Raw genomic sequence first — 72,089 nt, forward strand, 5'->3', positions numbered from 1 at the left:
GAAACTGCAGGATATGTGGGAGAACATCACTGGATATAAATGTGTTAACCCATGCAGAGCTGACGTATAATAGCTTGTCGCTGCATTTTTATATGTTAATGCCCAGTAAATATCCTTTGATTTACACCTCTCCTCTGCTTTTAAAATAGTTTAGAGTTGGAAAATAGTGAGGGTTAGAGATCCCAGGCATGAAATAGCCCTTTTGATTGCAGCTTAAGTGTGATCTGCATGTATAGCATTTAGTAACAAACAGGTAATTGGGTTTGTGGAGTTATGTGCTGAATAACCCAACAGCAACAATAAGAAGGTTATTTGGAGTATAACTAGCACTTATTCTAGATACCTGTTCGTTGATAACTTTCTTACAGTCTTGAGTAATGTCAAAAAATTTCTGGAGCCTGATATCCTAATAAACTCTAGGTGGGACCAGCCTGTAAAGTCATGTGGTTTTGAACAATGTTTTTGTCTTCTGATAACACTTTTATATTGAATTGTGATAGATCAGGATATCCTTCAAACAGCTGGTTGTAGTTGGAGAAAAAAGTGAAAGACTAAAAAAATAAAGCTACATAAGTCAGAAGAGTAGGAGTTCTTGTCTCACCTGGTCCCTTTTGTTTCAGTAGGTCAGCCTCTTGCTGGAATGTCCTAGGTGGCCCATTGCTAAAATAAAATTAAACAGCCTTAGCCTTTATCTTAATCCCAGTCAACTTTTATAATTAAAGCTTCTTGGAAATCAAAATATATTATATATCCATGTATTTCAGACTTTCTTTTCAACCGCAGCCTCTCCAGAGCTGATATTAGCAGTAACTTTGTTTTTCAGTCTTTTGGGGTTTGTTTTTGTTGTTGGGTTTGTTTGGTTTGCGTTATGGGGGTTTTTTTGTTTTGTTTTTAATGAAGCAGTAACTGTTGCCAGACTTAGGAGGTAAGCATCGACAAGAAAATGGTTAGCCTCATAGCATTCAAGCCTATGGATGAATCATAAGCAGAAATATTTTTCAGGCAGTTTAGGCTTCTAGCCTGAAAGTCAGACAGGTGGCCAAAAAAGCAAAGCAAGCAATGGCTTTTTACTTCTTCTGGTCTGGGAGCTTGAGTAGCTGTTCAGAGTTGTGGTGATGCCTACGTCTGTCTGCTGCCTGACTTTGCAGTTTCTCTGGAACAATGAACTTTCTGAAAAGCCGATTGCTTTCTAAATAAAGCTGAATATCTCTGTGGACATACACATATTGTGGGGGAGAAAGTGGGAGAATCACTGCTTTTCCCTCTGCATAAGCAACAAAGTTTTTGCAGCAGTGCAGATACCTGGGTGTATGCTCCACTCTGACTGAGTGTCCCATAGTGCAAAATTGCTCAGACCTTGGAGGTCAAACCCAGAGCTGCTGTTGAAGGGAGAGGAGTTGTGGAGTGGAACTGAAACAAGCAGAGAGGGTTGATGTGCCTTAGGGTATGTTGTCTAGCCCTCTGCTGCCAGTTTGGGATGAAATAGATATTCTGCAAGTCCTGTGCCTTATCTGCCAGACAATATGAGTGTCTTAGGTGTCCAAGAGCATCTCAGATAGCGCTAGCTGACCAAGTTTAGGCAAGTGAAGCAGGTCTTCCAGTCTGCATGTAATGGGAAAGAGGACATGGTGCAGTCTAATACACTGCTCTGTCTGCTGCAATTTGTAATAATAACATGTTGGGCCCTGTCTGGTGAACCTGCCCCTTGATGACTTTGTGCAGAATTAGCAGCAGATATACAGACGTGGGAATTTAAGGCAAGGATTTTTTTCATCCAGCATAGTCATCTCACTCATCTTCTATTTCACGAAATAATGAAGAATGAAACTTGAATGGTGATCATAACATTGAAACAAAACTGAACCTCAAAACTCAAAAGACTGTTGACTGCTTCTCTCGGAGTTCACTTCTCTCACTGCCAGTGGCTGCATTCAAAGCCACCTAGCTGGTGAGGGCTGCTCTAGACTCCATTTCTAGGAGTTCATAGGAGAGGATCTGTTTCTGCCCTGCCTTCTGTGCGTGATAGTCATTTAGGCTTGCCCAACTGCTTGTCCCGCTTCAAGACAATTTTTCACTCGGGGTTCTGTATGGGGTCAGCGTAGTAATGGTGGCAGTGGTGAACCAGCAGCATAAAGTAGGCTCAGCTAATCAGCTCTCTAGATTCCAAAATAATGAGTGCAATTTTCCCTTACAGCATTTTATTATCTTTGTTTATTGCATAACACTCTTGCATCAGTTATCATCTTCTATTTTCTACCTGTCTTGCATTCTTTAATTACTTAATTACTTTGTTGGCGTATTTGTCACATGTTCATTCTCCAATAACAAAGTGGTATTGTGTGTTGAGTTCATGCATGAGGTGTGTAGCTTTGAGTGATTCCGACTTTTGCACTTTGTCACTATGTGATGCCCTGTTTGCGTGCAGTGCATCTTCCTAGAGATCTGTTAGTCGTAAATAATTAACCACTAATACAGGTTGTCTCCTTTTGCAGGTACTGAGTGGAATTATACATGCCTACATATTGCATTGCTGTGTAGATGGTCAAGTCTAGGCTTAGCTTTGATTTAACCACTGTTATAAGTCTACTTTAGGTGACACCACTTCTTCAGTTAACAGGGTAGGCTAACTGCAGAAAATTTTCTCATCAGTGTAATTCTGTGAATTCTTCGTACAGTGAAATAAACCAAGAAAAGAATTGCTAGAGAATCATCAGCAAGAGATAAAGAAAACTTGAAAGGAAAACTCAACAGTATTAGAAATTCAGTTCTTGCTTTAACTTAGCATTAGATTCCGGGAGATCTCTGATCTGAATCAACGTGTAGATCTTACAGCAGCAGGCTTATATGTCAATGATAATATGCTGGAGTCAGCAACTTCTTGGAGCTTCTTCTGGTTTGTAACACAGTCGCAGGTTTTTGTTCCTCAGGAGCTCAGTACTTTTGTACCCTTCAGACTCTTCCTACTTAACAAAATGACACAATAACTGAAATTATTGATATTACTATGTTTAATCAGTGCTTTTAAAACTAAATACAAAGCAGTGTCCTGAAATCCAATATTGTTTTAAGAATAATAATAATTTAAAAAGTGAATATAGAGAGATCGAATAGAATAATGTGAATATTGATAGGTCATAAAGATTGGAAGAAACTAAGGACTGTCTGTATCGTAGAACAAATAAAAAATTATACTCAACATGCATGTGAAAGGAGAAATCCAGAAAACATTACTTTTTCTCAGTAATCCCTGATGCAGATACTTGTCAAAAATCCAGTGGTCTACACAGGTGTTGTATTTTACTTATGGATATGCTGAAATGGGTGGATATGTGTGTACTTATGTACATTTGTCTGATGTAAAAGTGGTATCTTAACTTTTCTGCCTTCTCTAGGGGTTTTTTCAGGTATTATTCTAGATTGCATAAAAGGCAGTAATGTACCTTAGATGAGTTGGTAATTTGGAGGTACAGCTGTTTTCCCCCACAGTAGTAAATACAGGCTCCTCTTAACTCTAAACTTCCTTGAACTAAACACTGATCTTCATTCTTCCCCCCCTTTTTATTTTTGTTTTTTATAATTAGTGGACAGTTTGCTGTAGTGAAAAAATGCCGTGAGAAAAGCACTGGTCAGCAGTTTGCAGCAAAATTCATCAAGAAGCGGAGAACAAAATCCAGCCGGCGTGGAGTGAGCCGGGAAGATATCGAGCGAGAAGTCGGCATACTAAAAGAGATTCGACATCCTAACGTGATCACGCTGCATGATGTTTATGAGAACAAAACAGATGTCATTCTTATTCTGGAGCTGTAAGTATCTCTAGAGACCTGGGGAAGAGTAAAAGAATATTTGTTTGTTTTTAAAAAATAGACACTTTCTCTGAGAATCACAGTGATTTAGTTGATGTTCTTTACCACCACAAAAGAAGATATGTAATAGCCTAAGAATTCTTTATTTTTAAGTAGGAGTTTTAGCTTCTACGCATATTTTTCACTGTAAATGCACTACAAAGGTTAAAAAAATTCCAGCATATTTAGGAATTTTTTTCTGCTTGTTACTTTAATCATTGTTGATGTTATGGATCCAGAAGAATAGCCTGGAGCTAAATAAATTGATTTGAAGATAAGAGCAGAGGGAAATAGAGATTTTAAGTGGAGGTTAGTTTAGCCAATTTTACTGTGTTTTATGTTAGTGTGAAGTAGCATCACTGAATGCTTTTTATCTTTTTTTAACCCACATAACAGAGAACAGAATTTTCCCAGTTCTGTCTTGTTGAAATGTAAACTGAACTTTCATATCCTTGTTTTAGTTCCCATTTTTCATCCAAGGTTATTGCTAATGGATTGAGGTAGATATGTCGGCAGAGAACACTTCTGCATTGTTTCAAGTCTGGCTTCAGGTTCCTCAAAGATTGCAAGTTCAGAAGTTAAGCATTACTCACCCATTGCAGCTTGGCAGTGTCTTTTAGTTGGTCGTGCATATCTTTACATTGTTTGCATGCCTGACACTTACTAATGCCATACTTGCTCTGTGTCGGTTAAATGTGCTTTAGAATAAGTATTTAATGCAAGCAAGTGATTTGGTACCAAAATCTTGGGCAGCACTTGTGTCTTTTCTCCTGGCTGTTGATGTGATTTTTCCTACATAGGTTACATCTTTTTGTTTCCTAGCTTTGGTAAATGATATTTCCAGTTACCTTATAAGGGTACTTTAGTGTTGCATGTTTCACTAATTTGTTAGATTTACAGCATAGATTTAAAAATAAGAATGGGAAGTAGTTTCAGAGTTTCATCTTTTCTATGGTGTATACGTGCATGACACTGCTTTGTTATGTTAGAACATAATTCTGTGCTTCTAGTCCAGAATGTAGATGCTTACTGTAATACTTGTTTCAGTCTGTGTTGGTTTTTTAGTTGCAGGAGTATACAATTGCATTACTTAGTCAACTCTGAATAATTTAAGTAAGTATTTTTTCAAAAAAGCTGAATTATGATCCTGTATGAAGTAAAACTTTTTTATATTCCTATCAGAGTGTCTGCTACTCCTGGTTTTTGTTCAAAACTCTTTAAATGTGTCGTGAGGTACCCAGCAAAATTAGTGTGATGCTTCTTCCTCTCCCTGCTTAGTATTAGCTCTCACATTCTTCCTGTCTACAACCTTACCATCAGTGTGTATGCTTATGCAGTGCTTTCTTTCTGCTCTGTAATCTTCTCCAGATGAAATCAGACCAGTGTCTGGACGTGAACGCTCTGAGGAAGACTCAGTAATCTTGGACAGGGGCAGGAGTACTGGGGCCATTCCTCTCCCCACTTCCTACATCAGATAGGAGCTCTTTTGACAGCAAAGTTGCTGTGTGTATCTGTGTGTACTCACTAACATTCATTGCACGGAAGCAGATACTGCTTCTGACAATGCGTGTTAATATTTCATAAGCTTGATAGTATGAAGCTCAGCAAACTCTTTGCATTGCAGTTTAGCTAATTGTTTTGCCTAGTTAACAATCCCCATACAGTTTCAGTTGGAGACTGTTTTTTTTTTTTTTCACTTTTCCAGATTGCTGTGTTAGTCTTTCACATTGAAGAAATACTATTTGGGGCGTATTACACCTCAAATCACAGAGGTGACACATTTATTTAGTCAGAAGGTCTAGAAGTAAAGGAAGACACATTAGCAATCCCTTTGTAAACTGAATGTACTAATTGCTGTAAAGTTTTGTAGTTCTCCAAACCACTATGATAGTATGTAAAGCTATTGAAAAGGCAAAACACTGTAATTTTAATCACAGGCTTAAACAGTTAAATATGTACTCCCTTTCTTTTAAGGTTCTAATATTCACATTTTGCCTAGGGACCTACTCCCCTGACATTCTTTGTTCTTACAGAACAGTTTCGAACAAAACAGAAGTAAAACTGAAAGCTCATTTAATAACCTGTTTTGCTGTTCTCTGAATCCATCCTAAGTGAGCATTTTCCCTTCTGATTAGAACATAGCATGGTTCCTGGGACTTGTATTCCTTTATGACTGTAAGATGAGGTAGTATTTTGTGTCATCCCACATACAGACAGGATTTTGTGTAACTTACTTTTTCCAGAATTCAGAGAGAAACTAAAAATCAACATTCTGGCTATGTATAGGAAGTTCATAACAAAACAAAAACCCAGAAGAAACACTCCTTTCCTATTAGCAAGTAAGTGTAATAACACAAGCAGTGATGAAGACAAGCATCTCTGGTTTCTGTTCTTGGGAGAGGCTGCAGCTCACAGACATCAAGCCACTGCAGCTGCCCTTTTGGTGGCTGCCAGTAGATGTGAATGTGCACAGTCTCAGGCCAACAGTGCCTGTTGCCTCTTCACTATGAATATTTATCTCCTGGTTCACCAAGAAGTTTACAATATTGTGTGCAGCCTCCTAAACATTTGTCTCCATTATCAATCAGCTGTTTCTCAGAGAGCGGCTGACTGTAGCAGTTTTCCCTTCGTTCCCTCACAGCAAATATTACATCAGCCAGCAGAGTATTCAAGGTGGCAATTTGTATGCAGAAGCATGTGGGCAGTTCATTAATTACTGCAGTGGCAAGGTCCTCTCAGCACTGAATGCAAAATAGAGCTGCATATCAAAAACTATCTACATACGTGTTTGAAGGTTTTTCTCTTCCCTTGGTCAGGAGGCTGACCTACAAAAAAAAATTACAAAACATTTAATTTCTGAAACTTTTAAGATCAAATCCTTCCTTAAAAGAGTCATTCATTCATTCATAAAAGTATGAGATGTCTTTAAAGAGCCTTACTTTATTACAGTCTTTTAGCGTATTCAGAGAAATCAGGCGTATTTTCATCTTTCTAGATCTTCCGTAGTGGCAAATGTCTCCTTGATTTGGAAATAACCTTTGAAATTCCCACTCTGTGGACTCTTTCATCATCTGGCAAGGAATGCTGTGCATATTACATATGAACTGGAAGACACTGTCTCTTCCTCATCTAACTTAAAACTGTAATAGTTTTTTCTCCTATCACAGGAATAATTTTAATTATTCAGAATTTTGTAGTACTTTTTTCTGTCCAACTGCAGCAACTAGTCGCTATTATATGTTAACAATACTAAACTATTTCCAGTGAGCTCTGCTGAAGCCATCATTTTTTCAGACTTCACACATTAGGAAACATAGATGCCTCTGTTGCACAACTGTAATTATTTTCTTTACCTGAAGCATGTTTTGCACCTACTTGGTTCCCCTTTTGCTGGCCGGCTGGTAACCTTGGATGCATAATCTCTGTCTCTTCTATTCTTCCTTCTTCATTCCACTTTATTATGTCTTCATTTAGACTGCACCTACAACCAGTGTGTGCTGCTTTGTAGAGCCTTGGTTATGGTTTCTGGATGCAGCTGCAAAGAATAATTACCCTTATCCTAAATTATATAGTAGTTCCTTAGAATGATAAGGAGTAGTGCAGATGGTCTTGCCTTTTAAAATGGCTTGATAGCAATAGTGGGCTCTTTTCACTGGGAAACTATGAATGGAGTTAGGTATTCATACTTTTCTCTGCAAAAAAACATACCTTCATTTCTGAATTAGAAATCTTAACTTAAGACTGTTAGCTCTTGTAGCATAGTTCTGAGTGATGAACATCTGGTTTTAAAAATCAAAAAAGGGGGAAGAAAGCTTTGAAAGTCTTAGCTCAGAAGGAGAGAAATGACATTAACTTAGAAGTGACTGTGCATTAAATACTAGGTTTTATGCTTTAAAAAAAAAAGTTAGTTCCTGTATACTTTCTTTAAAATTTAGTCCTCTGCATCCCAGTGTCTCAGAAAGTGTTGCCACCTTACTGGTACCTTCATAATACTGACCAAAACAGAACAGAGCAAGGAGAGGATGGTAGATCTGTGTATAAAAATTATAGCGATGTCATGAGCTGCTCATTGGAGAGTAAATAAGAACAAATAATGATTGATTCTTCAGATTCCTCTTCTGTCTTACTGGGGAGTTAATTTAACTTGTTACATTTATCATAGCTTGGCTTCCAGAAAAGCTTGAAGTCTGCACAGTATTTCTTTACTTTTTGTTTGTCTTTTGATAGAAATAGCTCAGAAATTTTTGTTCATTTTACCTGTAGGTAATAAGAAAGTTGTTTGTGAGTGGCCTTGCACTGAATTTTGAGAGGAGGATTGAATCTTTGGTGCTTACTGGCATGTAACAGCAAGTAAGCAATCTCTGCATCTCTAATTTGTAGATGTTGTGCCACCTTTTGACTTCAAAATCCTGAATTGTAGTCCCATAGATAGATGCACAGAGGACATGTAGTCAGGTAAGAATGAAGGCTTGACAGGATGGAAAAGGAAGGGAGCTAGAGCCACTGTGGTTGCAGCGCACCAAGCCCATCTCAGAGAGGGAGCACGTGGCTTCTGGGCTCTGCAGTCCCTGAGCAAAATGCATGGCACTCCTGTACGTTAAAACGGAATGCTCTTCGTACATTAAATCTGAATGTCTGAGGTGGGATCAAAATACTAAGGCACTCAACTGGGACAAAGTGTCGGTAACCATGTACATTGTCCCGTCTCAGGGCATGTAGGGAACTTCATGAAAAGTTGAATTTAGTTTGAAAACCTAAATAACATCTGTGTTTGGGTGCAGGAAAGATTTACAGGGGTGTTTAGGACTCCCTCTTAATCTTAGTCCTCGTTTTGGTGCTTGTGTTCTGGCTGGCCGTTCTGGGGCCAGTGCTTCTTGTTCAATATAACTGAAGAATGTAGACACATTGAAGAGAGGATTTCATTACAGTTGGTGTCTCTAATAGAAGCTGAAGGCATCGTGATGCAGTAACATGCCTTGATTTTTCTAGTAGCTAGATGAAGAAAAAAGTAAGTACAGTGTTGTTGAGCCAGTAGGTAATATAATGACGTAGCAGCCCCGTTCTGCTCTTTCAAAATACTTAATACACTTTGTATTTCTGAGGAGTGGGTTGGTAACTGCACAGTTCATAAAGGCTGTGTCATGAAGTGAATGTAAAACCCCTTAACCTTAAATAAAACAGAAGTAGCAACATTTCAGTCTAGTCTTGGGCTGCCAACTTCTGTTTTGAAATGACAAGTAACATTTGACCACAGAATCCTTAGGGAAAACATTACTTTCACAAGTTGACAGAAGAAATTTTTGGATTAGAGAAGAATTCAGATAATTTATCAAATTGAATCGGCTTTAAAAAAATTGAATAAATTCTTTCTGGAATTTTCTTCAACTTTACTAGTTTATGTTGTTTTGCAATCTAAGCAAGGTAAATTAAACCTTGTAAGCTTGAATTTAGTAGGTTAAATTTCTTCAAACAAGGGGTTTGGGCTTAGGTTTTGGGGTTTGTTTGTGGTTTTTAACTTAGTCAGAAATTCTTAGATAATAATTAATTATCATTTAGGTGCTATTACAATATGAACATTGACATGGCATATGACTGAGTCGTTAGGAGGTGACCATACTGACTTTGAAGGTTAATTGGTTCTCACTTCTCTGTGTAGGTTCTCATAATTGCTTCCTCTGAGATCTGGTGATCAGTTCTGTTTCATAGTGAAGAAAGCCTTGCAACTTGAAAAAGCACTAGCCAGAAATCCTTTTTCCACAGGTGTGAGGTATTTATTTCCCAGAGGGAGATACGTGGGTTGCAAACACATCTGTCAGCCTTCCTTGGGGGAGGCTGGGAAGTGCCTTTCCCACTATTGCATTTTAGAAGAAAGAGTGGAGTTGACTTGAAGCTTTATTTTACTTGTATCAGTTTGTGAAAGCTAACACCTCTACCTGGAAATATCAGGGAAGCAACACATATCAGCTTTGCTCTTTGTGAAAGTGTTTATTCTGAATATTTTTAAAAACATGTGCTCTGCTACTTGAGAACAGTATCAAATGTAGTCATGTTATAACAGTGAAAATAGATTTACTCAGCCCTGATGGCTTTCTGTGTTACCACATAGTCAATAATACACTATGTCCTTTAGGACTGAGATGTGACCTCCATCAATCACAAATTCATATTTTAATGAGAAAAATATTTGAACAACTTATTATGACTGCAAAATTGTGAGTTTAAAGGTAAACAGAAAGGTTTTTTACAGGAACATTAAAGAATTAATGCTTTAAAGGAAAATAATATGTGAAGGTGAACATAGAGGTTTTGCAGCTCTAAAGGAATTCAGCTGTGACTCGACAGTAATCAAGTTCCTCTGTTAATCTGAAGGGGTGTAGGTTGTTGGCCATCGGTTACTTGCTAGCACTTTGGAGTTCAGAGTTGCATTACGGCACAGATTAACTGCTCAGAAAACTATATGGTAATTCCTACCACCAAACAGAGAAATTGAATGGAGAGAAGCTCTGCCCTTCCAGAGGACACTAGGTACAGATACTTCAAAGTGCTCTACAGGAAGAAACATTAGTTCTCAGTGAGCCTCTTGCCTCTCCTCCCGTCAGGAAGCAATCTTTATCCAGCCGGTGGCTGGCAGCGGTCTGTTAGACACAGTCTGCAGAGCCCCGAAGGCAGGCTGCGAGTCAGTTTGAGTGGCTCTGCAAACCCACGCAATGATCTGGTTTCTGACACATTCCAACAGGGTGTTAATGCACCAGCAACCCCGAATCTAACTTAGAAACAAGGCTGGGCATTGTAATGGAGGTGGAACCAATGTACTTCTTGGGAGACAATCAGTTGTAGGGGCTAATGTATGGAGTTGTCTGCCTCTTCTGCTTCCGATTAAGACTACCTCTGTGTGTGAGGTGGGACATGCACAAGTACAGTGAAATAAGGATTTCTGCCTGGCTTCTCGCTCCACCTCTGAAGGTGACCATGGGATAGTAAAATGTGTTTATTTACTGTGGGACTGTGTTATCCTAGCTGAGGCACAGGGCTAGACCTGAACATCCAACGGCATTTAAGGAGGTTTGTGAAGACCGCAATACCTTATGTAGCCCGTGTCTTTACTAGCTTGTTCTAACCCATTTCTTGATCTATGATATCTGTAAGTCCAGTCAAGGTCATCTCAGTGCATAATCTGGCTATGAAATTTGTGAAAGCAGATAGACAGATAGACCTGGGGGCACTATAATCTGATGAATTAATTGTGGAAGTGAAATTTGTAAAGGATGTTGAGTGTGGACCTGTACTAACTCTCTATGACTTGCTTGAAGTAATTGCCTTGCAGTGATACTGTGGTTTTCTATATACCTATGATGGTATAGCTTAATATCAGACCTGCCAGAGTCAGCAGGCAGGTAGGGAATACCAGTCTTCTGACAGGCATGATGAGGAAGCTAAGAAACACCACCTGCGTGATTGAGCTCCCATGGGGACGTGCGTCACAGCCCTTTGCATTCGGGAAGGACCCTTGGAGGCTGTCTGAAGCAGGAGGACCTTTCTGGGAAGGTGGGCTTTTCTGAGCTTCCAGGTTGTCTTGTGTGTGCTAGTTTAACACATTACTCATTGTTACTATAAAACCCTGTTTCTGTCATGCCTTATATCACTGCCAATAAAAGTAAGCAGCAGAAGAAGCTGGCAGGGCACTATGCTTACCAGCAATGGCAGTGCCCGAAGGGAGAACACAGGCTACTGACTTGCTCCCCACAGCTGAGGAGTTACCAACAGGAGCAGTCACAGTGGCCCACTCTGAGGTGAACCTGCATAACATCTCACGCTGGGCATTCAGGGTGAGGTGCATGGGATGCACAGGGGTGTAACACAAAAATCCTGCAGACCAGAGGTGCAGCTGCTTCTGGAACAAAGCTTTGAGTACCTTACATCCAGTCCCTCCTTGTTCACCTACTCCTTAAGCAAGAGCTACCACTTAGGCTGACAGAACTTAAGCATGTAAAGAAGCACGCACCACTTGGGAGCAATCTAACACTTTTGCTAACACTTCAAATTTTAAGAAAAAAAAAAACAAAGTAAGTTTTTTTTTTAACCTGTTAACTTCTCTGGACCTCAATTTCAAGACTTGCAAGCACTAGGTGTATTACCAGTGAAAAAAAAGTAACATTTCATTTTGCACTATTATAAGGTCTATGATATAATCATAAAAGGAATGTCACTCTAACCTGTTGCAAAGACGGGAGGATAGTACTTGGCAGTGCTAGAGAAGAGCTATATGCGATTTCATGCAATTCACTATTCACAAGTGTGACATCTTTGAGATGCATAAAAACACATTTACATCAAAATTTTAACTTCATGTGGTCTAAACTTTCAGGATACGAAATTGCATGAAACAGAATGATTGCAGATAAGAACAAGCTGAAGATGAAGAGTCTCTTTCCATTTTACACAAATACGTTTACGGTTTTTTGTTAGATATAAGTAAACCTTGGGAATGAAATCTTTCTTTTGAATCTGAAAGGAATGTGTATGATCAGTGCTGCTGCTCATAGATGACTAATAAGTTTCACAGAGCCTACGTATCTTTAAAATGCCAACAGGTATAAGAGAAAGCTGTAACAGCCATAAGAGATGCCCATGCCTGTGGCACACTGTCACAGCCTGGCTTAGACTGCAGACTGGGCAGCACAGTGTTGCAGGTTGGCATTGCTGAAAATGTGTGCTCCGAGTACTTGTTGCATTTGTGACGACTGATGAATGCTTTAAGCATTAGCTGGCACTTTCACTGTTTCACAGAGCAGGAGATCTACATAAAGAGCAGACTGGATAACTGTGGTGCAGTTTTTCAGCTTCTTCCTCAGCTGAAGGTCCAGCCCCATCTCAGCTCACCGAACTGTGTGGCAGTTAGCCTGGTGCCAAACCACGCTGAGTACGTAAGGGTGCTGCGTGGTGCTGTGGCGGCTGCCGTGGTGCCCACGGCTGGGGAAGTCACCACAGTGACTTTGCCTCCTCTGCATGACACAGCTGTGGGATGTGTAACAGCCTTTCAGCAACTGCAGCAAACATCCACTTCGAAACTTGTGGAAGCAAGTTCCATGTGATGTTGATATGTAAGTCCCTTGGCCCAGTAACTGGAAATGAAGAGAAATGCCAGTGCTGTGTCACTGACTAGGTTTCTGTTCATTATGACAAAGTGCTGCAGAGGTACAGACCTTAGCCTGGAAACCTTTTGCTGTTTTTTCTCAGTTGGAAGAGAGAATGAGAGAATATGCATGTGTATCCATGTGTAAGATGCTTCTGAACAGCCTTTGTGAAATAATGAACTGTATTAATCTTTACGAATTTAATTTTAATGTCTCTGCAACAAAAAAAAAAGATTATTAAAATGACCTCTCATCCTTCCAGTCTGTAATTCTTATATTTAATGGCACTTTGTTTCAATAATTGCTTTCATGCAGAAAATAATACAATACAAATAATACCCAAAACAATACTCTCATTATTGTCTAGGCAGCTCAGTGAAAGCTCCAAGAATTCATTAAAATACACTTTTCATGCAATTTGCCTTGCAATAATACAGATTAATTCTCTTGAAAAGCAGACGTGCTAAAGAAGTCAAATATATTTCCAGAAACTTGCCCAGACTGTTTAGCTCTTGTTATATGTTAATCCCATTATTTTTCATAATCAGAACTTTAAATGGTGAACAGATTATTTTGTCTCCTGCAGAAAAGCAACATAAATTAGAGTATACTTTCTGGATTTTTTCTAATATTAATACAATGCAAAATACAGGGGATAATACAATCATCTTTCCAGTCTCCAAGATGTTTCTAGGTAGCAATGCTGCTTTTATAAACAGGAAGAACAGTTTGCCACAGCGGACGGTTTTCTCAGTATGTGTCCTTGAACTAAAAGGCAATTGGTTGGTTTTTTTAAGAATAGTTGTAGTTCATGTTTCCTGTTCACTTTGGTGCCTCTTTTTTCTGTTGACAATTATCATCACTACTGCCAGATTGCTGACTGAGCTGAGAAGAGAGTAATGTTCTGTTTATTCTTCTCCCTCAAATGCAAAAATCTAGATGTGCTTATGTACCCTCCTCACTTCTTACCTCTCTTCTTTCTGCCTGTGTAGCCAAAACACTTACTGGAAATGGTCTTAAGGGCAGTAGTGGTTTTTCCTTGTAGGAGAGGTATGGTAAAGTTGAGAGTACAAATACAGCATACGTCCTGAATGTAAGACACTATTTCAAAGAATATAATGTATTTTCAAAGAGTTGAATGCTTTGAGAAGTTTAGAAACTGAATAGTAGGACCGATACCAGTAACTATTTTAAAGTAAGCTTTACATTTTGTATTTTTCAATGGAGAGGGGTGGAAATCTGATGTTTTACTGGTGGTATGAGCCAATGCGTGTTTTATTTTCTAGATGTCCTATTACATTAGTGTGTTTCGAGTATACTTACTTCACAATTAATTTTATTCTTTTAAGTGTCCGTACAGAGTAGGTGGGATTTACTTTGTTTAAATTTAGATACAGCCAACCATGTTTGTTTTTTTAAACCTTTTTCGTTTTAAAATAAGTCTTTTTAATTTTATTATTTTCAGGGGGAGGAGAAGGTTACTAACTATTTTGGGTATTGAATTAAGTAATTTTCGTCTTCTTTTTTGATATTGACGACTTGAAAACATCTGGATCCTTTTCAAGGCTGGTCTGAGAATAGCTACACTATAAGGAACCCGTTGGTTAAAGCAAGCTCGTCAATAACTCTGATTCTGCTCTCCAAGTGTTGCAGGTGGAGAGCTCTTCGACTTCTTAGCTGAGAAAGAATCCCTCACGGAGGAAGAAGCCACCGAATTTCTCAAACAGATACTTAATGGTGTTCAGTATCTCCACTCTCTGCAAATTGCCCATTTTGATCTTAAGGTGTGTTGCGCAGATAAAAACTTCAACAACTGTAAGCAACAACCATTACAAGTCCTTTGTAACACAGCCACAAATCTGTCCTCATGCAGATCTTGGCTGCAGTTTTGTTTTGCTAGTTTATGTAAGCAGAGGAAAGCTCAGCCACTGAAAAGAAACTGCTGAACTGTAAATAGTTCCCGTCTGTTTTTAATGTAAGATTCTTCATGGAAAATGGCAACTTCTGATGAAATTAAACCATTCTGAGGAAGCAATCTTTAAATAAAAATTATGATTATGATTTTATGGAATGTGAATGGGATCTGGATCAAACATTCTGAACAGGATGCCTATTATCCAACTTTTTTTTTCTGTTGTGTACATTTTATGTTCACATGGACATTGATTTGTAGGTACTAAATGGAAACAATACAGACTTTCTCCTGCAGCAGACAGAACAGACAGAGTTAATTTCCTCTTCTTTTTTTGCTTTTGGACCTTTTTTGTTGTTTTTAGGAAAACTTTTAAGTGCATCCTTCGGGAAATATGGTTTTGTATCTAAACTCATTTACTGCTTTTTTAATGTTTCAATTTCAGAATGTTTTCTTCTGTAAGATTTTTTTGAGAGGTAGACAGCTGAACATTCCATGAAATCAGCAGCTATGTCTGTAATAGGAAAAGGAAGCATAATTATTACATTGCAATGCAATTCCGTGTTCTGGGTTTAAGATAGGGAAGAGAATGGTTTTCAGGGTAAGCATGCCTTTTGTAGTCTCATCCCCATTACCTACAGTAATGTATTTAGTCTTTGTATGACAGTCAGCAAGAGAAAAGAATTGTGAATCTAGTAAGAAATAAATTTCTTACAATATGAAATGTAAGTTTTTGACAATGTGCTCGTCATAAAACAAAGCATTCTTACACTGGATACCAAGAATATGTGAGTTAAAGTATGCAGCAAGAATTAAAGTGCGCAGAATAATAAAAATATGCAATAGAAATGTAGGGAGGGAAGGAAGAAAAATACATTAGCACGTATCAGCCCTTATAATTGGGGAAGAGAGGCAAAAGAAAAGTGATGACAAAGAGCTGTCCTTAGTGACTCCAGAAGACCTTAACAATGTGAGCAGGATGGATGTAGCTCCTGGAACTCTTCAGAGCACGCAGGCTTATGGACATGACAGGTTATGGACACTAAGTAGCTGATTCTGTATGCTAGTTAAAGCGATTAAGAGTGTAGAAACAGGCTCCTTTGATTATAATATTGAGATTTTATCTTTGTTTGTTTTTGCAAATCTTTGTTGTAAAATAACCAAAATCCATATTTTAAAATATAGCTAGAAAAGACACGAGAACGTGCTGTTTATCCTTTTCTGTATGTTGAGCCTTAAAATCTGGGAGCTGGACCACTCCTAAAGGTTCTCTTGGAGATCCAAAGGCAAGAAGATATACTCCTTGACGGCTTGTGTAGTGTAAAAGAAACCTCTTTCAGGGAGTCATGTAAACCAAGTCCAAATACTAGTTTATGGGACTTTGTTTCTTACAAGCTCCTGGCACTGCTCGAATGGCCGTAGTGCAGGAGCTGTGATCTTTACTGAAGACAGCATATTTCACTTAGAGTCAGTCCACATGAAAGCTAGAACTGTAGACATGAAATCTTGGCCTTGTGGAAATCATAGCACTTGGTCATCAACATGAAATCCTGACTTACTGTAGTTAATTTTTAGCATATGTTAGATTGTAATAGGAAAAGGTGGGATTTTTCTACTGAAAACCAAATTCAAGAGGCTGAAGAAGGTAGAGAGAAGTATTCAGTGCTGAAGAATGCTAGTATGTGTCAGACATTTTGTACCTGTGTATCATCTCTCTCTCTCTATTCCCCCTTCCTCCTTCTCAAAGCCTGAAAACATAATGCTGTTGGACAGGAATGTACCAAAGCCTCGAATCAAGATTATTGACTTTGGTTTAGCACACAAAATTGACTTTGGAAATGAATTCAAAAATATCTTCGGAACACCAGAGTTTGTTGGTGAGAAAATTGTTTCTTCAAACTATTTCTGGGTCTGTGAAACTGTGTATGTGGCTTAGCTTGGTTTGGCTGAGTTACACATTATGCAATTTCTGTGTAATTCGTGACATTTTGAAATTTAAGTAAGTAATTTGTAGCATTCAGTTCCAACTTAGACTTTCATTAAGGTGTTTTTATCTGTCAGCATCTTAGCTTATTATCTCTGACAGATACAGTCTCAGAGTGACATAGATGTGTTCTTTGACTAAGTACTGATCTTCCTGCTTTCTCCTTTTTAGCTCCTGAAATAGTAAATTATGAGCCTCTTGGTCTTGAAGCAGATATGTGGTGAGTTATTGGATCTTACTTGAAATAAATCTCTCATGATTATTCTTATGTTCTAACCTTTTTTTTTTTCTCTCCTCTCTCTCCCTCTATCTGTTTCTCTCCCCTCTCCCTCATCCTTTTTTTTTTTTTCCCTTTTTCTTCACTCCAGGAGCATTGGTGTAATAACTTATATTCTGTAAGTACCAAAATCTATGAATGTTTCTTGCAAATGTTGTTTTTTTAATTCAGATTCTATGCTCTGGGTTTTTGGTGGTGCCCATACAAGTCAAACCATTTTGATTGCACATCATGGTTCAAGTTGATTGATCATAAAAGCAACAGTATAGTTATTGAAAGAATGGCCATTAATCAGCATTGCGATAGCATGGGAAGCTGTCTTCAGATCTGCAGGTGACTTTCCCCAATGGCTTTGTCTCAGTCAGTGTTCTCTGAAATTACAGCAAAGCTTTTAGCCCTGCTAGATCACATCTTCCTGAAAGTACATTTGCAGTCTTAAAGCAGAGAAGAGAAATGTTCACTTTCAGCTGTTGTTTGGTCTGAGAGGGTTGAAACAGCAATGTTAACAACATGTAATGAGAGGAATATTCTGTCTGTCTTGCAGTCTAAGTGGTGCATCACCATTTCTTGGAGAAACCAAACAGGAGACATTAGCAAATGTGTCTGCTGTGAATTATGAATTTGAAGAAGAGTTCTTCAGTAATACCAGTGCCCTAGCTAAAGATTTTATACGAAGACTTCTAGTCAAGGATCCAAAGTGAGTTGTTTCTCTGGTGTATAGACTGTTGGAACTTACGTCTCTAGTATTTCAAATTCCATGATATTTTGAGATGTTAGTTTAATAAACATATAGCAGTCTGTATTTTTACTATCTAAAACAGTTCTGTCTTTTATTCTATTAAAGGAAAAGAATGACTATTCAAGATAGTTTGCTGCATCCTTGGATCAAGGTTAGCATGTAATTAATTTTCTGTTGTCCTATTTTAAATCATTCTTCATGTCATACTTCACTTTCACTTTTCAAGTTCCTTAACAAGCAAAATTGGCATAATTGTTTAATATAACACTGTTTTGGAAAGCTTTCTCTATGAAAACTAGTACATGCAGAATGTGGACTTCGATAATGTAGCTTCCATGTATGTTAGCAACACGGAAGTAGCCCACTATTGAGGTTAAAATCATGCTCAGGTGGAGAAGCTGATCTTCAGGGAGCTTTGCTCTGACAAAGATACATTCTCTGAATCCAGTCCAATTTCCTCTTGTATTTTTCATCTTTTAAGATCCTTATTTAGACTGGGCAAAAAAGGATCATCTCTCTTTGTTCTTCCTCTTTAGACTAAAGAAAGCAGTTGATGTGGGGTGGTGGTCCACTTCTTTCAGTATTCCACAGTGTTTTGTTTGGATTGACCTGTTGTGGTGCTGCTAGGTTGAGAGGGAGAAAATGGGACCTATCCTTTTTCTTATTGTGTGTAATAATACCTGGCACTTAATTTTTTCCGTTCCATAATCGCATTCTGATTGTGAGTAGTAAACCTCTTCAGTGCCATTGATTTGCCAGGTCTTGCAGTGCACATTGGTTATTTGACCCCATTCCACTTCCCAGAGAGCCAGTCAGCAGAATATTTATCTGTGCTCCAGCTGCTCCAATTCACAGTTCAGAATCCTACGACAGATATTTCTACACCAATACACCACACTACAGATTTGTCTGGAAGAAGTACTGGTACCCAGTGTGTTTGCTTTTGGTGACTTTTTGGTGATTAATCTTAAACAGTTGAAACATGGTGAATATGTTGAAATGATCTTTTAAACCACTGAAGCAATCATTGTCCAGATTTGGCTCTCAGGGACCAAGGTGTCTACTCCTGCAGTAAGACATGTTGTTTTGTACCCTGGTATGTTCCCTTATATCTTAACTTTGTGGGCATTCTACCCCCACCACACTGGTCACATCCTCTTTTACCCTTTCCCATCACTACTTTTACCTGCATTTCTCCATAAAAATTACTTTTATGGGGTCATATAATGCAAAATTCAGTATACTCTACTGGTGACTGGTGCTTAATATTAGCCTATGAGAAAGTTCAAACAGTGCAGTCTGAGAGCTTGCTGCACAGGTAGGTGCAATATGATTTTTTGGGGTCTTAGCAGCATCCAGCTGATTACACCAACACTGGAACAAAGATTGACTGCATTTAAAATCAGCCAGGAAGTCTTCCCAGGAGACAAGATTTATCTAGAAGCTGATATCCAATGCTTCTGTTACAGAGGGAGGTGAAGGATAAAGCTGAGTGTTCTGCTGGCTGTTGGCCTTTTTTTTTGTTTAAAATGAAAAACAAATTTTAGTATTGCAATAAATATTCTTAGGTCTGGATTTCCTTTAGGGCATTTTCTTAAGAAATTCCATCTGCATGTCCCACTGGGTTGTGGATGTTAAAATGATGTGCTTACAATGACTCTTTATTATTACAGTATGATTACAGTATTATTATAATGTAAGTGGAAGTCATCACTGCTGGACAGTCTTACAATACTGGAAGATGCTTTATGGAAGTTTTGGTTGCAATTGTGGGATATTTTACAACAGCTTTATTCTCCTTTTGCACATAGCCTAAAGACACCCAGCAAGCACTTAGTAGAAAAGCGTCTGCAGTGAATATGGAGAAATTCAAAAAGTTTGCAGCACGACGAAAATGGAAAGTAAGTTATGCAATAAATCTTCAAAATGTTGGTGATATACTAATGCAGTCGCATTACCTGCTCCAGGGAAACATCAGTGCCTTTAAGAGCAAAGAAGAAGAAACCCATTCCTCTGTGATTTGGGATAAATTAGGTGCTTGAGTATAGTGGTATGGGAGAAGACTTATTTGTTAATGATCTGCATACAAATGCTTGTGTGTAGATTGTTTTATGCATACAGCTGTATGCTGTCATCATCTGTCTTGGTAATGTTTTCAGAGAAAAGGCAGTTCTGAATGTAGGTGCATATTATTGTGACAGTAATCCCAGTAAATCAAACATCCCTTAACCAGACCTCACAGAATTAATTATTCCAGTAGTTATGCCAACACTCAACAGAGTAGGAAGGAAAAACTGTTCTCGTTTGCAAAGGATTTTTGGTCTGAGACTGCCAACCTGTTTAGAGGGTTGGTATCACTTAACCTATCCAGAAGGAGGGCAAGGTATTAGCTGAAAGCGTTGATGTGTGGAAGGAGTGGTTTGTCAAGACAGTTGTCCCTCTTCCTTCAACGTGCACTTTGGAGAATTTACACTGGTACTAAGTGAGGGCAGGACTGTTGTATGAGAAATCTGTTTATCGTAAGGAGAGATGAAGCATGAGACAACAGAAGTTGCCGTTATTAGAAAAGGAGTTTTATTCATTGTCACAGGGGCCAAGAAATAGGGTGATTTTGCTAAAATGTGGACCAAAGGCACAAAATACCCAGCTATGCAGTACAGGGTTTTTGCTGCAGTTTGGTGTCTGTGTTAGGTGATCATCTATGGTATTTGTAAAATTCAGGTACTAGTCTGCTGCCATAGAATGAAATGGTGGGTCTATAAATATCCTAAACTGTTGTAATATGGCATTTAAAGGAATGCTGTCAGCTAATTTAGACTCAGTTTGGGTTTTCTCTGTGTACATACTTTAAAATGTGTACATACTTCAAACTTTGTACATTTAAATGTTTTGAATGTGAACAAGAGGATGTAATACAAATCTGTTTTGCTTTGTATTTGAACAGCTTGGTGAAATAGTAGCAATCCAAACATTAGCTTTCCTTAGGGCATATGAATAGCCAATTTCAATTATAAATGTCAAAAGAAGTTGAAGGTTTGAATGCAATATAAAGAGGAGATAGGCAGTGTTGAAGTCAAAATCCAGCTTGTTTTGCTAGTAATGACAGTATTCCTTTAAAATCTCTGCAATAGCATCTTATCACAAGTATTCTGTTTTGATTTTTTTTTACATATAGCCTTTTTCTTCTTATTTTTAAAAAGCAATCAGTGCGCTTAATATCCTTGTGCCAAAGATTATCAAGATCTTTCTTGTCCAGAAGTAACATGAGTGTTGCTAGGAGTGATGATACTCTGGTAAGTCTGTACTTATATACTTAGAATGCTTTCCTACATCTGAAACTTAAGGTTTTCTAAAATTACTCCAATGGAAATCCTGGACTATAGAAAATGTGTGTAATTAATTAATCTCATATGTAGGAAGAATAAAATTGATTTTAAGGCTGCAGAGGTCAGTTATCCATAGTCTGATCTTCTGCATGACATAATCTTTGAAATTTAATTTATTAATTACCATGGTAAGGCTGATAGCTGGTGTCAGAAATTAATCTATATTGGTTTTGAAGTTTGATTCGGGAGGATTTTTTGTATTGTAGGAATTTTAATGTGAAAAAGTTGTATCTGAATTTTTCACACCACTGTGTAGAGCAAAATAATACTGCATTTTTTAATAGAATATTCAAAATCATTGAGACACTCTTAGATGTAATTAATGCTAGACAGCAGTATCACAGCAAACAGTTATTTAAGAAGGAAATTTTAAAGTTGGCCAGTATTCAGTTTGTGGTATTATATCCATCTACTAGATTTAAGTAGTCAGGAGCAATTGCTGTATGCTTTGTAATTACAAATCCTTGTAAATCCAAAAGCATTCTTATTTAGCTTACTCTCCAGATTTTAATACACACTTCACAAATTTCCTGTGATCAGCAAAGTATGTATGTTAATGTGTTTAGAGCTGGGTAGCCTCATCTTTTCTTATTAATAGGATCTAACTTCAAAAATTCTGCAAAGCCCTTTTTATCCATATTATCTTCGCTATGTCACTGCTCTGCAACTCTGCACTCTCGTTTCCTCTTTTCCTCCTCATTCTGCTTCCATGCTCCTTGGTCACTCGGTCTTGCCCTCCTTTCCCTGCCTCCCCCACCTCAGCTATCAGTATGCCTTTTAACACTTGATCAGCATTTCACACTGGTGTTGCAGCAGAAAGGATTATAACCTAATGTTAGTGTTCTAAAAAATCTGATACCTCAGGAGAGAGGAGATACCTCAGAGAGAGGAGAGTGAACCAAATACTGGGCTCAGTGAATTTCAGTTCTTTGATATCTTAATGCATGAGAGAAAAGTTACACCTGCAGAGGTATCTAGGCTTATTACTTATGTTCTAGATTTTTAACTGGTCCATTTGAATAGATGAAAGCTTGCCTTAAAGTACCTTTCCTGTGTGATGTTCCTGGATGGCATGAAACTTGATACTCCAGTTTGTGTATGTGTTGGGTTTTTTTAATGTTTGCATATATGCATAGAATCTGTTTAATTTCATGCAAGGATTGCATCTATTGAAATTCCTAGGAGGAAAAAGAAAATACACCTAATAAAATAAACCTATTTGGAATCTTCAGGAGTAACGGGTTTGTGTGTGAAGAAGAGGGAAAAATACTGTAGTAGAAAACATGTAAGGGTTTTTTGGTGTGGTTTTTCAATAACATTCGTACATTAGCCATATGCTTCATGAAGGATTACAACCTGCAGCTGAAGCACTCTTAAAAGTGCTCTTTGAAAATTTTACTTTCTAATTTTTTTTAGTTGTCTTGGCAGCTGTTCAGATAGGGGTTTTTTCATTGAAGCTAACAATTTTTCTTCTTTCTCTTTAATTACAAGGATGAGGAAGATTCTTTTGTGATGAAAGCTATTATTCATGCCATCAATGATGACAATGTTCCTGGATTACAGCACCTTCTGGGATCTCTGACAAATTACGATGTCAATCAACCCAACAAGGTAGTGTGGGTCTGTGTTGAGGTGCGTGGGGACTAGAGCAATGTGATTGTAAAATAGAAATGTAACACCTGAAATGAAAAGGAAAAGACAAGTGGGTGGGAAATAATTCTGCCTTTCTGTAGGAGAAATTTTAATCGTGTTCTGTGTTCAGTCTTCTCAAACTGCCTGAAAATTAAGCCCAGAGTGGGATTTTCTTGCCTGGGCCTTTGAAAAAGTATTAATCGAATCTGTTGTCAAGAGCTGCAGTATATCAGATACCAGCCTTTGCTGTTGTTTGCAGTTGTTTCTTGTGGCAGATGAAGATGGCAGAATATATAGGAATAACCAGACTGCCAAAACTGACTTTGCAAAGCACTGTTAGAAACAAAAGTCCTATAACTACAGAAACTGGTTATGTGAGCATAATGTTAGATTGTGTTGTTCATTTTCAGAGAGGAAATGACTTGCCTACTACAGTATTTCAGTGTGCTGGTGCTGTACTAACGGGAGTATTGGAACTGAGACCGAAACCAAAGTTCTGTTGTTGGCTCTGCTATTTAACCTTGGTTAAATATCTCTGCTCTAAATTTTCACTTTTTTTAATGGTTATACTGACCTTCATTAGAAAGTACTTTGAGAAATATTCATTATAAAAAACTATAAAAGTAAAGCATCTGATATTTTACTGTGATGTTTTTTCCAGAAATCACTATATTTTTTGTTTCAATGGTGCAGTCCCATTTAACTTTCCCATATGTTGGTGGTGGCTTGTGTCATTGAGGTAGTGTGACAAACACCTTAGGTAATCTGGTTTAAAATGTAGATCTAAAGAAGTTGCAAAGGGGAACATCCTTATCAAATTGGGCTAATGAGAGCTTAACATTAATATTCCTAATTTGAAAAGCATGCCTTTAATGTGTGTTGTATCATTTAGTAAATGTGATTTCATCTCAAAAATACAGAAAATTGCTGTGCAATATATTCTTTGGACAAAGAGACAAATTATTTTCTATACAGTGTCCCCTAAAGACTTAATTTTAAACTGGAAATCTGGAGGTGCCATTCAATGCCTGCCTTCTAGTCCACTTTCTTTTCTTAATCCTTCAAAAATTAAATATATTGTTCTTGCTTGTATTTCATTGTTAGCATGGAACACCTCCGCTACTCATTGCTGCTGGCTGTGGAAACATCCAGATGCTTCAGTTACTTTTAAAGCGTGGATCCCGTATTGATGTTCAAGATAAGGTCAGAGTTCTGCTTTGTCTCCATTCTGTATAAGTTTTTCAGTACAGTTAGCAGAGGACAAGCAGTTCAGACCAAGTTGTATTGGAAATGAAAAAATCTGGGCTGTAGAGCTTGTTTTCTGTCTTCCACAGCAAGAAGATAAAGGCAAATCTTCAATCATTTCATTTATTACTAATGCATATCCTCTGATTTTGATCACTTTATTAGCCGAAGTAATTTGAATTGTACTCATCTTAAAATGTAGTTCAGGCTTCAGAATTGCCTCAATTAGTTCAAATTAGTGATTGCCCTAAAACACAATGGTGAATTTTAATATGGAATGATAAATGCACATTTTTAGTGATGGGGAACATGGCAACTAAAACTCGTATGTGATGGAGGGTATGCTTTGCAGCAGAGTTTTTTTACAAAAGTGTTGTAACGATCTGGGGTTCATTTAAAGCAAACTGTCTGCTGCTCTGTCTAATAGATGGTAAAGTAAGCAGCAGCAAGGTTTTTATCTCATGACTGTTCTTTCCAAAGAACTCCCTTACAAGGATGAAGAGGATTATCCTTGCAAACAGCTAGTGATCATGTTAATCATCCTTGCACAGAGGGGTTTGTGCTGTCATTGTTGGTATGTGGGGTTGTTGAACCAATTTGCAATTTTTTTAGAAAAAAAGTAAATATGTTCATATAAGCTTGAATAGCTGTTCAATGTATCTGTGTACATCTAAGTGCATGTATACTTTAGTTGAAAATCTAGAATTGTGACAGTAATCTAAATTGACCAATAACATCTGTAATCAAATATTTTTGACAGGTTGGATCTAATGCAATCTACTGGGCTTCTCGACATGGTCATGTAGAAACACTGAAATTTCTCAATGATAATAAATGCCCTTTGGATATTAAGGATAGGGTAAGAAAAAAATTATTTTCATTTTGCATTCAGAGAGCTTTTATTAAATAACTTTTATCTTAGCAAAGAGTAAAGTCTTTCAATTGCAATTATTTTAAGCCATGCCATAATTCCAAGAATGTGACTGGCTTTTTTAGTGTGGTTTTATGAGCTGACATATAGGGCTGTGATAACACAGCTTAAAGTAGCTGGATGTACTGATTATTTTCCTGACAAATGTTAACCAAGCATGCATATTAAATGTGGTGAGTACATGGTGGGTAGGTGGGTAAGTACAAACCTAAGTTAATTTTGCCTTCAAGACTGGATTTCTCATTGGAACTCAGTGTAAAATCGTGATTTGTTTTTTCATTCCTCTTGATTGAAAATCACTTTTGTCTGACAAGTAAATTTGACTGTTATTAAGTTGACTATAATGAAGCCTAACAATTTCTAGCTGATGAGCACTTACCTTGTCTCTAGCAGTGTTACTTGGGCAACATTTGTCCTAGAAACTAGTTACTGTTAAAATCTTATACCATAGCACTGTTTTTATACTAGCCAAAGGTCCAGTACAGAGGCAATTATACTTGTGAAACACAGTTTGCTTTGTTGAGGAACTAGTGCAAGGCAAGACGCATGAGCAAAATTGGTGTTCAATTCCTGATAAGGCTAATGGGAAAGAGGGTACTCTCTTAGTAAAAATACCATTTCTTTTTCATATAATTTCAACAAAAGGTTGCAAATAGTTTCCTGTCATGACCAGAATAAACCAGCATCTACCAACGTGTGGGACCAACTCCTAGATTTTTATATACAGGGCAGAGAGGGCCATATGGAAATAGTATAAATAGAAATAGGATATCTGTTTCAACACCAATTGCACATGCAGCTGCCTCCTCATATTGCTGAGAAATCCCATTGTGGCTGTGACCTTGAACAAATGAAGTAGAAAAAAAATTCTCAAAAAATAAGGCCTGTGAAGAAGTAACCTCTCAAGTGGTGGTGTATGTATCATGCACAACTATAGTTTGTAAGCTGGAGATCTCTGCTGACTGCAGCTGTGCTGCTGAGTTACGGGGAGGGAAGAGTACAGGCATTCAGGCTGTACACGACAGTGTGTATCTAGGGATGACATATAAAATTACACTGGCATGTTCTTCTGTAATTGCAGTCTGGGGAAACCGCTCTCCACGTCGCAGCTCGGTATGGGCATGTGGATGTGGTTCAGTTTCTCTGTAGCATTGGATCCAATCCAAACTTTCAAGACAAGGTGAGTCATGGACACTGTTTTTCTTCAAAAAATAAGGTTTTCATGTGAGTGGCCAAAACTCTTAGTCTTGCCTTACAGCCCCTAGTATGTTTGCATTTGAAAAAAATAACAGAATTATGGAGGTTTCAATACCTCTTAGTAGATGAAGACTATTCAAAAAACAGCGTGCATGAACCAACTACTGTTACAAAATGCAGATTCTTTCAAAAATGAAAGCTTAAAGATGGAGAAACTCAACATTGTGAAGGTATGGGTGGTGGGGTGTGCTCTGTGAGTTCAGCTAAAGTTTTTTATTAGTTTTTGCCTTGACTTCAGCTAATTTTTAGCCATCATGACACTTTTCTGAAGTATCAAGCAGTCATTTTTTAAAATGAGAGGAGTGCTAAAGAGGGCTTCTTTGGAGCTATGAACTCTTGTGAGAAAACCTTGAATACAGTCCAAGTCCTCTGATATTATCAGCATTGATTATCTCCTCACTGATATTTGCCAGGTACAGAAAGGATATCCCATTAGATGTGATAGAATGATTTTTTTGGCAGGTTCTAATCCTCCATGCTTTTCAGTGGACTACTTTCAATAGCGTATTTGTGTAAAACATTTTGAGTTTCTTAATGATGTTCCACATAACTGTTATGAAGTGCAAGGAGATTGAAGGTGAATATTTTGAAGCTTCAAGCAAATAGCAGATTAAAACTTTAGTCACTACTGAACTCAAAATGCCTAATTTCAAAGGCTTTTCATGTTCATGTTTAAAGGATTCAGGGTTTCTAAGTACCCAATTCAGTGAGTACACTCCTAGATCATTAGGATGTGCTTTTTTTGAATGTGGTAAGAAGAGTGATCTGCCTCAGACTGCAAGACTTGTGGGGTTTGCATCTCCTTGGTGAGCAGTTCGTTACAAACACTGGATTTGTCCCTCAGCACACATGATGTAGAAGTTGCTTATGAATGAGGATCAGTTTTCAACTGAAAGAACCCAGATGGTTAGCTTCAGGAGCATGGGAACATTTAAAATAAGATCGCTGACATGCGAGGTGTTGTCAGTAGATAGTTTTATTGTGAGAAATATGGACTCTTAGAATCCAGGTAATGATTAAAATCGAGTGCGTTGCCATGATCACTTAGTATGTCAACAGGAGTTATTCTTGCTTTGAGAATAGCAGCATTAGAAATTACAACATCTTTTTATAGGGCTTACTTAGTAGACTGTCTTTTTTCTTTCATGTCATCTTCCTGTCTTTCTAAGTTAAGCTGAGGAATTCTTCCTCCTAGCATTTTGTTCAGCTGTGTTGGTTTTTTTTATTTTTTTTATTTTCCATGTTGATAGGAAGAAGAAACCCCTCTGCATTGTGCTGCTTGGCATGGCTACTACTCTGTTGCCAAAGCACTCTGTGAAGCAGGTTGTAACGTGAACATTAAAAACAAAGAAGGGGAGACTCCACTCCTGACAGCATCTGCTCGGGGTTATCATGATATTGTAGAATGCTTGGCAGAACACGGGGCTGACCTTGATGCAACAGACAAGGTTAGTTTGAGTAGTTTTTGGTCAGGAATTACATTCAGAGATCCCAGGTGTCACAGAGCCGTGTCTCTGAACTACTTCATCTGAATGCTGCAAGCCAGAATTGTTTCCATGTGAGTTTCCAGAGTAGTTCACATGGAAAATGTTGATGACTGCAATAAAGTTGCCCACTGATCATTTTTCCATGATTTGGTTTTGCTGATTCATTATAACCTTATAAATTATCACCTTGTGAATAACACACTGAAAAATGGCAGGAATATCTGTAATTGGCATCAAACTATTAACTTAAAAGAAAAAAGAAGGATTTACTGTTTGCCTTTGATTCCTATGGGCTGGATAAATCACACCTACTTCCAATAAGCTAAATTCCAACTATTTAAAATATAACTCTATTTGATTCAGAATCATTTTTTGTCTTTCATGGTGTAATCCCAACAAATTTTGGATTTCATTGCTGATACTTTGGTATGCTTGTCATTTTAGCTACCTTTATTACTGATAGTTACTAGTTATTAAAGCAAGTTCAGAAAAATGCTTTTGCTTCTAGAAGAATTATTTTTTTTCCAGTCACATTGTCTCTTTAAGTTGTTCCACAGAGAGAGAAGGCTCTGTCTCTAAAGTTACTGATTACTAAGCAGACGGGACGACTTTTGCATCACTAACTTCTATCAGTAAACACCAGAGTGATTTACAATATTCAGCTGATTGTTACAGTTGGTCACTCTCGCACCTCCTTCAGAAGTTGTCAGTGGAGAACATGAATTTGCATTTCATCCATTCCACTGCAAAGCCCAGTGGCTTAATAGAAATTTGCTTTCATCCCATAGCTGATTTGTTCTGACAGGTACTGTGCGTCTCACTGTCTCTACCTTCAAAGTAAAAATAAAAAATACCGTGATTATTGTAGCAAGGAGGTGCACCCAGTTACATGAAATTATTGTGACTCTACAAAATGCTTTGATATTTAGCATTATTAAATCTCACTTACAAGCTGTCTTGTGATTTCAGGATGGTCATATAGCCCTACACCTTGCTGTGAGAAGATGTCAAATAGAAGTAGTTAAAACTCTCATCAGTCAAGGATGTTCTGTAGATTTCCAGGACAGACATGGCAACTCTCCCTTGCACGTGGCCTGCAAAGATGGGAATGTTCCTATTGTAATGGCACTCTGTGAAGCAAGTTGTAATTTGGATGTCACTAATAAGGTAAAAGGAATACAGGTACTGAAATACTTTGTTTAATAGCTCACCTATTGCATTAGATGACCTTTTCCAGGTCCTCTGATTCCCTTTCTCTGATATGAAAAATGTTTTTGCTTTTATTTTTTTATCTCTTAAAGTGGATAAATGCAAAGCATTAAATGACTCACCTTGCAAATTTACCTGAGTTTGTTTCAGCTTAATAGATAATTAAACTTCCATGAAGAAAGAGCCCAAGTGAATTATCACAATGCATTTTGCCACTCAACTCTAATGTTGAAGTATATGCGAACCTTTTTCCCTAGCTGTATAGCTTTGCTTTGTGCAGATTACATCTCGGTGTTGAAGAACAGATGAAATGCATTGCTGCTGGCCTAAGCAGCTGTTGATTTGATGTGATTTAATAGCAGTGATTTATATACAGAATTGAAGACTGGTATGTTTTTATGGAAAACCTGCTTTGAATTCTTCCAAATTACTTGAAAGAATCTTCACTGTCATATAAAAAGGAATTTAAATCAACTGCAGATTCTGTTGCTGGTTATAAAAATAAGTGTCATATTGGCTGGTTAATGTTTTTAAGCATTGAGTTGATTTATGAAAATAAATCTTAACTGAATGTTTATCTTAGACTAGAATAGCTTTGATTTATCTATTAAACAAATTGTCACTGGCAGGGTACAGGGAATCTTGGAATTAAAATGCAGTTCAGAATTAAAAAGCACTTTCCAAAGAGAATGTTTAATAGCCTGTCCCTAAACTTTGAGGTACTAGTGCCTTGCTTGCTTATTCTGTTGTGCTAGTGCTGCAGTGCATGGGATATTGGTTGTGATGCTTTACAGGTTTAACATTCTGGCTTTCCTCCTAGAGATACTCAGGAGAAAAGTAAGCTGGTTTAGGAACTTGGGTTAGTTTGAATAGGTTACAGAAAGCCACAGAACTCTGCTGGCAGGCTGTGGGGTTTAGGGCTTGATATTTAGCTCTGAGTGTCTTTCTCTGCCCTATTTATTTATATGAGTCCTTATGTTGCTATCTGCAATTTGTTTGATTCAGGTATTGTAGCTTTGTTTTGCTGGAAAAGTGCATATTCTGACATGAACATTTTGCTAGTCACACTTCCTTTTATTACCAAAGCACTGACCTTCTCTGTATTAACCAGCTAAAGAAAGTTGTGGGGCTTTTGGTTTGAGGGTTGTCCAGTGCAATCACTTTTGGTTTTAATAATTAAAATCATCAACTGACAAGTGAAAAAGGCTACCCAGTCCTGCCTCTGAGCTTAAACCTGATTGACTAGGCATTTAAATCCAGATCCACAGCTGCCACCAGATTTTGGGGAAGGTGAGTTAATGCAGCACAAGGCTGGATTAGCACCTCTTTTCATAATGGAGAATGCTGAGCTAGGATGAGTGGCCTGGCTGCAAGCATGCTGTGGGAAAAGTAATCTCCAAGTGTTCAGTTGGGGTGGATCATGGCTACAGAAGCTGTGGTTAAAGTTTGTTGTTCTTTTTGGAGTCATGTATGCTAGAGTGATTTTTAGAGTGGTCTTTATTTGAAAGGGTGACTATGGGCCTTACCAAACAGAGAATCTTTATTTCTACTGATCCTCCTCAGCAGCCAGCACTGTCATGGGGGTGCATTTACGTAACGACCGTCTGTCCTCAGTCCCCATGTCTGGCATTGTCCCACATGTATGTAATACCAATTAAAGGCACTGTATGTTTCTTCCACTGACTATATGCAGTAGAACATCATATGCGTTTATTTGAGTTGAGATGTAGGGTTTTGATGAGCCAGGCATCTTTTCAGTTGTCAGTTGTCAGAAAGTTAGCTTTGCTTTCAAATACCCTCTCATGAAGTGAGTTTGTGAATTTGGTTCTGAATATAGACTTGAAACAAGGAGACCAGTATTGAAAGCACAAAAATGTGTGAAGTAATAGTAAGATGAGTTAAAAGCAGAGGATACATGGTAGTGATATTTGTAACAGCAGCTCTGAACGTGAAAGACCAGAAGTGGATGTCATCAGGACCTGTTATCAGTGAAGAGATTCAGGGGAGAAAGCAAAAACTGGGGAAGGAATACTTACAGCACTTTCCCTCTGTCATTGAAAGTACAAATTCCTTCAGGCTGACTTCTTGCATTCATCCCTTTTATTGCTTTGGATGGAAGGGAGGACACTGCAGATAGGTAATCTTTATTAATACTTGGATTGAAATATAATACAGAGCTTTAAAGGTTAAGGACTTAGTGTTGCTTAAGTGGTTCACATTTAATTAAGCAAAATGCAGTTAAAGTTACTGGGAATTAGCGAGACATTCTCAAATATAGCAAAAAAAAAAAAAAAAGTAAAGGATTCCTCCATAGTTTTGAGGGATTTAGCTATAAAATGGGTTTTAAGTAGTCAATCTAGCCTTTGTTTTCAATTGAGCTTTAAGCAGTTGTGCTTAAGCTTTTTTCTTACAGTTTTTGCCTTGTACTTTTACAAGGTTTTTCCAAGACCTTTGCTGTGTATCAGTATGTATAATTGTACAATATCTTTGATTATTCGTCATAAAATTTGGAGTTAAGTTCTTTGACTAATATAATGATGGGGTTTTTTGCCATGTTAGTATGGAAGAACACCTTTACATCTGGCAGCAAACAACGGCATTCTTGATGTTGTTCGATTCCTGTGTCTTACTGGTGCCAGCGTAGAAGCTTTAACCTCTGTAAGTATTGAGAAACACTATTATGCTTCTTGCTTCTTTTATCTGTGATAGCAGGAAACAAATTCATTGCCTGGGGAGTGGAGGGGACAATGGTCTTATATAATTACATTTTGAAATTAGGGGGGAAAAAAAAAAAAGTCAGGCTCTTGAGTGTCCACAGCTTGAAAAGCATTCTCCATTGTCCACTTGTTCCCTTCATACAATTAAATTTGAAACTGATTGGGGTGGTTTACAGATTTTCCTTTGTCACCTGTTTTTATCCCTTTTTTTTTTTTTTTTTTTTTTTTTTTAGCTTTTGTGAATCTTTATTTTCACTACAACTTAAAGGGGATGGAGGAATTCTTGAGCTGTGTCACTTCATTTATATAATGATGGTTGCATTGGTATAATTGCCTGTGTGGACCCTGTCTTGGCAAGCTAAAAGTACTTTTTATCTCTTTAGCTCAGATCAGTTTGAAGGAGATGACAAGTAAATCTTGCTGATACAAAATCTGACAGGAGAAACAGTGAATGTACATTACTAGCCATTATTCCAGGAGTGTTGTGGCAGAGAGGAGGTGAAAGGAGGAAAGGAAGGGAGGAAGTGCATGTGGTGATTTTAATAGCATTTCAGTTTTGCATTAATTTGCTAGGTGGATGTTAAACTGTTCTGAAAAGTCTTATTAACAGCTTTCTCCAAGCCTGTGCAGTAGGATTAATTTTCTTTTTCTTCTATCAGAGTACCATTTTTGAAAAGTTAACTTTATCAGCACTGCTAAGTAACTGGGCTGCAGTATGATTTCCCTGCCTCCTCCCCGGGCTAAATCCCATTTTAGGAGTAGTTTGATTTTGAATTTGATTGCATGAATGTTGTTAAGTGACCTTAGAAAACCTTATACTCCTGGAGTATACGATCATTTCCAGTGTTTGAATATCCCCCCAAAAATTCTTTGTGCTCACATTCTAGCCAGCACCATATTCTTGGTTTCTCTTCACGGAAGTTTCTAAAATTATAACAAGTTTAAAATGGTCAGATTGCTTAAAAACTTTGAATGATGCTTGCAAATGGCAAGTTAAATTCAGGACCAGCTCTTGCAGGCATAGCTGTCTGATTTGCAACAAAGGAGCCAGTCAGCGATTGCAATGAAATATTACCACCAGCTGTGAATTATGCTTTAATGGATCCTCTAACCATGCCCTTTTCAGATGCCAGCTTTGCTTATGCATTGCTATGCCAGTGTATAGATGCCTTGTACTTTTCAAGAAGGCTTAAACAGGAAAATAACTTGGTTTTACACATTTGGTATTTTGCTTGTGTGTGTCCTTTTTTAATTATTCTTATGCTCTGCAGTTCATCCTGTAGTGTACATCCAGAGGGTTGAACCGCCTCATCTTGCTCAGAGTTTTGGACAAAAAGGGGAACTTTGTTAATTTATTTTTCATGGAAGCAAATGCTTTTTATACCTATTATCTCAATCAATAAATTGAGCTTCCAGGTCTGCATTTAAATTTTCAACAGACATGTGAACTGCACTGCTATCATTGTCAAAACATCTCAGAATGCTTTTTTGGGGGTAAATTTCACCTAGAGTTCTTTCTGCTGTACTTGGTGCTCACTGACAATGTTCTGGGGTATCCTTCACCACTCCACAGGCCTTTCTGCTTCTCTGGTTTACTGTGTGGTCTGACGAACCCCGACTTAAAAAATTATGCTTGTCAGGCATTTGCTAAGGCATTGCTCCGTAGGGGAAGGTGAACTAGAAGGTGGGTAAACAACAAGGCAAGCAGGGACATTGTCCTCACCAACAAGGGCCCAGTCCCACCATACCCAAGCAAGGCAAGCAGAGTAGGTCCAGTGATGGTAACCAGCTTCAACCAAGAGTCCAGGTGGCCAGACAAGTCCGTAACAACAGGGCAGGTCTGACATTAAGTGAAGGTCAGGAATTGGGCTTGGTGACCATGGTCAGCTAAGTGTCTTATGATCAGCAGACCAGTCCATAGTGAAGAGACATGTTTAAGGTTAAACCTCGAAGTCAGGGACCAGATTGTCCTGCTCCACTCTGCACTGGTGCGGCCTCACCTCAAGTACTGGGTGCAGTTTTGAGTGCCACAGGATAAAAAGGATCTAAAGCTACTGGAGAGTGTCCAGAGGCCACTAAATTGGTGAAGGGCTTAGAGGGGAAGACATATGAGGAGAGGCTGAAGTCACTTGGATTGTTCAGCCTGGAGAAGAGGAGACTGAGAGGAGATCTCATCGTGGTCTGTAACTTCCTCACAAGGGGAAGAGGAGGGGCAGGTCCTGATCTCTGCTCTCTGGTGACCAATGATAGGACCAGGGGAAATGGCAGGACGATGTGCCAGGGCAAGTTTAGGTTGGACATTAGGAAAAGGTTCTTCACCCAGAGGGTGGTGGATCACTGTAGTCATGGCACCAAGCCTGACAGTATTCAAAATGCATTTGGACAGCCTCAGACACATGGTCTGAATCTTGGGATTGTCCTGTGCTAGGGCAGGAGTTTGACTTGATGATCCTTGTGGGTCCCTTCCAACTCACAATTTTCTATGATTCTATACATGGCCACACACAGGATGTAGCTGTAGTGTTGCTCAAGTGAGGACCAAGGGCAAAAGCCTCAGCCTGAGAGCAACACCTGAGGAAAAGGTAGCACAAAAGCCTCTGATGGGACTTCTTTTTCAGGTCATCTTCCTTCGCAGCAGTCTGAACCAAGATGAGACAACTGTGTCAGACAGTTGGTCTTGAGCTTAGGAACCTGTTTAGGAAGTGGGGAGGGAGCTCTGGGTCATGCAATGCCATCCCAATGTTCCAAGTAGGCTTGCTCTGTGCACCTATTTGCATACACTTTTAGGCAATTTGAACCATTCCTGTTGCCATTTTTCCAGTTTCGGGACAGTCATCTCCATCCCATTATAACCATACTCGCTGATCAGGCTCTGGCTGAGCCATGACCTTGCCAAATACTCACCAGATGGTTATTTGCATTTAGGCCCCAGTAGCTGTATGTGAGCTGAACAGATGTATCACAGTACAGCTGTTTAGCCAGAACAAACAGCTTATTCTGTTTAACCAGCTTGAAGCTAGAAGAAACCCCCGTAGAGCAATGAGACACAGCAAGCAAGGGTGTCAGATTGTCCAAGCCATGCCAGGGCAGTTGTGGTGTACCCATCAAGAGGTGTGGGACCAGCTCTGATTGTCAGTGCTTGTGCAGGAATCTGTCACCGCATATGTGCTTAGTGCTGCAGTTTGCCAGGCCATCTCCCCTTATCTGAGAGAGTGAAAGAAGCAAAGTACTCATAAATTAGTTACCTGTTAACAAAATTTTAAACAACACAATAGTGTTAACATAGTTGGAAGAGTGAAAGTGGTGAACAGGTTTTTTTTCAGCATATTTGATATTAAACTGCTGACCTGTGAAACGTGGGGAATTAAATGGCAAGACCAGAATGCTGAAGGCAGCTTTGCTTCTCCTTTTAAATTTGCTGTTGCAGTTTAAACCACATCCCTTACAATGTTCTTGCTTTCTGGAAACCTCCAGTGACTGATATGTCATTGTCAATTCTTTATCCATTAGAAAACAAATTCACCTGCTATTGATTTGAGTGAATTTGCTGGTATGTCCCCTCTTTGTGATCTGTTTAAATTTTTAGATCTGCTCAATATGTAATAACTAGAAATCACTATCATCCTCTAATGGTTGAGAAGAGGAATTCAGGTGGGGAGTATTGGCATCACTTTTAGGCTCTGAATTCAACATACCTTGTTACGGTGGTATCCAGATGCCAGTTGGTGAAAGAAATGCCAGTGCTCTGCATTGTACCATATTTGTTTTGGCAATTTGAAAAAACAGGGTTTCTGGTGGGAGGTAATCGTTACTGGTTGTTGTTTGTTATTTTTTTCTTCTCCCTTCTCTTCATTTGTGTCTGACAGCAATTCTGTTACTGCCTTGAGCAACAGAGCTATGTTGCATGTGATTTTTTTACTGTGAGCAAAAGGAAGGAACTGCTGGTAATAATTTGTGTTTTAACAGGATGGGAAAACAGCAGAAGATCTCGCCAGAGCAGAGCAGCATGAACATGTAGCCAGTCTTCTTGCAAGACTTAAAAAGGTTGGGAACGCCTGAATTTTAGCTGTGGTTTTCATGGTTTAAAGATAGCAAGAAAAACTTGACCGTGGGAAATCATACAATAAGATATTCATCAAAGCCTTTCTAAAAAGCTGTTGCAAAAATCCTTGCTGGAATGGTGCCTTTTTCCCCCCACCCCCTTTTTTATGTGAAATTATGCCCTCAGTTACAGTACTATGTATATATTAACAAAAGTGACTAAGCTTGTCTGCACCACTCATCTGTCTCTGAGAATGCCTAGCAAAGCTTCCAAGGTGTTTAGAAGAAACTGGAAAATAAACTATTACGAATTAGCACATCCCACAGGAGGACTTACTTCCCCACCATCAACTTTTTAGTTAGATTAGGGTTATGATGTATGAGGGGTTTGTGCCCCTTCTGGAAACTCTTAATACCATATAGAGTAATTGCATAAGTTCTCAATGTCTTCTTTTAGTTCTGCAATTTCAGTATCTCCAGATCCCCTGACAACTAGAACGCAAAGCTGATCTGGGCTTGTTGTAAGGCAGTAAGTCTGACACGTCTGATATGCATTGATTATTCTGGATAGGCAGCATCATTCGTGCCATGAAGGTTCACAGACCACTTGCCTGGAGATTACAGGCAAGAGACAGACCAATTAAAACAGTCCTGTTTCAATTATGCTGATGGGTCTATGGAAAACTGAAGTAAATGACCATTTCAAAGCAGCAATAGAAGATAGTGTACCAGACATTACCAAGGTGGAAGTATAATGATATCCTTTAGTCCTGCCAGTAAAAGAATACTTGCTAGGACTGTAAAATATATTGGTGAAGATGTAAGAAAGTGCCAAAGTTCAGACTTCCTTTGGAATGGTAGCTTTTGTAAATGTTTAGCATAACAGGTTCTATTTTGTATATTTGTATCCCCGCACCAAATGCTTGCCTGTTTCTGCATGCAGGTGGATACATTTGTGGTTCAGGCATATGTAAATATAGAGCTAATACAAGTTGACCTAGAAGAAAAGGAAGAAGGTCAGATAAATCTCTTCTGAAAGATGTGTTAGTAGCTGTAACTCTTCTTGACAGCAGAGTATACTTACTTATGAAGGCCAGCCTATACATACGGGGAAAATGTATGATAATGTAGGATAAATGTAGCATACTTTCTAACAGAGAATCTGATAAATTAAAATTAATAAATTGCATCAAGACACTGAAAATACTCTAGTACTACTCAAAATTACAATATCATCTGTACAGAGCATACCTGACACTTGTTTTATTTTCAGTGCCTGAGGAGGGCTTTGTCCTTAACAGCACACTCACGAAGAGCCTGCTGTTACTCTTTCTTTTGCAGAGGATTCAGTATTAGCCATGAGGGGGTGCAGTATTTGCATTGTGACTAACTTATTTAATAAATGCCTGTTAGCAAGGAAGGAACTAAATTATATGTGCTACCATTTCTGTCAAATTTCCCAACTTAATTGCTGCACACTTGTGATTTTGGGGACCTTTAGTTGCTTGTTTAAGGACTCTTCTTTCATGTTAAACTCAGTACAACTGCAGAACAACTGAGCCTCTGTCTCAGCTCCACATGGGGGAATGAAGGAAGGGAAGATGAAGCTAGTTCCTTTGCCCTTCCACTTTTCTGCTGTCTCCCCGTTTCCTTTCTGTAGTGGGAGGTACTTGGTAGTTTTTTGTCCTGCACTGCATCCCCTTATTGAGTTTATTTTTCAAGCTCAGCTTGTGTGGAAAATAGAGCATTCCTGTCTGATTGCCTCTTGGTGGGCAAAGAGAAAAGACAGAGAGAATTAAGTAGGGAGGCAGATCTGTTGAGGCTTGGGAGTAAAGAGGGATACTAGTCTGGAGGATGTACACTTGCAGTAGAAGGGTAGAAAAAGGGAAGGTGAATAGTATGCGAGACATCTTTTAAGGTAAAGAAGAATAAGTGTGGGGGGAAAGGAAAGATAAGAGTGGTCTGGGGAAAACAGTGTTTACATTGCAAAGAACTGAAGTGGAAATAAACAGAGAACTGGGTGGGGGAGAGAGAAGAGGAGAATTCTCTGAAATACAAGAAGTACAGAAAAAGTTGATGTAAAGAACAGGGGACATGCACATCAAGTTTTCATATTGCTCTAGTAGTAGCTGTTACTGCAAAATTCTTCAATGCTGCATGTATGTTATATAAGATTATGGATACTGGTCATGCTGATGAGACTTACAAGTAAGGAAAATGAGTACTGAAAGAGGCTAGTTTTTTCTCCTTTGCCCTCTCCATCAGAGGTCAAAATGATCCCATACACTGATGTTGAGCATGAAGTCATGTGTGATTTTCATGAAGACTGAAGGTGGCTCTTGAGAGTAAGTGGTCAGACTTGCTTTGTCTACCGGTCTGCCTGCCCTTCTGCCAGTAAATGTTTGCTTCCATGATGAAGCAGATGGAGGAACTGATTCAAATGAACACCAGCCTGGCAATAAAATGTTATCTAAACCTTATACTTTGAGTTTGTTGGGAGGCAGAAGTTCCCTGACACATGTTCTGATTTCTTCTTTATGTCCAATTTTAGGATACGCACCGGGGGCTTTTTATCCAACAGCTGCGGCACACACAGAATCCACAGCCCCGTATCAAACTGAAGTTGTTTGGACACTCTGGCGCTGGGAAAACAACCCTCGTGGAGTCTCTCAAGTGTGGCCTGATACGAAGCTTTTTCCGAAGACGTAGGCCTAGGCTCTCCTCCACAAACTCAACCAGATTCCCCCCATCTCCTTTGTCTTCCAAACCTTCAGGTATTGCTTCGAAGCTGTGATGTTTGAACAGGAGAACTATCCTTTTAGTCTGTGTAGCTCCAAAGGGAGAGCTGTTGGCTCCACTGCAAAAGACAGGACAGGCTAAGCATGTAAGAAGGCAAAGCAAAGCAGAGAGGATATTGACTTCTCTGTGTTCAGGCTCATACATAAAGTAAGAGTCCAGTGAAGCAACGGGTGTGGAGGGTGTAGGAGTAGTTAAGGTTTTGTTTACTGTGCTGCATAAGTGAACTTGGGAGAGTGGAGGACAGGACTTGTCAACATTGGTGTTTACTTTTCACCAGAAGTCCTAGCCTACAAATGCTAGTGTCATGACCAGATTCCACCATCGTGGTTTATATTTTCGTGATTATATTTTGTCAGCCTTTTTGTTTGAGTAGCTTCAATAAACTCTGTGCAAAATTGAAACAGTTGCTGCATTTTTATGTGATCTCTAAGTAATAACAAGATTCAGAACAGCCTCTGATGCCTTGGAGTGCTTTTCCATAAAGTACAGAAGTGGATTAGCCCAGTTAGAGATATCTAAAATTGTCTCCAAACAAGATGAAAATTGAGGTTCCCTAAACTGAAGTAAATGCATGCAGATATTAGGAAAACTTTGCCAATGGAGCACCAGTTGGCCTATATGAAGAGAGAATAGCTGCAGGATCACAGAATCACAAAATGTTAGGGATTGGAAGGGTCCTTGAAAGATCATCTAGACCAATGCCCCTGCTAGAGCAGGAACACCTGTGTTGGAATTAGCTACATTTATGTTTCAACATGTACCCAGCTTTGGAAGAAGCCACAGTTGTGGCAGAGAGACTCTGGAAAGAGAAGTGAACTGTTTGTCCAGGTCCCTTTTCTGACACTGAGAGGCTGCAGAATGTATGCAAGCCAAGCAAGCACTTTGAGCTCAAGTTTAAACTGATGTTTAGAAGTAGTCTTACTGTGTAAGTTTTAGATGTGGTCAGGGTTGCCTCTTTATTTAAAAACCTTTGGATAATACTTGCACGTTTAGGTTTCATTCATTATTTTTAAGTAATGTTAGAACAGTGCTAGTAGTGTATTTCATCTCTGCTTTCTCTCTAGTCACCTGAGGAAGCTGTAAGGTACTCACAGAGTGGCTTAATAAGGTTAAATACCTGGCACAGAGATTGTTACTGCTTTTGTTGTTCACTTAACACAAGGAGCTCACATCTGTGGCAAGAGAATAAAGAAACTGATTAAATGAATCAAGCAGAAGTTCTTGATTTGTATCTTCATTTACTGTGTCATACAAGGTGACATCAGTCACTCAAGGAGTATCAGTTCCTGGAGGCAGTGCAGGAAGGTTTTGACTGAAGACTGATCTTTTTAATATTGGTTGGTACCAGAACCAGAGGATAGGTGTGATGCATTCACACCATCATAAAATCAGACAAGACTGCAAGTCACATTGGCAAATCATTATAGAAATAATTATGAATTTGAAGCATGCACTTGCAAATAGCTTACTTGGATTTAAAGCCAGAAAGTTGTGCAGTGCTCTGCCCACCTGAAAGTTGTGCAGTTCTATGCAAACAAAGCTACTCTGGCGCTGTTTTAACATTTGGATTTTTAGGTTTTGCTTGTTTCAGTATTTTCTTTTTTGATTAAAATCATTATGTAACATGTAAATAATGTTATGGATTGAGTGACATAATCAGATAAACATTTAAACCAGCACAGTATGGTCTGTGCTTGATCATGTGCGTAGGTTTGTTCAATTCAGTAAAAATAAGTGTGTGAATTCATCATGTATTTATTTACAAGAGCCTAAAGATTTAAATGCTGCACTAGAAGATCAAACATTAAAGTATAGTTTTACAGTTGACAGGTAGTTTCTTTCTATATTAAAACCCAAGTATTAAAATCCAGCATCTAGTGGAGGAAATAAATCTTTACTTTCTCCACTAGATGGTGCAAGTCAATCAAAAAGCTCTTTCATTTCTCATTTATTCTAAGGGAATCTGAATGAAGCACGAACTAAACAAATTGCTTATTCGGAAAATAATTTTGATTAAGGGCCTGTTTTTCTCCCCCACCTCCCCAGAAACAGTTGTTACACAGAGATATTTTCATCCTTATTTACAGGATTAACTATATGAGTATGTAGCATTTCCATGCCAATAAAAACAGCCCATGCTATAAATTGCAGCTCTTAGCTAAAAAAGCAATATATCTTTGCAACATAGAAGAACTTTAACTATTTAAACCTGTAATTCCCACATCATTCAGGTTTTTTTCTATCCTCACCCAGCGGTATATCTGCTAAAGGGCAATAATTGATGTATGGGATCATTCTAAGAGTTTCCTTTTCATCATTCAGAATAAGGAGGTAGTTGTTTATGCTTACAGCTTGGTAGTCATCTCCTTTCTTTGAAGAGCAGTTTGGGGTTTTTAAATCAGCTTTTATGCCTTGCATACTTATTTTGAAGTGATCTGGTTGTAATTTTCACATAGTTTGTAATCTCATTTTCTTTTCCCTGACCCAGTTTCAGTAAGCATTACGAATCTTTACCCTGGTTGTGAGAATGTCAGCGTGAGAAGCCGTAGCATGATGTTTGAGCCGGGCCTGACCAAAGGGGTATTAGAAGCTTTCGTTTCACCTGCTCATCACTCTCACTTCTCTGCTGACGACCAGTCCACCAAGGCCATTGACATTCAGAATGCCTGCTTGCATGGTAAGCAGAGCCCTGGGCTGGCATGCCTTAGTGCTGTGGGACAGTTAATGCCATGTTGCTTGTTTTTAAAAAGAAAAATGAAAGAAGAAAAAGCTCTGACTTGATATGGTAGTGACTGTGGTTGAGAACTAGTAGAGTTTGGTTTGTTTAAGCAGAAAGTAAATCTGCACGAAATCTCTACCTGTAATACCCATAATAATCACTTGTGTCAGATCCTTATACATAGAAATGTTTTGGAGGTTAATAAGTGAGACCGGAGGAAGGAGTGATTTGGTATAACAGGAATGAGCCTGCAGACCAGCTTCTAGTGTGAAGGCTTCTTCATGTATACTGCTTGTCATTTGGGGATTTTATCAGATTTAATGTGGTACCATAGACCAAAGTGTCCTCACCATGTAAGTAGTTCCCAGCCATACGAAGGACCTGCCATTCTTGCCTTGTGACAGGGCTGGAGCTCACCAAACATGGTGAGTGGAGCTTCAGATTTCTTTTTTTTTTTTTGAAAGGAAGCTAACTGGTCTGCAATTGAAACCCATTAACAGTAAAGAGGGGTCAGTCAGAGAAGTTGTCATAAGTACCTATATGGCTTTTGACTGTGAAGATCGTACAAATGGGGCGTATACACCACCAACCATACCTATTATTATATGGGTGGTAAGATCTCTCCTAGTAGGATATCTTTTTAATAAGGAAAATTTCTTGCATGCATCAGCAGTTGCAATTTTGAGGCTGAGTTAGGGCTAGTCAAGATTTATTTTGGAGAGAGAAACCGATTTATGAATGCAGTATATGTACACATACAGTGACAAAACATTTGTCGTAGATGCTGAAAAGTTTGGCATGTAGCTAAAACTGCTTCTTTGTCCAGGCTAATTTCCTCTTTCAGTGTAATTTGAAACCAAGTCAAATTCTGCAGTGAAACAGAGTTGTGCAGCGGGCTGTCAGAAGGGGTTTCTTTCCTTTCTCTGTGCTATCCTGATACAGAATGAAACTGTGGGCATGCATGAATTCTGAATAGCTGTACTCATAACAACAGATTTGAGATTTCTGCTTCTTTTCCTCTAGAAGTTTGAGGTGCATCTTAATCAGCATTTATTTAAAAAGAGATACTACAAGTGCATCAGACTTTACCTTAATTAGATGGTGAGTCTGGGAAGTGCCATAGATGCAACAGATTAAAACTTTTCTCACCTAAAGCCAAAGGAGATACCAAAAGAAGCACAGTGCTCTTGGGATCCTTAGGTCATTCTTCAGTCCTAACTTAACAATGTGATGTGAATAGTACAATTCTGTAAAGCAAAGTGGCTTCTTTGAGAATGTCCTTCAGCTGTTTTTCATACCAGCAGTGAAATCTTAAGAAGAAATATTAATTAAAATATTGAGCTTTTGGGGGTGATTAGGAAACAAATAGGAGCCATTACTCTTGGTTATCAAGGAAATTAAAAGATCCGTTGCTGTTGTGCAAAGCAAAGGCCAATTTAATGTGTAAGGCTGTGTGCGTTTAACACACAGGTGCTTCCATGTGGCATCCAACTGAATGTCCTAGAGAAGCGAATGTGAGAGAGGAACAAATCGTGAGGACACAACTTCTCAGCCTCTGAGATTGACTGAAACCCATTCCCTTTGTTCATTATTTCATTTGCAGTCTTGCTTTCTCACATGCGTACAGTTTATCTTTGTGAAAGTTTAAATCAGCTTAACTCTCTTGTTTGTCTTTCCATGGTAGAAAGATGATGCTTTGTGCTTACTGACAGAATGTGATCTCTTCATCTGTTTGTTTTTCAGGAGTTGGTGATTTCAGCATCTGGGAATTCTCTGGGAATCCTGTGTATTTCTGCTGTTACGATTATTTTGCTGCGAATGATCCCACTGCAATTCACCTAGTACTTTTTAGTCTTGAGGAGCCTTATGAAATCCAGTTAAACCAAGTGACCTTTTGGCTCAGTTTCCTGAAATCATTAGTCCCAGTTGAGGAGCCAATAGGTATGCTCTTCTGCCTGGTAATGAAATACTAGGGGACTATAAGATGAAGCTTCTTGTGTTTCTCTGCAACTTTGTACATCCTCCATGTTGAGTGCTGTCATGTGTCTTCCTCCCCATGTATTCAAACAAACTTTACACAAGGTTCCTTAAAGGGAATTTTATCTTGCAGAACAAGCCTGAAGAGTTGTACACACCACTTAGTCCAATTGAAAAGGATCATGAGGTGTAGTGCAGCCTCTGGTGGCACTGGGATTTACATCTGTAAATGGTAGATGAAGTTTTTATGTCAGATAAGCTGTGTGGAAAAGTGTTTCAGAGGGTTGGATGCATTTAAAACCACTTTCAGACGCATTGCTTAAATTCTACGTGTATGTAACCCAAATTAACAGTGTTTCCAGCATAAATTAGTCTCGTCAGCGAGAACAGGATGGAACATTGTGGAGTGGTGTTACCTCTCAGTACGTGCCATTTTAACATGTTTAGCTAGAGTAGCATTTGGACTTCAAATACGTTAACCTTTGGTGCATCAGGGTGTACAGAAACCAGTATTTCTGGTAAATTTCACTTATCATAGTCTCAGACTTTGCACAGGTTTTAATTAAGTGTACTTGTTTTATTATATTCAAGCTTTCTAACAAACGGAAAGTTACTTGCAGGCAAACAAAGTAGTTTAAATAACTTTTTTTTTTTTTTTCTTAAAAGAGCTGTTGGTCTAGGTATATATACCTTATAACTTGCTTATGTTTGTAGCTGACTGTGACAGTTTCATGGACGAACAAAGCTCTGACATGTCTTGGTTCTATGAACTGAAATATTATTCCAGACAGTGGATCTCACTCAACACTCACAGACATTTATAGTGCTGCTAGGGACTCACTAGAAAAGCATATCAAATTCTTACATAGTGCAAAAAGTATTTCCCCTCTCTTTTTGTTTTCTGCTCAATTCTGAATGCATTATCTGAGCCAGATAATAATGAGCCAAGGCAGACCTTCAGTTTTCAGTTCAAGTATCTGCATATCTTTCATTTTCCATTTTAGGTCAGATCGCAAGGTTAACAATATGAGCATTTGGATCTAACTGACATGAAATTACTTCTAGAAGTAAAAGCTCAGAAATTTGCAGAAAAGTATGAAAGCTGAAAATACAGTTAATTTGCAATTGCTGAAAGTTTTTCACAGCTCCTCAGTCAAGTTCTTGGTTTGACCAAGTTAGAACTTGAGTTAATTGTTTCTTCTTGCTGATCTAATTATCAGCATTATTTAAATACTTGCTTGAATCAATGTTTATTCTGATCATCTCAGTTTGAGTACCCATGCATTTTTGTACTATTACAGATATCTCCAGTAATACGTAGTAACTGATGTTAGCAGAAAACTTAAACTTTTGCAATTACTGTCCAGTTACTTTGTCCAAGTACTTCAGCTGTCAGAAAATAAAATTGCAATTAAAAAATGCTGACCTTGAAGCAATATGCAAAGATTTGGGAAGATGTAGCTTTTTATGAATGAATCAAGATTCTGTAGCTCTTAGTTGATGAAAACCAATGTGAGGATGTTTCTCCCCTGGGAAGTTTGGTCAGACAAAACCAGCAGGTTTGGATGTACTATCTTTTTTAAAAATAGTCTAGTGATGTCTCCTCTTTTCTGGAAGATCAGTTTTAGAAAAGACTGAAAACTGTGTGTTCTGTACTGTCACCTCATTCATGCCATTTGTATCTTTCTTTCTTTCTTTCTCATTCTTTTTCATGGTTTCTGCCAGGCTTTCCTACTTAACTCTCACCTAAGTGAGAGGTCATTGTTTGTGTAAGTACTGCAAAATAGCATTCATACCAACATATGAATGTTGTAGACTTTTTGTGTTCTACTTATAATCCTCTAGTCTGCATCTGTAGTATTAAAGACCGTCCAAATATTATAACAAGCCCTTTCAAGAAGCTGTTATTTTTAATTATTTCTCCTCCTACTATTATAGTTTGTAGTTATTAGATATATCATTAGTGTTATTGATCAATGTTTTTGTTAAAACAATAAATTCATATAATATCGATGTATCTGATGTTATTCAAATAGCCTAGCTATTCCAATTGCACATTATATAGGTAATCCTATAGGCAGATAACAGCCAAAGCACCAGTGGTGCGTAAGCACAGTCTGATTGTGCGTAGAGTTCATAAATCCACTGCCAAAGTGATTCATATGAAGAATGTAAAATGTATTGCTGCTTTCCCAGCTCAGTAAGACAGCTGTCTCCATAGGCATGTCTCATAGTGAGGGGGTGCTGTTGTTTCTCTTCTAGCATTTGCTGGAAAGCTGAAAAGTCCCCTGTGTGTTGTTCTGGTCGCCACACACGCTGACATAGTGAATCTTCCTCGGCCTGCTGGGGGAGAGTTTTGGTATGACAAAGACACATCGTTGCTGAAAGAAATCAGGAACAGGTAAGTGGAGACTGTGTTTATATGTAGTGTTTAAACATGTCAGTTGGAAAGAAAAAATACTAAAATGCATAGGAATATGTAAAAAGGGTTTTTTTTATGTGGCTTAAGCTGTATGATATTTTGAGTATATTCAGGAAGCTTATATTGTGCAAAAATTGAAAAGTTTACCAATATTGTAGTGAGTAAGCTGCCTAAAGTGATCTAAAATGAGCCAAATGGTGCAAAAATCAGTTGAGGCTCGGGAAGTCTTACCCTGTAAACCCCTCCAAAGGCCCATATCAGTCATCTGTCTGCCATCATGGTGCTCAGGTTTTGCACCAGTCTCAGAAAAGTGAGCAGTTCTCAGCGACAAACTGCGTGCAAAAGCGGAAGCTTTACAGGAGAGCCACCCTTTCCTCTGAATTGATTTAGGATGGGTAAGGAAAAAACTTAAACCAGGCCTAGAGGTACTCCATGCACAGATTGTGAAGAGCTGGACATTGTGGAGTCACACACCTAACAAGGTCGTCCAAGAGGTAGCTAGAAGTTAGGGAAGCTTCCAGCCTTCTTCAGCAAATGTTTGGAGAGCATGCTAGTTGTAGATGGAAATAGGGAATTTGTCACAAACATATGTTGTGTCATATGAAGTAACAAAAAATTTATATTCACAGTGAGCACATAAGTGGGTAACAGGTGGTAAGAGGAACCCGCCATACCTGTGAGGAGTCCAGACACTTGTCTGGACTGTACAAGAAACAGATGCAGGAATTCCTCCAGCACAGTAGTGGCAGGGCAGTATCTTAATCAATTGAAATAAACCAAGAGAAAACACCTGTGTGTAATCTTTGATGTTGGAATTCTTTTAAATGCAAATAATCCTAGAGCTAGGAAAACAAGTATGTGGATCTGAAAAGTCAAAAGGAAGTGAGAAAGAGAGCTGGTGTCAAAAGAAATGACAACTGAACTATTTAAAGTGAGACGAAAGAAAACAATAAATAAGAAGACCTTAAAAATAAATAATTCCTGCTATCCCTTCTCTAATAAAATGTTTGGTTTTGTAATTACAAGTCCTATGATGCAGTTGTAATTTTCTTACACAACTTCAGCCATATTCCTTAGGAAAGACAACAATTTAATGTCGATATCTCTGTTTATTTTAAAGAAAATTAGTGAACAGCTATACCATCTGTGATTTATAAAGTATCTTAGCATAATAAGTACTTAAACTTTTTTATCGTTCCTTGGAGAAAAATAACTCTTATGTGGTTTAAGTACAACTGGATTTCAAGAAGTAAAACTGGATTTGTGACTAAGTAAATAATTGCTCACTTTTTCTCTTTTAGATTTGGAAATGATCTGCAAATTTCAGACAAGTTGTTTGTCTTGGATGCTGGAGCATCTGGGTCTAAAGATATGAAGCTTCTCCGAAATCACTTGCAAGAAATAAGAAGCCAGATAATTTCTGTAAGTAATGTCTAATAGCCTGGGTTGGGCCAGCCAAAATGTGAAAATCTTGTGTAATGATCTACTGTAAATTTAGTACTTACATTATGAAACTTAAATGAGTGCTGTTTCAGTTTTTTAGCAGCATGCATGACAGACCTGATGATAAACAAACTCCTGACATCAAAGATTCAGTCATCATTTTCAAAATTGTAGGTGTTTTGTACAGGTCACCAAATTGATCTCTCTTGAAAGGAAATTATTTGAGATTTTCAGTTCAAAGTTTCATATTTTAAATTGACAGTGATTGGATTCCAGTGCTGACTTTTTTTTTTAATTTGTTTTTAATCTTTTTTTTAATCAGACTAGTATTACAGAGAAACAGAATGTATTTCAGGCAAATGTTTTTCATTAAAAAAACACCAAAGCACAACAATTTTCTCAACTGTTAGCAAGATAATTCCCAATACAGGTGTGTGGACTGAATATGCATTAACTTTTTACCACACTTTTTTACTGAAAAATATGTGCTTGGAGTTTTATATATATGTGTGGGTGTAGATATGTATATGTACATGTACATGTACATGTACATGTACATGTACATGTATATGTATATGTATATGTATATGTATATGTATATGTATATGTATGAGACTAAAGGGAAAGTAACCATGAATCTATAGACTTCCATAGAGAGAGTGACCAAGTCCAGTTGTTATGTAGCCTGTGCTAAATTGATTTAAATTTCTTCTTACCAAAGGCCCTCTTACTTCTATGACACACCAAAAATATTTTCTGAAGCTACTTCGGATTTGTATCTTCTAAAAAATTAGTTGCAAGTTGATGTATTACTGAGTTCATTGTGTAGGTTGAGGAAAATGTTTGATTTTATGCAAAATTCAGCCTATTTTACCTTCCCAATGGTCTCCTGATTTAATAAGCTTTTCTACTCTGACAAAGCTTTATCACAGCCATGGTCACTAGCTTGAAATTTGAAGGGCTTTGCTGCATAACAAGTGCATGCTGTGGCTTGAGAGTGTAGGATGAAGGCATCAGTGATGTCCAAGACAGTCAAGAGATAAAAGTACCATCTTTACTCCTTATCTGGTACTCTGCTGTCTAACCTGTTGAAGTAAATTGATCCTGTACAGATATTGATGAGAACAGATTTTAATTAAATGTTGACAATTTCTGAAATAAAGATTGACTTTTAGAAGCATAAAGGCAACTGATAGGTTTTGAAGTCACTGTTTCAGGTGGTCAGCACACTTGACAAGGCAGGACTATATAAACCAAACTTTGTAATCATGGTGATATTTGTAAAGTTTGCTTATTTCAGCAAAAAAGTTGTTTCTGGAATTCACTCTATTATTAAGAAAAGTTAGATCTTACAGCAAGTGAATGCCAGATGGAAGAGTAAGGGTCCATCACAGGTGGAACTCTGTAGATGTGAATATACATCATGAATGCATTATATAACCTCCGTTTAAAAAAGAAAGAGTACTGTATTTCTCAGCAGAGTAAAATTACAAGTGGATGTTTTCTGTGCTTTTGTAAGACTTGCCTACCTATGACTCATCTGTGTGAAAAAATAATCTCTACACTGCCTTCATGGAGAAAAATGAATGGACCCAACCAGCTGATGTCCTTGCAGCAGTTTGTATACGATGTACAGGAACAGCTCAATCCCTTAGCAAGCGAAGATGACCTACGGCATATCGCACAGCAGTTGCATAGCATAGGAGAGGTAAGTGTTTTTATCTAAATTGCATATCTTTATTAGCAAGGTACTGCTCTTGTAGAATATTGCTTAATGGGATTTAAGGAAATTTCTATAGGTTTTTTTTTTTCTCATTCCTCTTAGGTTCTCTCAGTCCTCTTAAGTTCTGAGAAGTAGAGACTGCTAATGGTGTTTTTTGTTATCATTATTTTCTTGTGGCTTCTATTTCATTCAACATTATTCTTTGAGACAGGAAGAATTACAGTTTATTGCTATGGTTGTAAGAATATAAAATACCCAGAAAGGATAAGTATGCTGTCATCTTAAATGAGGTAGTGCTGAATGTGTTCACTGCATATGAGAAATTTATGTGTGTCCATTAGAAATTGCATCGTAGGAGAACACCTTTGCATTAATAGTTTACAGGGCATGGCTAGGCGTCACTGCTGTTGGGTTCTAATGGCTTTTCATGAGTGGAAATCAAGAACAAGACCTGCTCTTTGTTCTGAATACTTGCAAGAAATTAAAATGCACTGTTTGTTTTTCTCCTGTCAGCAGTGTTAATTAAATTATTAGGTCAGTAAGTTAGGAAAGAGAGAACGTGGGGTTATCACCTTGTACATCACGAGATGTAAATAGTAACTTTCATATTTATAAACAGATTAACATTATGCAAAGTGAAACCGTGCAAGATGTTGTGCTTCTGGATCCCCGCTGGCTCTGTTCAAATGTCCTTGGAAAAATCCTGTCAGTGGAGAACCCAAAAGCCCTCCATCATTATAGAGGTCGGTACACTATGGAGGACATCCAGCGTCTGGTGACAGATAGTGATGTGGAAGAACTGATACAGGTTTTGGATGCAATGGATATTTGTGCAAGGGACCTTAGCAGTGGAGCAATGGTGGATATTCCTGCTCTCATAAAGACTGACAATCTCCACAGGTCTTGGACAGATGAGGAGGATGAGGTGCTGATTTATGGTGGTGTTAGAATCGTTCCTGTGGAACATCTTACCCCATTTCCTTGTGGAATTTTTCATAAAGTTCAGGTGAATCTCTGCAGGTGGATTCATCAGCAAAGCACAGAGGGAGATGCTGATATACGTCTGTGGGTAAACGGATCAAAGATTATGAATCGTGGAGCTGAGCTTTTAGTGCTGCTAGTCAACCATGGTCAGGGTATAGAGGTTCAAGTTAGAGGACTGGAAACAGAGAAGATCAAGTGCTGTTTACTCCTGGATTCTGTATGCAGCACCATTGATAACTTAATAGCCACAACCTTACCAGGCCTTCTGACTGGGAAGTACTACCTTAGTCCTCAGCAGCTGAGGGAACATCATGAACCAGTAATGGTCTACCAGCCTAGAGACTTTTTCCGTGCACAGAGTCAAAAGGAGACATCACTAACTAACACTATGGGGGGATATAAAGAGAGCTTTAGCAGTATACTGTGTTTTGGGTGTCTTGATGTCTACTCACAGGGAAGCCTAGGAATGGATATTCATGTTTCTGATTTGAATCTACTTACCAGGAGAAAACTAAGTCGACTTTTGGATCCACCTGACCCTCTGGGCAAGGATTGGTGCCTTCTGGCCATGAACCTGGGCCTCCCTGATCTTGTTGCAAAGTACAATACAAATAATGGAACACAAAATGACTTTCTCTCAAGCCCAGTCCATGCCCTTCTGCAGGAGTGGAGTAATGCTCCTGAGAGCACTGTAGGTATCCTGATGTCTAAGCTGAGGGAATTAGGTCGCAGAGATGCAGCAGACTTTTTACTGAAGGCATCTTCTGTATTCAAAATAAATTTAGATGCTAATGGTCAAGAGGCTTATGCTTCCAGTTGCAACAGTGGCACATCTTACAACTCAATCAGCTCTGTAGTGTCACGGTAAAAGCAGGTGTTTTGCATGGACATATTTTCAAACTGCAGAAAGGATAAAAGATACAGTACAAGAGTTACCACACGTTTTCATTTATGAGGTTTTACATCGAAGGATCTTTATCCTTATCCAGCACCACCTTTTTGTGCATAAACTTTCTACTTCTAACTGTGAATTGTTGCTCTTTGTCTATTAAAAAGGCTGGTGTACTTCTGGTGTTTTAAAATTATTCCTGATACATAATGTGCTGCTTAATACTGCCATTTTAACTGGAAAGTCTTAACTTTTGGATTACATACTGCAACTGTTTTATAAAATGTTTTTATTCTCCCTGTAAAAGGTAGGGGGGCAGGAATAGCACATATTACATGAAATGAATATTACATGAAATGTAATATGTGCTATTCATGAAATGTGTTATTTCTTACACCTATTTTTTTTTCTTTTCATCTGTCCTCTGCTTAACATTTTCTTATATTTGTAAGGAGAGAAATCCACCATTTGTGGTCAGTCTAATAGATTTTAAAACCACATTGTTTATAGCTGAAAAAGCGAGTGCCTTTTGCAGAAGGGAGGGTGCAGTTGATTTGAATGACCCTGCTGGAGTTACAAGAACATGCTACCTCTGTTTCACTTAAATTGTCTGCATGCTTATCATTGCAAGTGGTGCTTGCCTTTTAATTTTTCCTGCACTTCTAAGACATTGGTGATGACTCACGCAGAGCATTCTTGTGCCAGTACTATGGGTATAGACGTGTGATACCTAATCAGCTTCGATTACAGTCAAATCATAATGTGAAAATCTCTTAAACTTGCCAATTATCATGCTTCATTATTTCCATGCACCTCAGGTAAAAGTTCGTATTGTTATAGAGTTCAAAACACACAAGTGTTTGATACTACAGAATAATATTGTATAGCTGTCAGTTGTAATTTGTGTTTAACAAAGGTTTTCTACCATTAGATATCCTGCATTACTTACTTCCTGTACTTGAAAACTTTGATGGGGATAAAAACAAAAAGGAAGAAAGGTTTCTTGCAGTGATAACTTTAAAATTGCTATGAGGGAATATGACCCATTCTCTGTTCTAAAAAGCATGTAACTTTAATGGTGCGATGTGTGTTTGTTTATATATATTGTATGTACATATATTAATACTATTTTTTCCTTAATCTTCCAATGTAGTAAAATTTTAAAGGATTTTTCTACAAATAAACTGTTGCTTGTTGCATCCTTGTCATTAATATTCTGTAGCTGGAAGGGAAGGAAACTTCTCTTTTCCTTACAGTCGCAATCCTGGGGGGGGAATGCCTGGCTTCTGCAGTTCTGGGAACCTCCTGTTTCACTTCAGGGTAGATTTCTTAGTAAGCTGGAGGAATATTTGTTTACTGCAGAGGTGGTCCCTCTGCAGCAGAGGGATTTGCATTCATTTTGACAAACGGCAAGCCAAAGCGGTTTGCCACATAGCTTTTTCTTTGTGATTTTTTACAATGAAAACCAAAACAGCAGATGCAAGTCTGTCATCGGGAATCCTCCAGATTATGCTGTGCTGCAAAGGGAGAGAACACTGTGTTACAGCCTGTGCTGTGGCAGTGGTCCTTTACATTAAGGATCCCCCTCATCACACGAGGGACTGTGCTGCTGCGGTGGTGTAAACCCTCAGCATCACTCACTGATAGCTGCACAGTCTCTGTATGGTACTCTGTGAAGGCAGCTCTGCACAGTGCCTCCTCTCTGTGTGTGCTGCAAAGGAACTAAAGAGACTCTTCTTAAAATGCTAGTTGCCATTTCCCACTGCCTTTCGTAGCATATTTTAGCCTTGCTTTGTTAAATCCTTCCCTAGGCATCACTGGTCTCCTTTTTCAACTACTTTTTATAAGTCTAGTCCTCAGTGAGAAGTATGGCTAATGAGCACTCCTGCCCAGAGTTGTCTCAGCTCTGTTAGCTTGCCTCTGATGCACTGAGTTCAGCATCTGCCACCACTGTTCAAAGTTGCTCAGTGAAGAGCCCAGCTCTCTGCAACCCTTATTTGCGCGTGTTACTTCATGGCGACCACCATACTTCACCTTCCAGCTGTGGTCGTGTTCAGCACTTCTGTCACATTCTGGTATGTGGAGGCATCCTTCCCATCTCATAAGACATTCTGTTTTTCGGACTGGTTTCTGTTCTGTCTGTTCCCCAGGCATCAAATGGAGTTGCCTTCACTGAGTCTGTGTGACTGCAGAGAAGTTGGACTTGGTATCACAGGTCCTGTGACTACTGTGAGATGCTTTTGCCCTGTAGGGCTGTCATTGGTGGCTGTTTGGGATTTAACTCACCACTGTACTGCTTGTGGTGGAGTGGCAGGATTCTGAGATGGCAGGTAGCTCCTCCCTGGGCTGTCTCCCCAGCTGCTTTATGCACATTATGTCGACTTACCAACATTGATGCAGTAGTCTTTTTTTCTTTATTTTCTCCTTTTTTTTCTTTTTTTCTCCCAACAGCATGTTCCTTACAATTCTGTACTTCCATTTACTGTAAAATGCAGCCCTGGGAGTATAAATTACTTAACAGATTCTGTGATGGATCTTTTGAATGGCAGTAGCAGCCTATTGCATCATTTAGTTTTCATGGTAATAGGTTCAGGAAAGTGAATCACAGTCATAGGATAGCTTTGAATTGCTTTCCTATAAATCATGTGCCACTGACATTAAAAAAAAAAAAAAAAAGTGTTGTTATCCTAAATGACAATTTTGACAAGAAAAGGTTAGCAAAGTGATGCAGGTGGGCATCCCTTCAGTTGCTTCACTTTTACTGATTTCCTGTTTTGCTTTGTGAATGTAACTAGGAGCAGAGCTTCATTCCACAATTTTTAGAACTGTGTTTAAAATATACTGATCCTGCCTGACGCTCTCCAGAAATGGAGGAAATTTAAGTCTTTGCAAGATCAAAAAAGTTTAGCCATAAATGTGAATTATGTATAGTTTGTGCAAAGAACATCCTAAGCTTAGGTCCTGCCGGTGAGGTAGGTGAAGCTGAATACTAATGATTAGGAAGCTCTATTCCTTGGACTTCTTTGTAGCTTCAGAGCAGAGTTTCTGAAACATAATTTTAAGGGTAAAGCATATTAGCCCCTACATCAATTTTGTTTTCAAAATCCACAATATAGATGAACTCTCAAACTTGCAAAGGTCAAGATGCATTACAGATGATCTTGCAGTTTAGAAATATGTTACTGACATCTGGACTCAAATTCTGAATAAATTTTCTGAAAAAGATAAGGAGGAAGAGAGTGTTTTAGTGCAAACCATTTTTCCAAGTAGAGGCTTTTCTCCTTGGCATGCAGGAGCATGCACAGGGTAGAAAAGTGCTTCATGTTGCTATTTTTATTGGGTTTTACTGGTTTTACTCCCTACGAGTTTTGCTGCTTACCTAACAACTGGTGAGTTTGGAAAGCCACAAGAGATCGGTGGCTATTTGCAAGTGATTTTGAGGGTGGGACAAGGAGGGCATCCAGAGTTGACCTTGGGTGGAGGTGGACATACATGATTCTTTTCACTTTAAGAGGATGTAAACTGGGGACAGCCACAGGTTTCAGAATCGTTGTGATTCAAATGATTGAGAAAGAGTTATGAAACTATAGGGGTTTAGCAACTCTCAAGTGTCAAGAGATTGATGGAGCCAGGAGGCTTAGAAAGCATCCAGAGCTCAGTTTCCTAAATGGTCAGGTCTCTTTAGAGAGCAGCGGCGAAGTTGTCACAGCTGGTTGTGCTGGAGCCCATTCCAGGTCCTAAACTGTGCTGGCTGCATTGCCCACTCTAAGGAGAAGCTACCTGTTAGTTCATTGCAACCTGTGTTTTCCAGAGATGCTGTGTTGCAGCATTGTTGTTTAAAACAGCTGCCTCAGTTTGAATCACATCACTGTTTCAGCTTTGCTAATGAGATGGAGCAGTAATGCCCAGGTTGTAACTCCAAATAAAGTAAATGGAGTATGCTGTCGGGTGAAACCTGTGTTCAGGTCAGAGGAGATGGAGCAGTGCACCACCTTCTTTGAAGGTGGCCTGAAAGTTCTATGATGTACAATGCTAAAACTTATTTCTATTTGACTTTTTGTTTGCTAAACTCAGTCCAGCAGGTAACAAAAAGGTTAAACAGGACCACAGATTCACTCTGTATCTTTTCAGTCATTGTCTGACTTGGAAAGCAACATAGCAGGTAGAAAAGAGGAAGAAAATCTGTTTTTAACAATGTCTGAGGTACTTGGTTTCCTGAAGGGTTGCAGGCAAGCCACTCAGACTTTGCAGGTAGAAGTGCTTGGATCTCCGAAAGGAGAGCTGTAGATAGGAAGAGGACTGATGGTATTCCTCTGTGTGGCTACACCATTTATCATAACAAGCTTAACAGGAACAGTGAGGCCTGCAGCTAATGCTGCCTCAAAGCCACATGAGGCTCTCTGTGGGCCTGATTCAGGTTTGCATTAACCAAATTGACCTAGCATTTCTGCACCAGCCAGACTACCTTGGGTGAGGTCCAAATACAAAACATGTATATTTAAAGATCATTCTTCAGAATGCAACCATGTTGCTGAGTCAGTTGGATGTACCTTAAAAATCACAGCCCTGCCCTGAGATGGGGCAAACCTGAACTGTCTTGCCCAAACTCTGGGTCCTGCTGTCAGCACGCCTAGGACTCCTATACAACTAGTATGCACTCACATCTCCCAGGCAGAGAGGAAAACTGGGAAGAATCCTGTGCAGGATGATGAGGGGTCTTGAACAGGAGTAAATGCCTAGGCATGCTGTGTCTTGCTTAACATGGGTTTGCTGGAAGAGAGATGCTGACAGCCAGGGCCCATACCTCCTCCTCCTCAAAAACCTGCTGAAGCATTGCAGCACCTAAGACATTTGCAGTAGTTTGGGCATTTCTCTGTGTGCAGGCTCAGAAATATGCACTCTCTCATATCTGCAGAGGATCCGAAGAGTGTAGCTCAGTGAGGCATCTTCCCTGCTGACTCCGGCACTGCCACAGCTGAGTGTAACTGACCTCGAGAAGCTTTGGGCCGTGTGTATTTAGTACAGTGAGGATGCTTCTGCTGCATCTCAGCAGTCGAGGCTGGGGGAACAGTTACCTAGCAAAGGGAGTGGGATTTGCATGAGTGAGCAAGGGCTGGGTGGGACATCAGCATGTGGTACACAGGGAATGGGCAATAAACTTATTTTCAAAACTGCTCAGAGAAACACGGGGGAGAAGGGAGGGCTCTTGTCTTAGGGGGGTTTGACTGCTGATGCTGTTAAAAAATTGCATGTGTATGACTCTCTGAGTCACTATGTGCTTCACTTTTTGAGCTGCTCATTGCATTGCAAAATCTGCTATTTTAGCCTGGCCACAAAGAAATACAGTTTGATCATTATAGTCTCTTTCCCCTTAGACATGAGTCAGTCTCCCTTGCACAGCCCCTACACAGGACTGCTTACATGCCAAAATCTATGTAGCAGAGTGAATGAACTGAGCAAAGGGACTGCAGAGAGAAGGGTCATCTGCTGGGAACACTGGGCTAACATCAGCAAATCCTGAATCCTGCAAAGCACTAAAACTTTATAGCATTGGTGTCTTTTTTTAGTTCTTTCTCTTGGTTGCAAATGTGAAAAAAAAATGTATTCTGCAGAGCGCTGAGTGCAATCAGCAACTGCTAAACCAAAGGGGTTTTTACTGTGAAAAACAAAGGGTACAGGTCTTCAATTTTGTGCTGAAGGCAATGTGTCAGTGCACATGAAAGCCAGTGCCAAACACAGGTGAGTTTCAGGACAGAACCAGGTCCTACTTTCCTAAGCTTATAGTGTGGATTATTTCATCATTCCTAAGATTATTCCTAAAGTGCGTATTGGCAGAAGAAGCAGGAAAGAGATTATTTTGGAGGTATTTCCACCTATTAAAGGCTGTGATAGCTAGGATTAGATTCTTTGATCTGTTTATACATATGGAATTAAACCACCACCCTCTACAACTGGAACCCTTTGAATCAGAACTTTTTGCAGACCCCTGGAGATTGTGTTGACTGCTGGAGAACGTTGTAGCAATTAGCCTGAAAATCGTGGCAGTGATTCACTGTAACCAAATTAGCATCAGATAGGATGGGCTAAATTTCCTAGGTTGCTCACAGTCACAAGGAAATATTGCTTGCAGCTGTTAGACCTGGCAGTCAAGTGCCAGTAAAGATTTCAGAGGAAGCTTGAGGCCTGCAGCATATCTGCAGTATCAGTCTGCTTACAGAGGTTCAGAAAGGAGCTGTGTGAATGTTTAAGCTGATGGGTTAACACAGATCCCATGTATGCTTCGGAAAATTAATCAAGGTCTTGCTTGCAAGTACAACCAGGAAGACTTCCAGACTTTTTATCCCAGCTAGTATTACCTGGCTGAGAAGTGTTTTGCAAAGCAGTTGTTGCTGCCTTCTCAGGAAAATATGATAAGGAACCTAATCTATTGGTGTCAGTTTGGGTCTACAGGATGGGTGTAAAGAATGAACACAAAGCCACCAAGTGACCTCCCCATTTACCATTCATTCTCCAGGGGCCAGTGTTTGTACTTAATGAAACAGGGAGACCATCTTTCCAAGAGTGGCACAGGAAGAACCATTTCACCAGCTGTGACTAGTGCTATGAAGTTACCGTATTTCTTACTATTGTGACTAGGAAGCCTCTGTAGGAACTCCTGTAGCCACAAAGGAATGTTTCGGTGACAGGGAGAAATTCTGGCTTGCTTTATGTATTTTACTTCACTAAGATTACTCAGTTTTTTAAATATTCCACACTAGTCCAGTAGATTCACAGTTGCCCTACCAGACCCACCTTTCTGCTTTGAATTACTTGCTGCAGGAAGGAGTGCTGTGTCGCTTGGGTGAAATGCTGTCTGCAGCACCAGGCAAGTCAGGTCTTGCACGGAGGAAGAGCACAGGTCAAAGCAAACAAACATGGCAGCTGCTGTTACTGGCCAAATAAATGCATATTTTTTATTATGGTCGCAGGGCCTCTCTCTACTGTCAGTCAAACCGTGCTCCTGACTCCTGACTGAGTGATCTCTCTGGATTTCTCATGGTGTTAGCAGCAAACACAAAATATCACATGTTTTAAAGAGAATAAGAGGGAAGACTGTCTTATGCTTTTCTTTATGGTGTGATTTACTTGAAGCATCTTTCAGATTCCAGCAGTGAGTTCAGGAACAGGCATTGTAGGCACAAAGGGATCTCTGTAAAACTCAGGTTTGACATTTGTGTGTGTTTGTATAAGGCCCAACACTACTGCATTAAGCAGTAAGGCATCATTCCTGCCTCACTTAGCGTACACTGGGCTCCACTTTTTCTCTTTTATTCCCAGAATTGAAGCTGGTTTCTATACAAATGTTGGAAACCACTTGTTTGCAGCAAGTGTTTATCGTTTCCATCTCTGGTCTACATTGTTTCTAGGATGTGACTTCAATGAAATCTCTAAAAGTTTTCCCCAACAGAGAAACAAACCCTTTGGCAGTAATTTTTTAGTCACAGAAGCCACTAATAGAGACTGCTGCTGACTGTTACTTTGACTGGTGAGTGAAGTAATATGCAAATTGTTTCTGTCATTAGAAGAATTAGTTTCAAAACTTGATAGAAGAACCTCCTTTAATCCCCTATCATTTTGGAGCCACAACTCCTTGTTATGCATCTACATAGTAACTGCCACAGCAGAGTCATAACTTCTGCAAGCTTCTGCCTAATAGATGGAAATGAATGACAACTACTCTCCCTCACCAATATTTAGAGACTTGTAGATCCATACATACTCAGTAGGCATGAAACTTGTGGTTCCTTCTACAGGTGGTCAGACCTACAAGGACCACTTACGTCATTGCAACATATTGTTAATAATCCACCAGGCCCAGACCCACATTTGGTGTAAACTGAAGCCGATTTCCATTTGTAGCTTGGAGGAACTGACCCGCAGGCCTGGTCTCAGTCCTACACAATGGTTTGCATTTCTCTGCCTATCCTTTTACTCCTGTTATCTGTCCACAACTCCACATGTTTATCCAGCTGAGGTAAGCCTCAAAAAGTAAAGTGTGCAAACAGCGCTAATGATGATTTTGAGAAGCTGTAAGATCAGTAAGGTCATTTCAGTTGCAACAACAAGCTGTTTTTATTACCTTTCTGTAAATTCCAGTTTAAAACCAAGTGGCCAAGTAAGGTAATTTGTCTTTTTAACCTAGGAAACATAGCAGAGTCTAGAAAGCTTGTAGTGTAAGCAATTTGGGCTATAAGAAAGTGGTTCGGAATTCCTGACTGGAAACATCCAAGAGTACTGTCTCTCTCTCCAACTGGAAAGTCTGACAATTCTTTCTCATCTGCTTGGTAGAAATGTTTCCTGGTTTTGCCCAGCAGAAAAGTCTCTACATGGACCACTGTTGGCCAACAGAATAACCAGCAGATACATGCATCTCCTTACAAATACAATGATAACATATGGCTCTGGGCCACCATCAAACCTCAAGGGTGCTTCCCAACAGTTACAAATCCCATCTGGAGACATACTGTGTAGGTGCACATTTCTCTAATTTAGACAAGGCCTCCATTAGCGCTGCCAACAACAGCAACTTCTTGACATATTGTGTTGCCATCAGGTAGGGTGTGGTGGTAGGTTATTAAACTGCCTCTGCCACTTAGTTTTCATCTGACACATGCTTAATTGTGAGGATGTCCTTCCTCTTGTTGGTGTTTGAATCAGTTCAACTGTTGATGAGGGATGTTGTCCAAATCGCGTTATACTAAAAATTATTTCCAGCCACAGCCATAGTGTTATGGTAGAGCCAAGTTCAGACTCTTGATGTGTTGTTGCCCCACACTTCCCAGCATTAGCCAGAGGTGGCACCATATTATTCCTGATGGGCAGAGATGCGGTAGTTGGTGTGGCCAAAGTACTGTCCTGGACTCCCTCATGAAGAGATGAGGACTGCAGTGTAAGCCATAAGTGAGACTTTATTGAGTGTTCCCGGTCACCTCAGGCTGTTTCTATTAATTATATGAAAGTGGGCTGGCCATGAGAGTAGAACAGAAATGTGAAAAATAAGGAAATCTGTGAAATCAGTGGCTTCTTGACCTTGCCGTATGGTTGGGGATGTTAAGTACACCTGTTGAGCAAAGATGCAGTGCTCAGATGCCAAGGACTGAAATTTGAGTCTAAGGTCAAAAAAAGGTTGGTGTTCTTGCACAAGGAACAAATTTCACAAGCTATCTGGCTTTGCTATATCACAAATAGCTATAGTCTTTGCTTCTGACTTTTGATCCTTTGAGGCAACAAACTTCAGGGACAATTGCATATCTGAGAAGCCAGATGTGGTCCTACTAACCTCTGCTACTTGAAGCCTATCTGTGATTGCCAGCTCCAAGGAGCTGAGTAAATAAAACATTTGAGGAAGTGAGAATGTAATAATTCAGTGTTGAAATAGTCAGATTAGAAAGCATATTGACAACATTCATCTTTGTGAAACATCTACACTGCTTTCTGTATGGAGCAGAAACAGTTTTAAATGGCAGCAGGAGGCAGTGACAAATCCTTTGCATTCCTCCCCATGACATGGACAGGAGTTTAGGAGATGGAGGCTCTGGTTCATCCACAGTCATAGTAAACAAGATTTGAGTGCACCTGAGAAATAAGATTAAACACTTTCGAAAGCCAGTCCATGTTCTGGTACAGGTTCCTGGAGAGCCTCGTACATCCAGTCCTGGCAGAGCCCCTTTGTATGGACTGCAAGAGAGGGTAAAATTCTGCGAGCTTCCTAAGCACCGTGTTCAGCTTTATCTAAGCTGTCTTGGAAAAGAAGCACCGTAGAGGTTAATGGGGAACAGTAAACAAAACTAAGCATGCAGCAGCTAACGTAACTACGTATTTGGAGCTGAGAGAGAGGAGCAGGTGCTCTTCTGGCTGACAGCCACAGCTCAAACCCTTAGTCCATGTATTTTGGTCTGGAGACTGCTGGCAGCTGATCAGCAAATCCATCCAAGGCTGATGTCTTGTATTTGCAGGGTAGTTGGTGTGTGCATATGGTGCATGTGTGTTTGTAACTACCCTCAGGACAGCTGATGGGGGTTAAATACCCTGTTGCAGCAACTTCTGTGTTTCTGACATTTTGCTTTTTCTTATCTTTAATCTAGAATATTTTTTGCAACAATGGAGAGAGATAAACAGAGAATTTGTATTTGTAAGGGTAGGTAAATTTGATGCTGCCTGGTCTGAATCCCTGCTCAGCTTGACACAGAAGACTTTAACCAAGTTATGCCATAGCTCAAAAGAGCACTCTAGTCTTGACACTGTAGGATTTGACCGTCCATTTTCCCAAGTATCTTAAGCTACTCTAAAGCTGTGTTCCACTGAAAGGGGAAGCCCTGTCCTCTCCACCCTTACACTGCAGTCTTTCGGGCTTGAACCTGTGTGATTGTGTGCTCAGTTCACTGATCCAGTAGGAAGCTATCACTTTGTTTTGTAGGCATTGTCTGCAGCGTGATGAGCTTGCTGCTATGGCTTAGTGCAAAGGAATGAGAAGTCACAGGTAAGGGGAAGGGCCAGACTGCCTTTTTTTAGCAGTAATGCTCATTCAAATCTGCCTAAACTGCTTGGAAAACCACACCCATAAATAGTTTCAAACCCTGTAAAGGTTTGACTTCAATACTTGTTTTAGTTCAAAGTATTTCCACAAGCTCTGATAAAATTCTGGGCAGATGTCAGTGGCCCTTGGCAGAAAAGACTCTTAAAATAAGATTGCAGTAGGCTGAAACAGTTTTCTCCACCCTTCTAGGGAATCAGCAACTATCCCAGAGCCAGAAACACCAGCAAACATGAGATGGTAGAGCCTCTGCCCTGGGGGTGTTTAACTAGGAAAGCCATCCCTAAGAAATGACTACAGCTGCTCTGCTGTGGAAGGAAGGGCAGTACAGCAAATGCACCGCTGTGGGATTGAGCACTCCTGACTCATGGCCATCCCTGAAGCATCAGGAATTGCAATTTGTTTTACTCCTGTTAGTGAACAAAGAATGCTGTTCATGCCCCTTTCTTTCTCTCCTCAAGCTCTCTTTGGGTATAGCTCATTCTGGTCCATCTGGTCATGAATGCAAGGTTAGTACTGAAGCACAGACAAGGGAGTTTGCTGTGCTCCTGCCTGTGCCACAGGATTCCTGTGGCATTGCTGAAGTCACAGGACCCATCCTTGACTCAGCCCTCTGCAGGATGTGAGCAGACAATAGTGCTGCCCTGCCTCTGAGGGCTGGGCTGAGGCTTGGGACAAGGAATGCTTCTGAAAGTGGCTGAAGCCTCAGCGCTGCAGGAGCTGTACGCCTTCAGCTGGCCATTGCTTTCACTAAGCTCCTCAGAGCTATACAGGGCATGCTGTGGTCCTACAGTGCTGTCACAGAGATGTAGATGTGGGACGTACCACCCGAGCACAGTGGGACCTGTAGCTGTTTTGCTGCAAAACAGGTACTAGGAGGAGAGAGGCCAGCTGGTGATTTGGATGGAAAGACAAAACATGAAGAAGAAATACGGTACTACTTGCCATTAAACATTTCTGAGTAAAACTCACCTGTGTGCCATCTGACTCCTTTAATCTCTTTCATTATACCCAGCAGATATTTTTAGTCTATTGGCATTTGGATTTGTTGTTTTTCTTTCAGTCAGAAAAGAAGGGACAAAACACCCTGGTTTTGCTGATGTGTAGCAGCTGCTGTATATGCTGCTTCTTAAACCAACATAATAAGCAAATTGAATTAAAAATCAAAGTACTGTTACAAAGCAAGGCTCAATCTTCCATTTCTTGCAAACCAAATACTACTGTTGGGTTCAAGACCTGAGTCTAGGTCACTCTGCCTGGGAAAGCATTGAAAAAAACAAGCCAATAAGCCATGCTGATTCTCTAAATGAATTGTAAAGCACTTTGCATGATGAATTTCAAGGGTGCTCTGTGACACTGCTTCTGAAGAATGGTGCTCATTTCATCTATTCATTCTTCACCCTCAAAGCAGCAGGGATTGCTACACTGTGGCTGACACACAGCATGAGTTTTTGGCAGGGGCCACACTCCAGGACCAGCCTTCCCAGGCAGGCACCACTCCAAGAGCTCCAGCAGAGGACATCGTGGTCCCCAATGCCAGGTCTAGTGTCACAAAGGCTCAGGGCATTGTTTTTGGACAGTGGGTTCCCTGGTTATCACAGCTGGATACCAGACTCTGGACGGTATCGCAACTAAACTGGAACCGTAGATTAGGCTGAGCTTTTCTCTGAGTGGTCCATGTTTTTGGACTAAAGAAGTTACAGCCCCTCTCCTCCTGCCCCATAACCCTGCTGGCAGTGAAGAGAGTGTTTCTTGTGTAGCAGCATCAGCTGCAGCCTCATCATTGATGCAGCCTCCTCCCGACTCTCCCTGCCCCATGATGTTTTCTGCATTGGCTCTAGCTGATGGGGAAGATTTGCAGACTGGGTAAGTCACTTTGCATGTGAATGGGAGAGGATGTCCCTTTGTACAACTTCCGGATTCTACATGTCTCTAAATAGCCTGTATATGTAATAAAAGAGAGTACAGAAAGCTATTTGTAATTCTATTTAGCTGTAGGTTTTGTCTTTTATTTACTATGTATGGAAAATCCCATTAATTTAGCAGGGCTTTGGGAATCTGTATTTGTGAATTATTTTCCTCTTCACTTACACAGCAAATGTAAGGACCCGTGAAAATAAATACGTAGGAAGGACTGGGCTGTGCTGTGAGGAAAAACTGTTCAGTTTAGGACAGGCAAGGGATCTGTCACTGCTTCAGGTGTGGATAACACTGGTTTTCACACACCTGCTTCCAAAGTGCAGAGGTACAAACTTTACCTTCCCAGCAGTAAAAAAAAAAAAAAAAAAAAAAAATGCACTGGCTAGGATCTGAGATAACATTTGCATTGACTTAGGAGATGGAAAGTCATCTTCCTTGTCTGAAACAGAAATGAAAAGAAACAAAAATTCCTTCAACTGAAAAATTAAAGTCAGCTGAGAAGGGGAAAATATCAGCAAGAAGGTTTCCTACATGCAGCACTTCTTCCAGGCTTTTGGACAGGTGTTTGACTATTTGAACAAACTGCTTTTTTCTCTTTTTTTTCTGCTAAGTGTTTAAGGGTGTATTGTTTAAACTGTTCAAACTCCAGTGACTGAGTACAGGGAAAAACCAACAAAAGAACATGTGTAGTGCTAAGCAGAGGAGTCATCCAACTAGCCTGTGTAAAGATTTTTCACCGCACTTTCAAGTATTTTAAACACTTGTAGGAAAAAACTCTGAATACCCTTGAGGACTGAACTGAGAAGTCTATGCATTGAGGATTTTGTTGGAAGCAAAGATCTTCTTGGCAGAAATAATCTTTGGACACTTCCTTTCCTGATCTCATTTTCCCCATGGTAAGGATGGCAGTAAGCCAAGTATTTTCACTAACTTGATATTTAGCAATGGTCTTAAGGCAGGAGTGGGGGTGCAGGCCGGCATTCTGAAGCTTCCACGCTGTGTTTCTGTAAAGAAATGTGAGCCTGACTTTTTGATTCCTCCAGAAGAGCTGTTTTTCCAATGTTACTATGTGCAGATCCCACAGGTGCCCACTGGAATATGATGAGTTTCTACAAGCAGATACCCAAGCTGCCTTCCAACAGCGTCAACAACCAGGCATACAAAGCAGTGACCATCTCTGACCATTTCCTGGCTGTAAGAGTTCGCTTATCAGTAGCGCTGAGAGGTTAACAGGCATGTCTCTCAGCAAGGACGAGGACGGCTGTAAGGAGGCTGCCAGGAGGTGCCTGGAGCCTACAGACACAGAGGCAGACACTGTCACCGACAATCTAGCATAGACACAGATAAGAAAGTTCAGACTTGTTGTCAAGAAGGAGCGCGAGGTGGTGTAAGGGACATTCTGAGGGCATCCTCAAAGAGGTCTAATGTGGTACGATACACGCCAGGTAAGAGTTCAATGTAATTGCAATTACCACATTAAAGAGAAGAGAGACTGTAAGTGAATACTGAGACATATGCAACTGTGCAAACCCCTGTTTGTCTTGAGTCAGTTATAAGCAAGCTGCACCTTGCAGTGAAACGATGCTCCAGCCACCTCTTACACAAGCCCTACTCTATGTTAATACAGTCCCAGAGCCAAAAGCACCCCCGGTGCTTGTTTTCTTCTTCTCAAATGTTAGAACAGTTATTTGCTGCTACTTTTATCCTAAAAGTCATCCAGACTAAAACTGGAGGTGCCGCGCTTCAGTATGAATCATAGCATAAATATCACCACAGTCACTGCATGTCACAAACAGGTTTATTTCAAAATGACCATTGCAACATTCCTCCTTTGTTTGGCTGTTTTACAATCCCTCCTCTACTCCTGTCGGAACACTTGCCTCTGGGAGGTGAGAGAGAGGGTCTCACTTGGCCCCTGGTCACCCTTGGAGGCACAATCTGTTCAATGCACCTATGAAAGGAGGTGAGGGGTCTCTCATCTGACCATTCTGTGAGATAGACAAATGTGGTGATTTCACACAGTCAGGTTTTTTCGCAATGAACCTCGTATCTATTACATCCGATTTCCTGCACAGCCTGTATGCAATGCATCCTGCTAAAATAAGGGGAGGTGTCTGGTGCAGGGAGACACTCGAATGCACGAAATGCACTGGCTTAAGTCTCTGCCTGGTGACACTGCATTGCTCCATCACCAAACCACAGAGCACAACATGCCCTGATCCCCATCTCTTGCCCTCCCTCACCCCCTGTCCATCTGTGCAGGGACTCCAGTAGAAGTATGAAGGGCATTGTAGCAACAGCTCTGTGCCTGAACAGGATGGATGTTTCTCTCATCAGAAGACCTATAGCCATCCCTGTGCCCCTTTGAAACATTGTGCCTTCAGGCTACCTGTCAGCTAGGGGAAGAATCCAGAAAACCAGCGCAAATCGAAAAACAGTGTTGTGACCTATTTAATGGGAAAAAGACTATGTTGACCCAAGCTACTGGCAGAACTTGTTTAATTGCTGTATGTAGCTGCTAGCCAAATAAGTCATGTGTGGACACAGGCTTTTGAAGTCACCAAGCTAGCAGGGCCCTGCTCAACACACTTAAACGTCTCTCTAAATGGTTGGCTGGTCGGGAATGTATCTGGGCACATGCTACTTCTGCAACAAAGAGTCTGGGAGTTGTTTCATCTTTCAAAGGGAAAGCACAATACCTTTCTTTGTCCAGCACTCTGGGTGCCACATCCACCCATGTCAGTGTGTGTGAATTTACCCCATTCTGCTCAGGGTTGAAGAAGGTCCTATAGAGGAGACTGTCCTCCACACCATTTGCTGCCTCATGCTGTCCTTCAGTTACCCTATCCATGTAGACAGGTAGCTGCTCTTTTCTGTCAGGGGAAACAACTTGAGGTGCAGGAAAGCAAAGAGTTTGCAGGGATGTTTACAGCACTGGGGATGACTTATTTAGTCAAAGAGGGGAAAAAAACCCCACCAAACACATCTATTCCAGCCTGAGGAAGCTCAGCAGAAATCAAGTTCTTCAAGTGACAAAAGAAAAGTCTACAGAGGCTGTAGGAGAAGAAAGCGTATAAAGCAAGGCTCAAAGACACGTGAAGAAAAGGCTGTAACAAGATTTATATAAAACAGCAGCTCTGATCTTCTGCTCTTGCCCTGCCAGTCTCCATGTACAGGTAACATGAGTGACTGCTAATCTCATCTGCGGGTGGCATTGCTTCATCAACTCTGCCTGAAGAAAATGCTCAGCTCTCAATGCTCTGAGCCTTCTCCTCCTCACAAATAGCCTCTGAGGGAGGAGAACCAGGAGGGATTGGAAGAGAATGAGAATGAAGCATCATTGTGCACAAACAGCAACACTACCACATTCAAGCCCTCAGTCTGGTCTCTTTGGGTGTTGGATGTATATAACTATGAAATATTGCTGTAATACTTGTACAGGTTGGAACAAAACGTTAATGATCCTTATACTCTGCTCCGCAGAGAGTAACACCTGCAAAAACTGCTGCATGAGCTCACAGCAACTTTGGGGCAGGGAGAATATTTCATCTCTCCCGTTCCACTTGGCCTCCATGGCATACAATTTGCTTACACAACTCTTAGAAAGGTGTTTAATTTCTCAAGTTAGGTGTTCACACAGCAAACGTATCAAGTTACTCTCCATTTAGTCCTCTGAAAAATGCCATCTTAAATTATACACTGCTCAAAACACACTTTCTTCAGTAAGACTGCATATGTGTGCCCTATAATTATTTTTTATTTTACAGTCTTCGTGAAACTTAGTGCTACAGTGCTGAAAAAAAACGAGGCACTGTGTTACAAGTGGACAAAAGACTTAGTGTTATCAGCTATTCCCCAAGCAAAAAAGAATTAATTCTGCCATCCCACTGAAGCAGACAACTTAGGTGTTTAGGGCCCAACCCTGCAAACATTTAGTGTGCATGAAGTTTGTGAATTCACAGAATTACATGAAATCACCTTTGTGGATTAATATTGCAGGGCATGTTTTTTAACTGTCTTCAGAACTGGGATGGCTGGAGGTTCCTAACAAATGTTTTAGAAGTGGCATCTACAGAAACAAGATGTTCTATTTTTAAAATTCATATTAAATAATGGATTTCTCACGCAATATGTTGAGCTTTAGTGCTGATCCTTTCAGTCTAACTGCTTTTCTAAGATGTTTGGCTAGAAAAATTGTTGTTGTTTATTATCATTGTTGGTTTCTGCTGATGATGAGAAGTACATTGTCACATCATACTTGGCAGTCACAGGGTGTTCAGTCTTTACAGTGATTTCACTTACCCCAGAAGACTTCACATAATCAAAAACAGTCAAATGAAAAAGCAAAACTCATCCTGCCTTTGCCTCTTCCTTTGTCTGCAGTCTGCCTGCTTGCAGTGCAGAGGCTTGATCCTCCTAGCCAAGGATACTGCACTGCCCAATGCTTCAACACGTTTCAGTCTCTTTACAAAAGAAGCACAGGTAGGAATGTGCTCCCTCTTGCTCTTCATAGCTGTGATTCATCATTTCAAGAATCTGTCCATCTTCAGTAGTGACACAGAGGTAGCTATAGGATCTTCTGCAAGTAAATGAGAGAACCAGCTGTGGAAACAGCTGGGCAACACGGATGGCAGAAAAAAGTGGTGGGAGGGCAGAACCAATGAATTCTTGTTATCGTTGGATCTCTCTTCTGTCTCCTGTTCCTCCTCTCCTCTATTTCTTCCCATCCTCACTGAGGAAGAGAGCACTGTGCCACAGAGAGTCAAGCTGTAGTGCTCAGACCAGGGAGCACCAGCAGCTGCCAAGCACCGTTTGTGGCTGCTGTGGTCGGCTTGGCTTTCCCCCAGTGGAGCCTCTGGTTTGGTTTTCCTCTCCCCTAACAAACTGCTGCCCTCCAGGCAAGTTAGAGACTTCTTCTCCCTTTCACACCTAACTTGTGATGGGCAGTGTGCTCAAAAGATACAGAAGGAAGGAAACAGATGATGATGTGAGGCCCTAGGTCTCATATTCTTAGGGGAAAAAAAACCCCAAACCAACAAAACCAAACAAAACAGAGGCTCCTGATGGTCTTTCTAAGAGAGCAGGAGTAGGGCAAGCACGAATCTCACTGTTTATTCTACAATTGCCTACCCAGTGAAACTCTTACTGCCACTCTTTGAGCACAGCCTTTGTAAGGATGAAGGGTAAGACGCTGTGCACATGATTCACGCTAAACTGAGTATTTTCTTACCTTTCAAAAACAGGAAAACGGAAAAAAATAGTTGTGCTGAATTTCTTCTTGCACTCCCTGTTTACAAGAAGCCTCTGCTTCATGGCACACTCAGCAATTTAGTGAGAAAAACACTGGGGTTAGTAACTTCAAAAAGCTGTTTGAGAAATCTGAGGTGACCCTGGCTGTTCCCAGAACCAGTGGGAGGGAGGAACAAAATGGAAAAGTGGGGGAAAACAACAAGCAACAGGCAGGTGAATTACGCAGGTACACAATTGCAAGTACATAACCAAAGGTGAGGAGAAGGTTGTCCAGGGACTTGAGGATAAAACTGTTCTTTCATGATATATCTCACCTGCTTAGCATTCATAAAGAGCCACTCACAGCACCACTATCTGCAGTCTTATCAGAAAAAAAGCATTGCACAGAGCAGCTGGGTTTCTATGAATATACCTTTGCTGTAGTATGTGAGAACAAGTAACCATCATCCTCCTCAACTGCTCTGCTTGAGGAGAACAGCTGCAGCTCAGCCGAGACCTCACTGGACCGTGATATTGCCCTTCTGCTGTTTTCTCCTCCAGGTCTGTAGTGAATCCAGGATGCAGAATTACATCTGAACTGATTAATTACAAACCCATTTGATTAATTCTTGTGATTAATTTCCAGTGTTTTGGAAAAAACAAATGGCTCTGGGCCTTTTTCGAAGAATTTACTAAAATTTTATCTCAAAAAAAAGAAGAGAAAAAATAAAATCAGCTTGAGAACTGGCTTTCATCTTCTGCCCCTAAAGTTTATGCAACCCTGCAGCAACACATATGCAGCTTTTTCAGCCTAAGGAATTTGTCTTTGCAGCCAGGCTTTTGCTAGGAAAATACACAGAAAAGCATCCTGACAGCTATGTGGAGATTTTCTATAGACACCAGGCCCAAATTATTTTCGGGATTGATCCCCTGCTCCCTCACAGGACTTGATCAACAAAGCATTGTTAGTTAACATTCATGGAAGAGGAGTGTATTCAATCAATGCAAAGCATTTTGTTTAGTAGTTATATCATTACAGTGAGGTATTTTATTATCTCCTTTTTATTTTGTTCTGATTATCTTTAATCAAGATTTATCTGAAAACATACAATGTGCATTAACACAGTATCTAGGGTGGCTGCTGCTCTCTGCTTCTCCCAAAGGTTAGTGATAAGGTAAGGCTGACACTTAATGAAACCAAATTTTACAGAGTGAATGGTCTTGCTGATAAAGGTTGGGGGCAGGAGGGAGGGAAATCTTATTTTTGCTCTTTTTTGTTTTGAAGAAGTTGAGGCATAAAGGAGTGCCATAAAGGACTATGAACTGACCTGATGGGTGGAAATGAAAGAGACAGGGAAAATGTTAAGAAATCCCATGTATTCTTCTTAAGCTAACTATCAGTTGCTTCTGGCAACTCTGTCCTTTGTTTGTCTTCATTTTCACTTGGCCGAGGAGCCGTCAGCACACAACCTTTGTCACATGAGGAAAGATTAAGGGAAAGACCACTGGCGGCAGGGGGGCCCGCGGCGGAGGAAGTGGACTTCTACCTCGCTGAGGTTACCACAGGAGGAGCAAACAACCTTGGTGGCACTGCATTTCTACAGGATCATCTGCAAGGCAAAAATTCCCCCCAAGTCTGGGTGAAAAGGATGTGTTACAGCCAGAGCTAAAACATACAGACATATCCATGCTAGCTATTCTGGTATCATTTAAAAATATCTGTATATTGATTCCTGTTTAAAAGCCAGACAGTTATCTGAATCTGAGTTATCTAAACTATTCTTAAAAGAACATCTTCACCTACCAGCCTTTATTTTATAGCTCTTTAGAAGTTGATTTAATGTTTTCAGCCCCTTCAGGCAAACCAAGCAGCTGAAGACATGAATACTGGGCAGTGGGCAATGTTTTATATGTAGTCTTTAAATGTTGCCAAATACAGAAAGAAGTATGGGGTATTCACAGCTGGACTTCACCACTTCTGCTTGGCTTGCCTTTCAGTGAGCAGTAAAGGAGAGGAGGGGAAAAAAGCTTTCTATGTGGAATTAGAAATCTTTCTAATCAGATCAACCAAGTCTAATCTGCTATTTGGCTGGAGAATTCTCTAGTTTTAGTTTCAACTACTACTTCAAGGGGAGAAATTTTTAATACTATTATAAAGGAGCACTTTAAGTAATCACAGTATACTAAATGCAGAACATCACTAAAGGATGTTTTTCCATTAATAGTTTACCATTCTTTCTAGTAATTTTCATGTACATTCCATGAATGGTTTAGAACAGTACAAATTCAGCCCACTGAACAACACATGAGACAATGTGTGTGATGTTATATATATGAGTTATGGATATATTATTTTGTGAAACAATTATTGCTAATGAAAAAAAAAAAAAGAAAACTAACACCAAAACCAATTCCAAAAATACTTTTCTTGCTAGGAAAAAAAAAGAATAATTAGAAAAATATTTCAACATTTACAATGATATTTGCCAAAGCACATTTAGTCAAAAGAGTCACAAAATAAGGTTTTACAGGTAGACTCTAGATGGCTAGTGTGTTGAATCTTTTGTACATTTCTTCCTTTCCTTCTGACTTCCTTCTTTCTGTCTGTCTCCATTGAAGTATTTAGGGACTAACCTTTTGCAGCCAGACAGTGAATGCACCTACTTCTAGATCCCAGTGTCAGGTCTGAGGGCCTCTGTAAATTTGCACTGAAACCTGCAGCAGGGAAAGCCTCTATCAGCAGAGATGGTAGCTGGAGCAGCCTGTGTCCACCCAGACAGACTAATTCCCACGGCACAGAGGAGGGACATGTCAGCCAGTGGCTCCTGTGCCCCTCCAGCATAGCTGCACCAGCCTTTGCCAACTAAAGAAAGCTGAAAGGAGCTCAGATTGCTCCCCCTTAACCACAGCCTGTGTTTTAAACAGTTGTTTAGTTAAACACAAAATCCTTTAAAAAAATTTAACTGGGGGAGAGGAAACTGCCAGTGCTGTTTTCAGATTGCAGCGTGTGCTCAGCTGTCTGCCCCTCATGCTAATGGCAGGTGTTTGGGACCCCACTGTCAAGGGGCAGGGGAGCAAAAGGCAACCCAGGCATGCAGCATCAGGACAGCACCTCGGCAAAGGGGATTCATCACCACCTTTCCAGTGATAGGCAAAGGCCAAATTTTCACATTAAATCATGGGTATTGTAGGTAATTATTTGGGTGCAAGCCATTGTGTACTATAGCTTACCTGGCTGATGGCCAAGCCCCTGGTTTGCAGCAATACTGCTCAGGGAGGTGGGAACCTGCTCGTAAAGGATGCTGACATGTGAATGGTGAGGCTGGACTTCAGCAGGCCCAAGTTTTAGGCAGCTGGGCCACAGCCCAGCACAGCTGTGTGCTACCATAGGCACCACAACGATCACCCCAAGCCAGCCCCCCTTTCTAGCACTGCACGACCAAACACCAGGAGATCGCCTGCTATAAGAGCAGAGGAAGAGTCTGGTGATGTGAATGAGAAGGGATGGTATGAAAGTTGTGTCAGTCATGCACTGTGCTTTTCTGCAAGCCTAAGGGCAAGGTCCAGTGAAATCCCTGTGGATGTTCGCATATGGAGCAAGAGGAAATTGCATAAGCT

At 39.7% G+C, this 72,089-nt stretch overlaps 1 protein-coding gene across 1 annotated transcript; it reads left to right on the forward strand.

Moving 5' to 3' along the window:
* Window positions 1-14,710: 14,710 nt before the first annotated feature.
* Window positions 14,711-50,970, forward strand: DAPK1 (death associated protein kinase 1). Its single transcript, XM_029086521.1, has 23 exons — window positions 14,711-14,760; window positions 16,662-16,765; window positions 17,044-17,092; window positions 17,241-17,267; window positions 17,694-17,846; window positions 17,994-18,039; window positions 19,700-19,789; window positions 21,089-21,181; window positions 22,766-22,885; window positions 24,011-24,109; window positions 24,912-25,010; window positions 26,164-26,262; window positions 27,590-27,787; window positions 28,796-28,993; window positions 31,595-31,693; window positions 35,719-35,796; window positions 38,345-38,567; window positions 41,081-41,269; window positions 43,055-43,252; window positions 45,551-45,689; window positions 47,012-47,132; window positions 48,673-48,861; window positions 49,496-50,970. Exons 1-23 carry the CDS (start codon window positions 14,711-14,713, stop codon window positions 50,726-50,728), a joined length of 3,894 nt encoding a protein of 1,297 aa, XP_028942354.1. The 3' UTR covers window positions 50,729-50,970.
* Window positions 50,971-72,089: the final 21,119 nt, after the last annotated feature.

The sequence above is a fragment of the Antrostomus carolinensis genome, unplaced genomic scaffold (assembly GCF_000700745.2).
Source record: "Antrostomus carolinensis isolate BGI_N321 unplaced genomic scaffold, ASM70074v2 scaffold25878, whole genome shotgun sequence".
Classification (NCBI taxonomy): Eukaryota; Metazoa; Chordata; class Aves; order Caprimulgiformes; family Caprimulgidae; genus Antrostomus; species Antrostomus carolinensis.

Bases quoted from the DNA above. Each gene is read 5' to 3' on its own strand.
- DAPK1 (XM_029086521.1), top strand. From the start codon at position 14,711: ATGGTGTTCAGTATCTCCACTCTCTGCAAATTGCCCATTTTGATCTTA. The intron at 26,263-27,589 runs GTGAGTCATGGA...CCATGTTGATAG, and splicing joins ATCCAAACTTTCAAGACAAG to GAAGAAGAAACCCCTCTGCA. The intron at 31,694-35,718 runs GTAAGTATTGAG...GTGTTTTAACAG, and splicing joins GCGTAGAAGCTTTAACCTCT to GATGGGAAAACAGCAGAAGA.